This window comes from Schistocerca cancellata, chromosome 5 (genome assembly GCF_023864275.1).
Source record: "Schistocerca cancellata isolate TAMUIC-IGC-003103 chromosome 5, iqSchCanc2.1, whole genome shotgun sequence".
NCBI classification, from domain to species: Eukaryota; Metazoa; Arthropoda; class Insecta; order Orthoptera; family Acrididae; genus Schistocerca; species Schistocerca cancellata.
The window spans coordinates 837,836,317-837,908,405 of NC_064630.1; the positions used below are offsets into that span (position 1 = coordinate 837,836,317).

Genomic DNA, 72,089 nt, shown 5'->3' on the forward strand with positions numbered 1-72,089 from the left:
AAATAACTCATTGAAAAAATAGAACAAAATTTTAGGAAGAATGAAACCAGGGAGTACTGCAGAGCTTTCAAACACAAACTGACTGGTTACAAACCGTCGTCACTATGCTTTCAGCGTAACGACAGTACAGTGGCGACTTCAAATGAAGAAAATTGTCAGAGTCTAGTAGTCTACTTTCGAGACCTACTGAACTATGATAAACCCCCAAACCTCACTGAGACCAAAGAACTACTGCTCCAGTGCCCAGAGTCCTGACAAAGACGAAATCAAGCACATCGCCCATCTCAAAACAACAAAGCACCTGGAGAATACATAGTCGTAGCAGAATTGTGCAAATATGCCCGAAGGAAATCACTCGAAATCTTACAAAAACAAAGAGAAAAAATTTGGAATGAGGAAACACTGCCCAAAGATTAAAAAACGGCCCTGATCTATCTCTTGCACAAGAAAGGCAGCATGTAAGACATTAACGACTACTGAGGAATATACCTGCTACTCATAACCTATAAAATTCTCTCACTCGCCATTCTGGAGCGTTTAGAAGCCCAAGTCGCACATCAAATAGGTGAATATTTAGGAGGCTTCATAAAAAGTCGCTTAACAGCTAAACCGATCCACAACCTCAAAATAATAATCAGATATTATTCTCTAAGGTCCAAACACTACGTGTCAGTCTTCGTGGACATCAGAAGGCATACGACTCCATAGACTGGGAGGTCCTGCTGTACATTCTAAATGAGTTTGGAGTCGACCTTAAACTGCAGGCATTAGAGCTACCCTAACAGATACAAAATTCAACGTAAAGTTCCCCGGGTGTCTCTCGGACTCCTTTGATGTCAAAACATGGGTCAGGCAAGGCGATGGCCTGTCTGCAATGCTTCCAAAGATCATCAGAACCTGGAGTGAAAGATTAATGGAAACCAACTATAGCCCGTTATGAATTGGAACCAAATAGAAGGTGATCAAGGTAGATTGCTTGGCTTTTGCCGATGACACTGACATTCTGTCAAACGACATAGACACCACTACAGTTCAAATCGAAATGTTAAAAGAAATCGCTGAACAAACTGGCCTGCAAATATCATTTGAGGAAACGGAAGTCATAACTAACACTAAAGATGCCCCACCAAAACTCTGTACGAAATATGGGGTCATCACCCAGGTGAGATCATCATGGAAAATGGACTGGACAAGGAAGAACTTAGGGAACGGATATGAAGACTAGAAACAGATTACCAAACATCCCGCACAATCTACAACAAGAAATCCTTTTCCCAGAACACCAAGATACGTCACTACGAAACAGTTCTGAGGCCAGCAGTTTTGTATCTGGCCGAAACATTATCCCTAAATGCTGATAAAAGACCTTCCTAAAGAACTGGAGAAAAAAGAGCGCAAAATCATTAGAAAAATCCTAGTATCCAAGTACAAGAATGGCATCCATCAAAACAAATCCAACAAGGAAGTCTACAGTAAAACAGAAAAAATTACAGACACAGTCCATGAAAAATGGGGACGATTTTATGGTCGCCACAAACGAATGGACAGAAATATACTCCTGGAAACTGAAATAAGAACACCATGAATTCATTGTCCCAGGAAGGGGAAACTTTATTGACACATTCCTGGGGTCAGATACATCACATGATCACACTGACGGAACCACAGGCACATAGACACAGGCAACAGAGCATGCACAATGTCGGCACTAGTACAGTGTATATCCACCTTTCGCAGCAATGCAGGCTGCTATTCTCCCATGGAGACGATCGTAGAGATGCTGGATGTAGTCCTGTGGAACGGCTTGCCATGCCATTTCCACCTGGCGCCTCAGTTGGACCAGCGTTCGTGCTGGACGTGCAGACTGCGTGAGACGACGCTTCATCCAGTCCCAAACATGCTCAATGGGGGACAGATCCGGAGATCTTGCTGGCCAGGGTAGTTGACTTACACCTTCTAGAGCACGTTGGGTGGCACGGGATACATGCGGACGTGCATTGTCCTGTTGGAACAGCAAGTTCCCTTGCCGGTCTAGGAATGGTAGCACGATGGGTTCGATGACGGTTTGGATGTACCGTGCACTATTCAGTGTCCCCTCGACGATCACCAGTGGTGTACGGCCAGTGTAGGAGATCGCTCCCCACACCATGATGCCGGGTGTTGGCCCTGTGTGCATCAGTCGTATGCAATCCTGATTGTGGCGCTCACCTGCACGGCGCCAAACACGCATACGACCATCATTGGCACCAAGGCAGAAGCGACTCTCATCGCTGAAGACGACATGTCTCCATTCGTCCCTCCATTCACGCCTGTCGCGACACCACTGGAGGCGGGCTGCACGATGTTGGGGCGTGAGTGGAAGACGGCCTAACGGTGTGCAGGACCGTAGCCCAGCTTCATGGAGATGGTTGCGAATGGTCCTCGCCGATACCCCAGGAACAACAGTGTCCCTAATTTGCTGGGAAGTGGCGGTGCGGTCCCCTACGGCACTGCGTAGGATCCTACGGTCTTGGCGTGCATCCGTGCGTCGCTGCGGTCCGGTCCCAGGTCGACGGGCACGTGCACCTTCCGCCGACCACTGGCGACAACATCGATGTACTGTGGAGACCTCACGCCCCACGTGTTGAGCAATTCGGCGGTACGTCCACCCGGCCTCCCGCATGCCCACTATACGCCCTCGCTCAAAGTCCGTCAACTGCACATATGGTTCACGTCCACACTTTCGCGGCATGCTACCAGTGTTAAAGACTGCGATGGAGCTCCGTATGCCACGGCAAACTGGCTGACACTGACGGCGGCGGTGCACAAATGCTGCGCAGCTAGCGCCATTCGACGGCCAACACCGCGGTTCCTGGTGTGTCCGCTGTGCCGTGCGTGTGATCATTGCTTGTACAACCCTCTCGCAGTGTCCGGAGCAAGTATGGTGGGTCTGACACACCGGTGTCAATGTGTTCTTTTTTCCATTTCCAGGAGTGTAGTTTAATGAAAAGTATATTTCTCTTTTATGATTCAGAACCAAAAACTATGATGCCACAGCTTAAAATCATCAAAGAAGACCTCCAGAAGCAACATATCAAACCCAAATACGCTTTTGAGATAGTTCTTTTCCGAAAAAAGATAAGATAGTGACAAAGAGAATAACCTGAGACGAGCAACAAAAAAAATAGACGTTGTGTCCTTTGGACAGAAGAGTGCAATTAGACCCACTCACAATGAATGAGGGAAATGTGGGCTCAGAAAAAAGCCAGTCTCAGTGCTAAAGTGCAACAATACTTAATGTGGCCCCTATGAATAAATAATAAATAAATAAACAATAATAGTAGCAATAATAATAATAATAATAATAACAACATCCCAGAGCAAACAAACAAAGACCAACACGCATCAATTAAACAATCAGAGGAAAACGAAATCTTAAGACAGCCACCAGAACAAGCACAAATAGAACAGAAAGAGACACACGTGTTAGATATAGAAGAGAAATTTCAGCTGACATATATAGAATACAAAGACACAAATACAGACATTAGAACATTCTTGCATAGACCGCCAAATAACCCACAAGTCGAAACAACAATAAAAACTATCAACACAATCATACACAACAAAATAAATGAAAACACAACTATGGAAGAGTTACAACTACTGGTTTATATAGGAGCACTCACTACACTAAATATACACACTAGGCAGAGATCAGAACAAACCAACACACAGAAGAAACCCACAAAACCAGCATGGCAACACAGGCTACAGATCAGAATAGAAAAACTGAGAAAAGACGTTGGACAGCTAACACAATTTATAAGAAATGAAATATCAGACAAAAAACGAAAAAGGTTAGGTAAAATCTCACAACAAGAAGCAATAGAGCAATTAGATGAAAAAAAGCAGAAATTGCAAGCATTGGCCAAACGACTTAGAAGATACAAAAAAAAGTGAAAATAGAAGGAAACAAAACCAAACATTCAACACAAACCAAAAGAGATTTTACCAAACAATGGATAACACACACATTAAAATAGACAATCCACCAAACATAACAGACATGGAACACCTCTGGAGCAACATATGGTCAAACCCGGTACAACATAACAGGCATGCACGGTGGATACAAGCAGAAACAGACACATATAAGATGATACCACAAATGCCTGAAGTGATAATTTTGCAACATGAAGTCACCCGAGCAATTAATTCTACACACAATTGGAAAGCCCCTGGAAATGATAAAATAGCAAATTACTGGCTAAACAAGTTCACCTCAACACATTCACATCTAACTAAATTATTTAACAGTTACATTGCAGAGCCAAACACATTCCCTGATACACTTGCACATGGAATAACCTATCTGAAACCTAAAGATCAAGCAGACACAGCAAACCCAGCTAAATATCGCAATATAACATGTCTACCAACAATATACAAAATATTGACTTCAGTCATTACACAGAAATTAATGACACATACAACACAGAACAAAATTATAAATGAAGAACAAAAAGGCTGCTGCAAAGGAGCACGAGGATGTAAAGAGCAACTGATAATAGATACAGAGGTGACATATCAAGCTAAAACTAAACAAAGGTCCCTACACTATGCATACATTGATTACCAAAAAGCCTTTGATAGTGTACCCCACTCATGGTTACTACAGATATTGGAAATATACAAAGTAGATCCTAAATTGATACAGTTTCTAAACATAGTAATGAAAAACTGGAAAACCACACTTAAAATCCAAACAAATTCAGATAACATCACATCACAGCCAATACAGATTAAGCGTGGAATGTACCAAGGAGACTCATTAAGTCCTTTCTGGTTCTGTCTTGCTCTGAACCCACTATCCAACATGCTAAATAATACAAATTATGGATACAATATTACTGGAACATACCCACACAAAATCACACATTTGCTATACATGGATGATCTAAAACTACTGGCAGCAACAAATCAACAACTCAACCAATTACTAAAGATAACAGAAGTATTCAGCAATGATATAAATATGGCTTTTGGAACAGACAAATGTAAGAAAAATAGCGTAGTCAAGGGAAAACACACTAAACAAGAAGATTACATATTGGATAACCACAGCGACTGCATAGAAGCGATGGAAAAAACAGATGCCTATAAATATCTAGGATATAGACAAAAATAGGAATAGATAATACAAATATTAAGGAAGAACTAAAAGAAAAATATAGACAAAGACTAACAAAAATACTGAAAACAGAATTGACAGTAAGAAACAAGACAAAAGCTATAAATACTTATGCTATACCAGTATTGACCTACTCATTTGGAGTAGTGAAATGGAGTGACACAGACCTAGAAGCACTCAATACACTTACACGATCACAATGCCACAAATATAGAATACATCACATACATTCAACAACAGAAAGATTCACATTAAGCAGAAAGGAAGGTGGAAGGGGATTTATAGATATAAAAAACCTACATTATGGACAGGCAGACAATTTAGGAAAATTTTTTCTAGAACGAGCGGAAACTAGCAAAATACACAAAGCAATCACTCATATAAATACATCGGCTACACCATTGCAATTTCATAACCACTTCTACAACCCTTTAGATCACATAACATCAACAGATACAAAGAAAGTAAATTGGAAAAAGAAAACAGTACATGGCAAGCACCCGTATCATTTAACACAGCCACACATAGATCAGGACGCATCCAACACATGGCTAAGAAAAGGCAATATATACAGTGAGATGGAAGGATTCATGATTGCAATACAGGATCAAACAATAAACACCAGATATTACAGCAAGCATATTATTAAAGATCCCAATACCACAACAGATAAATGCAGACTTTGCAAACAACAAATAGAAACAGTAGATCACATCACAAGCGGATGTACAATACTAGCAAATACAGAATACCCCAGAAGACATGACAATGTAGCAAAAATAATACATCAACAACTTGCCATACAACATAAACTAATAAAACAACACGTTCCCACATACAAGTATGCACCAAAAAATGTACTGGAGAATGATGAATACAAATTATACTGGAACAGAACCATTATAACAGATAAAACAACACTACGTAACAAACCTGACATCATACTCATCAATAAAAAGAAGAAATTAACACAACTAATTGAAATATCCATACCCAACACGACAAAAATACAGAAGAAAACAGGAGAAAAAATTGAAAAATACATCCAACTTGCGGTGGAAGTCAAGGACATGTGGCATCAGGATAAAGTCGACATTATACCAATCATACTATCAACTACAGGAGTCATACCTCACAATATCCACCGGTACATCAATGCAATACAGCTACATCCAAACATATATATACAACTACAAAAATCTGTAATTATTGATACATGTTCAATGACCCGAAAGTTCCTAAATGCAATATAACATATACCGTACAGTTAAAAGGAAGTCACGCTTGATCAAGGTCCGCGTCATTGTCCATTTCTGACCAGACATAACGTCTGAGAATAGAAAGAAATAATAATAATAATTTTACGACTGGCAGAACATACCAGAGGCCTATTATTTTCCCAGGCCTCCATGGGATTATTATTATTTTTATTTCTTTACTTTCTCAGACGTTAAGTCTGGTCACTTTCCATTTTTAACCAGACTTAACGTCTGAGAAAGTAAAGAAATAATAATAATAATAATGATCCCGTGGAGGCCCGGGAAAAGAATAGGCCTCTGGTATGTTCTGCCAGTCGTAAAATGCGACGAAAAGAACAAACCACTAATAGGGCTAACCCCCCTTTTAGTGTGATTACTTGGTTCAGGACAGAACTAAAGAAGCCTCGGACAAGCGCCGTCATGGTCGGGGACGACGCTTGAACCCTATGCCCGCCCACAATGGTAACGACACTGCTAGCCAACTGGAAAATGATTTAAATCCAAATAGAGGTGTTTTGCAGGATACGCTTCCTGCAACCACACTAGAAGGAAAACAAAGACAGAGGATGAGATGGTCAGATGAAGTTAATCGACACCTCATGTTCTGTTATTACCAAGCAACAAACCTAGGAACCAACACAACTGGATACAGATCACAAGTATACACATCATTTATTACCAGATACCCGGAATTAAAATTTTTAACAGAACAACGACTAGCTGATCAGATCCGTGTAATAATCAAAAATAACAGGATACCCCAGTCAGAATTAGAAAACATCAAACAACAAGTACAACAAATACTAGAACAAAATAATGTGCAATCAGAAGAAGAAGAAAATACAGTAATGGACTCAAACATCCCAGAGCAAACAAACATCGAACAACACACATCAATTAAACAATCAGAGGAAAACGACATCTTAAGACAGCCACCAGAACAAGCACAAATAGAACACGAAGTGACACACATGTTAGATATAGAAGAGAAATTTCAGCTGACATATATAGAATACAAAGACACAAATACAGACATTAGACCATTCTTGCACAGACCACCAAATAACCCACAAGTCGAAACAACAATAACAACTATCAACACAATCATACGCAACAAAATAAATGAAAATACAACCATGGAAGAGTTACAACTACCGGTTTATGTAGGAGCACTCACTACACTAAATATACACACTAGGCAGAGATCAGAACAAACCAACACACAGAAGAAACCCACAAAACCAGCATGGCAACACAGGCTACAGATCAGAATAGAAAAACTGAGAAAAGACATCGGACAGCTAACACAATTTATAAGAAATGAAATATCAGACAAAAAACGAAAAAGATTAGGTAAAATTAAAAGAAGCAGAAATTACAAGCATGGGCCAAACGACTTAGAAGATACAAAAAAAGTGAAAATAGGAGGAAACAAAACCAAACATTCAACACAAACCAAAAGAAATTTTACCAGACAATAGATAACACACACATTAAAATAGACAATCCACCAAACATAACAGACATGGAACACTTCTGGAGCAACATATGGTCAAACCGGGTACAACATAACAGGCATGCACGGTGGATACAAGCGGAAACAGACCCATACAAGATGATACCACAAATGCCTGAAGTGATAATTTTGCAACATGAAGTTACCCGAGCAATTAATTCTACACACAATTGGAAAGCCCCTGGAAATGCTAAAATAGCAAATTTCTGGCTAAACAAGTTCACCTCAACACATTCACATCTAACTAAATTATTTAACAGTTACATTGCAGACCCATACACGTTCCCTGATACACTTACACATGAAATAACCTATATGAAACCTAAAGATAAAGCAGATACAGCACTCCAAGCCCCATAACATGCCTACCAACAATATACAAACAATTAACTTCAGTCATTACACAGAAATTAATGACACATACAACACAGAACAAAATTATAAATGAAGAACAAAAAGGCTGCTGCAAAGGAGCACGAGGATGTAAAGAGCAACTGATAATAGATACAGAGGTGACATATCAAGCTACAACTAAACAAAGGTCACTACACTACGCATACATTGATTACCAAAAAGCTTTTGATAGTGTACCCCACTCATGGTTACTACAGATATTGGAAATATACAAAGTAGATCCTAAATTGATACAGTTCCTAAACATTGTTATGAAAAACTGGAAAACCACACTTAATATCCAAACAAACTCTAATAATATCACATCACAGCCAATACAGATTAAGCGTGGAATATACCAAGGAGACTCATTAAGTCCATTCTGGTTCTGTCTTGCTCTGAACCCACTATCCAACACGCTATATAATACAAAGTATGGATATAATATTACTGGAACATACCCACACAAAATCACACATTTGATATACATGGATGATCTAAAACTACTGGCAGCAAGCAATCAACAACTCAACCAATTACTAAAGATAACAGAAGTATTCAGCAATGATATAAATATGGCTTTTGGAACAGACAAATGTAAGAAAAATAGCATAGTCAAGGGAAAACACACTAAACAAGAAGATTACATATTGGATAACCACAGTGACTCCAGAGAAGCGATGGAAAAAACAGGTGCCTATAAATATCTAGGATACAGACAAAAAATAGGAATTGATAATACAAATATTAAAGAAGATCTAAAAGAAAAATATAGACAAAGACTAACAAACATACTGAAAACAGAATTGACAGCAAGAAACAAGACAAAAGCTATAAATACTTATGCTATACCAGTATTGACCTACTCATTTGGAGTAGTGAAATGGAGTAACACAGACCTAGAAGCACTCAATACACTTACAAGTTCACAATGCCACAAATATAGAATACATCACATACATTCAGCAACAGAAAGATTCACATTAAGTAGAAAGGAAGGAGGAAGGGGATTTATAGATATAAAAAACCTACATTATGGACAGGCAGACAATTTAGGAAAATTTTTTCTAGAACGAGCGGAAACTAGCAAAATACACAAAGCAATCACTCATATAAATACATCGGCTACACCATTGCAATTTCATAACCACTTCTACAACCCTTTAGATCACATAACATCAACAGATACGAAGAAAGTAAATTGGAAAAAGAAAACAGTACATGGCAAGCACTCGTATCATCTAACACAGCCACACATCGATCAAATGCATCAAACACATGGCTAAGAAAAGGCAATATATACAATGAGATGGAAGGATTCATGATTGCAATACAGGATCAAACAATAAGCACCAGATATTACAGCAAGCATATTATTAAAGATCCCAATACCACAACAGATAAATGCAGACTTTGCAAACAACAAATAGAAACAGTGGATCACATCACAAGTGGATGTACAATACTAGCAAATACAGAATACCCCAGAAGACATGACAGTGTAGCAAAAATAATACGTCAACAGCTTGCCTTACAACATAAACTTATAAAACAACACGTTCCCACATACAAGTATGCACCACAAAATGTACTGGAGAATGATGAATACAAATTATACTGGAACAGAACCATTATAACAGATAAAACAACACCACATAACAAACCTGACATCATACTCACCAATAAAAAGAAGAAATTAACACAAATAATCGAAATATCCATATCCAATACAACAAATCTACAAAAGAAAACAGGAGAAAAAATTGAAAAATACAACCAACTGGCTGAGGAAGTCAAGGACATGTGGCATCAGGATAAAGTTGACATTATACCAATTATACTATCAACTACAGGAGTCATAACACACAATATCCACCAGTACATCAGTGCAATACAGCTACATCCAAACTTATATATACAATTACAGAAATCTGTAATTATTGATACATGTTCAATTATCTGAAAGTTCTTAAATGCAATGTAACATATACCTTACAGTTAAAACGAAGTGACGCTTGATCAAGGTCCGCGTCACTTTCCATTTTTAACCGGACTTAACGTCTGAGAAAGTAAAGAAATAATAATAATAATAGAAACAGTAGATCACATCGCAAGTGGATGTACAATACTAGCAAATACAGAATACCCCAGAAGACATAACAATGTAGCAAAAATAATACATCAACAACTTGCCACAAAACATAAACTAATAAAACAACACATTCCCACATACAAGTATGCACCACAAAATGTACTGAAGAATGATGAATACAAATTATACTGGAACAGAACCATTATAACAGATAAAAAAACACCACATAACAAACCTGACATCGTACTCACCAATAAAAAGAAGAAATTAACACAACTAATCTAAATATCCATACCCAATACAACAAATATACAGAAGAAAACAGGAGAAAAAATTGTAAAATACATCCAACTGGCTGGGGAAGTCAAGGACATGTGGCATCAGGATAAAGTTGAAATTATACCAATTATACTATCAACTACAGGAGTCATACCACACAATATCCACCAGTACACCAATGCAATACAGCTACATCCAAACATATATATACAACTACAAAAATCTGTAATTATTGATACATGTTCAAAACCCAAAAGTTCCTAAATACAATGTAACATATACCGTACAGTTAAAAGGAAGTCACGCTTGATGAAGGTCCGTGTCACTTTCCATTTTTAACCAGACCTAAGGTCTGAGAAAAATAGAAATAATAATAATATGCATAATGTATATGACAAATGAAGGAATTGTTTTGGTGGAATTTTGTCATTTTATACATAATTAAGTATGGTTTAAGGAACTAATGAAATAATGTGTAAACATTTTCAACTCTCCATTTCGCATTTTTGTGTAAGTAGGAGTTATTATATTTTTTCATTTTTTTGGACAAATGTGTAAGGTCCCTAAGAGATGTATTAGCTCATGAATTTACTTCCAGCCTGACAATCAGGTACTTTTATACTGCACCCACAGAACAACTTGTGCTGACTGTACCCTTGATAAATGTTCACCTGCAGTCACGCTTATTTGATTGCATTCTCTCTCAGTCAAAGGATCTGTTCTTGGAGGCCATAGTTCCTTTGCAGTTAACTTTTCCTGGTAATTTACGTTTGTGTTTTCAGAATGAGATTTTCAATGTGCAGTGGAGTGTGTGCCGATATGAAACTTCCTAACAGATTAAAGCTGTCTGCTGGACTGAGACTCGAAATCAGGACCCTTGTCATTCACGGGCAAGTGCTCTAGCAACGGAGCTATACAAGTACGACTTACGACCAGTCCTCACAGCTTTACTTTTCTGTTAGAATTTAAAACAGAATCGACATAGTTAATGTTTACACTGCACACAAGAGCCGATTCCCGTGCAGGAAACAACCAATTTGAGACACATAGTGCCACTTGTGGAAATGATTTAACTCAGGTAGTAATGCATACCAACATGACCACTTGATTAGAATATAAATGAGGCGCTGAGCCTAAAGCACATCGCTTTTAATCCTACATTTAAGTGAATGTCAAAGAAACCAGTGAAACAGCTTTTCATGAATTTTCATTTATGCAGTGGGGGCCTACAGCACAGACAAACCTGGCTCACCATAAGATCAACATATTTCAGAAGCATGAATAAATATAAATAATATAAATAAATATAAAATATAAATAATATAAATAAAACAGGGTTGTAGCCTCTGCCCGATGTTGTTTAATCTGTATATTGAGCAAGCAGTAAAAGAAACAAAAGAAAAATTCGGAGTAGGTATTAAAATCCATGGAGAAGAAATAAAAACTTTAAGGTTCGCCGATGACATTGTAATTCTGTCAGACACGGCAAAGGACTTGGAAGAAGTAGAGAGGATGTAAAATGTAGACTGGCAATGGCAAGGAAAGCGTTTCTGAAGAAGAGAATTTTGTTAACATCAAGTATAGAATTAAGTGTCAGGAAGTCGTTTCTGAAAGTATTTGTATGGAGTGTAGCCATGTATGGAAGTGAAACATTGACGATAACTACTTTGGACAAGAAGAGAATAGAAGCTTTCGAAATGTGGTGCTACAGAAGAATGCTGAAGATTAGATGGATAGATCACATAACTAATGAGGAGGTACTGAATAGAATTGGGGGGAAGAGGAGTTTTTGGCACAACTTGACTAGAAGAAGGGATCTGTTGGTTGGACATGTTCTGAGGCATCAAGGGATCACCAATTTAGTATTGGAGGACATAGTGGAGTGTAAAAATCGTAGAGGGAGACCAAGAGGTGAATACACTAAGCAGATTCAGAGGGATGTAGGCTGCAGTACGTACTGGGAGATGAAGAAGCTTGCACAGAATAGAGTAGCATGAAGAGCTGCATCAAACCAGTCTCAGGACTGAAGACCACAACAACAACAACGAATAAACATTAAAGTCTCACAATCGATGGAGATGTGCTTTAATCCCTTTTGATTCCCAGTGTCTCTGATGGATTACTGTATGATAAAGTTCATAATTTGATATACTATAACTCGTTCAGAAACTCACAAAATAAGTTTACTGTCAGTACAGCTTTAACATATACTGACATATGATCTGATTTCACTACGGTATATAGTGATTAGTGAGTGAGTTAGCATATCTGAGGAGTGTGTTACCATTGAGCGAGGTTTATGCTGAGCGAACAGGGATAGAAGTCTGTCATAGCGTGCTACCACCTGGTGGCACTGACGGAAACTTCTAGTTGAGTGGCAAGGGCTAATTTTGCACGTCGTGTATCGATATTTATCAAATTCCTATGTATTTGGCCCGCAAGGCAATTACGTCTCGCGAGTTGAGGATGCGAAAAGCTCCACAAAATGTGCACAACTGGAGGTACGTTCGCGAACCTGTTGCCAAATTTCAGAGAGTCCAACAAGTTTCATTAAATAAACTCGTTAAGTAAAAAAGTCTGTTCTAACGAACTAGAAAAATGTAGCTGTATATTACGTTTTTAATTACGTAAGGGAAAAAGATGATGCATAAACTAAAAAGGCTCTGTACATTCCTTTATAACCACTGTGTGAAGAGTTTGTATATGTAAATTTTCGTTGGCAAATAAATATCGATATTTTGAAATGTTGATTTATATCTTAGCAACTTACCACATAAAATAGATGAATAACTTTCGTTATGAAATGTGCTTTGGCCATTAATAAACATTATCATATTTAGTTCCTCATTGCCAATTCTATACTCTTACTTTCTGTATCACCAATGTCATGTCATAACTTCACTTTAACCGTTCTTAAGTGTGCGTAAGTGTGTCGACGTAATGTGACATATATTGTGAATGCACCCTAACGTGACGGTGACATGACGTAACAGTCCGTTGACTTTTAGTGTGAATCGGTCTTTATAGCAGAAGTCGAATTAGGTCTCCCGCCTACGCTCAAAAGTTCTTCCCTGAAACAATGACGTTGACACTTTGTTCCATGGAGGTAATTCTTACCTCCATGCTTTGTTCCTTGCTGTCGAAGGTCTGTGGCAATGTCGCACTTTTATTTGGTTTTGGTTTTCGTCAAACATGAATCGATCATTACTCGGCATTCCTCATACTGGTGTTTCTAATGCTCACTTTATTTGCTCTTTGCTATATTTCTTAGATTATACACAGTGCTGTTGTAGAAGATTCAGATTCTTTATTCAGCATTATTACTTGCAATAGACCTCGTCAGTTCACTTAACCTATTAATTTTACAAAATAAATTTTTACATATTTAAGTTGACATTGGGCATTTCTAAAAATTCTTCTAATGACTAGAATGGATTAGTTAACAAGAAGTTATGTACATTTTCTTTAAATAATTTTTCAAGCTTGATTGACGCATTCTTGACGATTTGTTATATATTTTAATTGCCATATACTTATGACTATTGCCAGTTTTAGCTAATCTATTTTGTGCCAACAGCAGAGACGTACAGGTTCTTGTATTGTAGTTATGCCTTTGATTTGTTACACTTTTAGGTAGTTCAGCAAGTATGTAGTTAACGCTGTCAAGAATATATAAATTAATAACTGTTAAAACTATATATTTAATGAACAATGGTTTACAATTTGTCCTATTATCTACCTTAGCCATTACTCTGATTGCTTTCTTCTGGATCACTATAATTTCATTTATTTGTCTGCTGTTTCCTCAGAGTATTAACCCATACCTTAAAACAGATTGAAAAAAGGCAAAGTACGCTGTCCTTACGTACTCAAATTATCGCTTGTCATATGAATTCGATGAGTTAATACGTTTACGAATCCTTATTTTCTGGTGGAATATACGGGTTGAGAACATTCTGATTTCATAGCTTTTTTCCAATGCAGTTAGAAACATACTCCACTTTCCTGGATAAGATGTTCTATGACTTTGTTCCACTGATGTAAACCCAGCTTCGTTGCCATTGTTTCCTGTTCCTGTTCGTGTTGCAGCCATGGTGAGTGTGAGATGGTTTGAGTTTTTGTGTTAAACATATAGATTGAAACATTTGTTATTTATGTTTATATATTCAGTTAATGTGCCGGTGCAGGTGCCGCGATTAGTCTTTAATTATAATTTTTTTCAAAATGCGTTTGTGACGAGGTTAAATTTGATGTTAACGTGGCCACATGGACCGAACTGCTGGAACTAGGCTCTCGTGTGGAGCGCTTTAATTATGCGTTATGGTTGTTAATTAGATTGTAATCTACCAGAATTTTATGGAACTGAATTACATTAATTGAATCAATCATATGTTGTGTAGTTTGTTGTAAATCGGATAAAATGAGCGTACATTTCACCTTTGAAATGGGTGCAATTATTTTAACTTACTGTGTGTTAGTGACGAATGTGAGTGGTGTAATACTAAGTTTTATGTTATAGCCACCCAAAAAGGATTCAAAAGGGGGTTCTTCAAAGCAACCTCAGAAAACCCAGAAAAAAAAGGAAGGAGGATCTGGAGGCAAAGCCAAGAAGAAGGTTTGTAAATAGGTTAGCTGCCGTCTCGTAATGTTAAGCAATGCACTACAGATAACTTTGAGGTGTTTCAGTTTTGGTTGATCTTCATGTAGCACCCCCTTTAATGCAGATATCAATCATTTATTTAGAACTTTTGTGATGTCATTGTTCTCCATTTTATTACTTATGCAGCTTTCGTTCTCATTTTGAAAACAAAGACAATTTTTGTTGTATTAACTTCGGAATTGGGGGATGCTGTGCTAGAGTTTGAAAAGCTGCACTCTAGTGCTTATCATTTCTAATAAAAATGGGCCGTAATGTGTTCTACTGACAAAAGTTTGATGTTCTCCTTTTAAGTGGTACTGCATTTGTAAGAAAGAAAATGTAATGTCTTTTATGGTATTCATTCCCTCTTTTAAGTGTGTATTAATGTTACAATTTAATCCTCAAAGTTATAGTTTGTCATGTAGATACAAGTAAACTGATAGTGTGATACTACTAGTGGCACACACATTCGCACAAGTTAACATATACAACATTTAAATTTAGTGTTTTAAGTGCCTGAAAGTCATACTTTTATGTGGTGGTAGGATTTTCATTCATGTCTACATATATGATGAATTCACTAACTCCAGAATGCTGTGATGGCTAAAGCTGATTTAATGAGTCTGATTGAGTAATTTCTTTTGTTCAGATGTTCAGAGGTATTTAGTAGCTCTAACATATTCCCATGTTTATTGCAGAAGTGGTCAAAAGGAAAAGTTCGTGATAAGCTGAACAACCAGGTGCTCTTTGACAAGGCAACATATGAGAAACTGTTGAAAGAAGTACCTGCTTACAAACTTATCACACCTTCTGTTGTTAGTGAAAGGTTAAAAGTACGAGGATCTTTGGCTAGGCGCGCTTTGGATGAACTGCTTCAAAAAGGTGAGTTCTTGAGGTGTGTGTGTGTGTGTGTGTGTGTGTGTGTGTGTGTGTGTGTGTGTGTGTGTGTAGAGGGCATTTAGAGTTGTGATGTGTGGCAGTGTTATGTTTCAACTTCAGTTTACATGTGTCTTTTGCTGATGATGATAGACTACAGTGTTATTTGGTTGTGGATTAGAGTGGAGACAAATATCAGCATGTTGTGGGAGAGGATGGTAAATATGGCAGTGACCACAAATTTACTGCAAAACTTTGTGAGGTTGCTGGATATTGTGGATTGATGTATTTGTGATGATGTGCAGTTGATCTTGTGAATGTCTGTGGAGGTGCTTATGAGAACATCTGGTGGTTTATTTAAAATGACATGCTTGAGAAAGCGATACTGTTCCAGCCATTCTGTTAATCTATAGTGTTGTTACATATCTTACTCCCCCCGTGGTTGAGTGAACTATTGTTGATTGGTCCTTGCTTTGCAGTGAAGTTCATTAAGTAGGACTGTAGGGGCATGCAGGGTTGTTAGAAATATTGAACTGTGTTTAAAAAAATGTATATTTGGGGGTGGGACACAGTTCTTGGGGGGTTTGTGGAGCTGCTGCTGCAGGGGGAGGGGTGGTCAGCTGTATTTTTTAGTGTCGTGGCAAGATGATTTTAGGGTTACTGGAGACAGATTGTCTATCTGCTTTGACCCAAGACGTCATGTCAAAAACACCTATTTTGAGCATGTCTCACATGGCGGCTAAAACATTGGCTATAGCACCCTCAAATTTCACAATAACCAGTGCTAACTAAACCCAGTGAAATCACACACACACACACACACACACACACACACACACACACACACACACAGCTGGTATCGCACTTTCCAGTTCACCTATATAGCTCAGTCCTCGGCTAAAAGTTTGGTTATGGTGTCTGTGGCTTTTCTATTGCGGGTTGCAGTTGGTAATTGTATGTGCAGTGAGTGACTGGAACTGAACATGAGTAAGCAGTCACAGGACAAGACTGGGAAACCCATGAGAAAATAGTTTTAGATGAACATAAGTGGATCTATGTTTTTAATTAAATTATGGGAGAAGGTAGGTGGATCAGTGTTCATTATCAATAGTAGCACTTCTAATATACTGATACACTGTAACTGTCTACCTCTCCTGTGATTTAATAATATTGATCGACTCACTTGTTACGCAGGCACCTACTGTTTGGCAACAATAACTTTACTATTTCGCTAGTGCTGATAGAAGCAGAGAAAATCGACACTACTTGAAAGATATTCTCAGAGTGCTGCCATTGTCAAGCTGCCCCTAGATGTGAAGTATTACAAAAGGCTTGCATCTAATAGCAAGTAACTTCTGTAAGCATTTCCTGAGGTGTTTACATAAGATCAAAAACTTACTCAAGCTTGCTTCATGAAGTCAGTGGAGCAAGTTTGTTAGGAACTCGCTGCAAGTACTTGTTACAGAAGTGCAATTAATCTTATAAACCAGACGAGTCCCCGTTGTTACCAAGTGACACTATTCACATAACTACATTAGAGAACTCCACTTGGGTTAATAACGTTGAGGGTGTAGTATGAAAATTTCGAACTATCTTGTCTATTGTATAAAAATGGATTCAATAAAAGGAAACCTTCAATATTTGCCAGTAGTACTTACTACTACTATCACAAATGTAATGTATTTTATGTTTATGGTAATATTAAAAAATCAGCTAAAATTTAAAGATGCTTGTACTACTGTTCTACTTTGACCTCTAGTGAAACAAATTGATTGAACACATCTTGCAGTTCCTAGACTGATAGTGCCAGTTTTTTTTGTGTGTGTGTGTGTGTGTGTGTGTGTGTGTGTGTGTGTGTGTGTGTGTGTGTTTCCAATGACACATTTGTTTTGGCCCATTTGTCTTTGTGCCATTCTCCTTTTCACAACGGTACTTTCACACTGGTACTGAACACAAACAGCTTCTGTAAGTTTGAGCAGAACTTTACGAAAATACAAATTTGACAAGTAGAAGGTGCAAGATACCAGAATGAATTCTCCCCCCACAGTGGAGTGTGCACTGCTTTCAAACTTCCTTGCACTTTAGAACTGTGTTGGGCTGAGACTCGAACCTGGGAACCAGATGTGGTGCACAGTTTTAATTTGCTAACTTGGGAACTAGAATTTGACAAAACTGGAGGGGGGGGGGGGAGATTGCAGATACGGTCATTCGTAATATTCCACCCAGTTCTATGATTGTAGGGATAATGCGCCATACCACAGTAGGAAGTTTGACAGAATACTTCATAAACATGATTTCAGGATTACGATGTTAGAGTGGTTGCAAGATGGGAAAATAAACTGCAATGGCTCAAAGGGGAAGGCTGATTTGTTATCTACGATAAAGGAAAAGAAACCAGCTGTGAAAGTGTATGTTGTGGATAAAATTGCTGAGAGCAGCCACAAAGTAGTGCGTCACTGCTGTACAACTGGGATCTAAATCAAATAGAATTGGCATAGACCAAAATGTAACACCATTTCAAGCAGAACAATGTTGCTATTGCACTTACAAAATGAAAAACGTATCCTATGACCGTAATATCAGTGAGTCACTATTGGAATCTTCCAACTCGCACAACTTCCTGGGTGTAACACTGTGTAGGGGTGTGAAATGGAATGATTACACAGATTTCAGTTGTGGGTGAAGCAGATGGTAGACTTTGGTTTATTGGTAGAATAATAGGGGATACTGGGGAAGTGCAGTCATTCTAAAAGAGAGATTGCTTAGAAATCACTTGTGCAACCCATCCTACAAAATTGCTCAAGTGTGTGGCACCTGTACCGGATAGCACTAGCAGGAGATATTGAACATTTCCAGGGGAGGGCAGCACAAATGGTCAGTAGTTTGTATAATCCATGGGAGTGTCACATAGATACTGATGGAACTGAAATGGCAGACTCTTGTAGGTAGATCTAAATTATCTTTAGAAAGCCTATTAACAAAGATTCAGGAACCAGCTCTAAATGATTACTCTAGGTATGTAAAACGATCCCCTACGTATCACTCATACAGGAATTTTGAGGATAAGATTAGAATAATTACTGCATGAACAAAAGGCATTCAGTCAATCATTGATGACATTATTGGCCAAAGCCAACTAGAATGGAGAGCAGCTACAAAGGCGGGTGCGTCGCTTGTTCTGCGCAGAGAAAGGGGGAAGATACGTTGCGACGCTGCCAATTTAATTCCATCAGCTCACACGCTGACGGTGCACTAGCGTAAACATCATTCCACAGTGAACTTTTAAGAACTGAATTCTTAGTAATGAGAATCCTTACTCATGCACACGCAACCTTCCACATAGAATTAATTAATGTTGAACTCAATTACAACATTCCCAGTCGTATAAAATGTTGAGATAAATAATTTCTGTACACTAAGTTCTATATGATTCAAGATGACAGACTCTGAAGTAAAACAGCTGTAAAGAAAAACAAAAAAGGAAAACCACTGCATGTGGTAACAGGGTATATGTGCAAAACTTACCCTGTTTGCGGATTTGTAAAAACTTTAAGACCTATGTATATTTTTCCTGTTGTATAGCATAAAGCAAATGAAAGTCCAGGGATGCTGAAACCTCAACGAAAGTTCTCTGGGTGATAGCACAATTGTTTTGTTCAAGGTGGATCCCTTCCAAAAGTACAGTTTATTTGTAAAGCAAAGACAGAAGAGCTTCAATCTCAAGACACTATTTTGTCAGTAACCGTGATGTAGCTTCATTCTTTCTTTAAATACTGTCAGTGTTTAGTGTTCCATCTTTTGAACGACAGCGATTTGTTTTGTTAATCAAACCAGTTTTTGCATTGCTTAAGTTGGGCACCTACAGTGATCGAATACATTTAAAGCATCTTCAAGTTTTAGTAATTTATGAGCATAAAGATATCAGAAAAAGATTGTTTAGTGTATTACTAAAAGCTAATTTTCTTTCATTTGCAACCTGCTGTGGCATTATAGTATGTGTACTTAATTGAACGAAATGTGTTATGAAGAAAACAGCATTGTTACAAGATCAAAGATGAAACTTGAGCTACTAATAATTTTTTATGCTGCTGCAGGCACAGTCACACAGCCATAAGTAACAGTAATTGGTACTTCAATACTTCACAGCAAGAAATTTGCACTGTAGTCTTTGCTGTCCGAAGTAGATAAATCAGATTTGGCAGGATTTATGATGAATGGTTCCATAACAATGTCCCTGCCAATTTCCCTGTTGTAATCTTCATCTTGCAGTTTCTCTGCATGTCTTTGCAAGCTGCTCATACAGATGAGATGCTGTTAGTTGACTCATATGTAAGTCTCTACATCTGCAGCTTTGAATTTCTACAATATATGCTTTCACCTGAGCCCCTACCAGCTCGCTAGGGTTGTAATGGCAATGGTATGGGGGTAATCTAACGATACGGTGTCTACACTGCTTTACAATTTCGTCTATCTCATAAACTCTGTATGCAGGCTTGTGTTGATTGAGAAGAACCAGCAATTCTGCTCTGGTATGCGACGAGTTATGAGGTATTCCTTTAGATGACAGCCATGCAATAATATGTGCCTCTTTGGAGTTGGTATTTGGAGCTTTGTTCACTTGTGCTGAGTGGATGCTCGCATTGTCCATGACAATAACTGAAGACTCCGGAATATTTGGCAATAATAGTTGTGTAAACCACCTTTTGAAGGCACTTTACATTTCAGAGTGGTAATCTTCAGAATTCTTAGCTGTGGACGCCTTAAAAATCGGCTTACTCTGGGGAATAAAGCCAGTATTTCTTGATCCGACATAAAGTACTATAATTCTCTTACCCTTACCAACAGGATCTTCTAATCCACTGTACCCATCACTCATTTTCCAGCACATAGCTCTTGTGTGGTTCTAATTAACGAAAGTTTCATCTAAGTAATAAATTTGAGATGCGCCATCTTCTCTGGTTTTCTGCATTGTTCTCAAAAACAGTCCTTGCAGCTACAATATCACTTCATTCCATTAATAATTTCCTACTATCATTTTTCTGATAGCTGAACCCCATGTTTAAAAGTATCCTCAACATGGTCCATTTGCTTCCATTAAAATTTTCAGCTTCTTTCATACACGAAACTAGTTTCTTTGCTGTTGGATACTCGCCTTCAGCATACCTGCTGAACACTATGCGCTGAAAAAGTTTTTTGCAAAATCGTCTAGTTCATTCACTTGTTTTTTTGCGGTTGTGTTGCTTCCCTGGTATTTTGAAAACAGCTGAGCTGTTGGTTTGCATTGACGTCTTAAAAAAATGGCTCTGAGCACTATGGGACTTAACATCTGAGGTCATCAGTCCCCTAGAACTTAGAACTACTTAAACCTAACTAACCTAAGGACATCACAAACATCCATGCCCGAGGCAGGATTCGAACCTGCGACCGTAGCGGTCTTGCGGTTCCAGACTGCAGTGCCTTTAACCGCACGGCCACTTCGGCCGGCTTTGACGTCTTAGCTTCGCTGGATATTCTCTGAATGATTTTCAAAGCAGCACCACGGGCTTCAGCTGTCTGCTCCTGGCATCTGGCAACGGTGCGACCCGCACCTTGTGCTGGTGTGGATTCAGTGGAAGTTAGTCTCTTAAAGTATTTTCACACACGGAACACTATTCCTCTTGCCTGTTTGTGTGGCACTTGGCATGGTTGTGTACCGTCACTCATAGCGAACACTATGAATGCAGTCAGTACTCAGCACGGAACACAGTGACTGAAATAAACAGGCTGTGAGTCACGTGGTACACTTCCGCATTTCTGCGCATCTGACCCTCACTCACCTTTGTAACTGCTCTCCACTCTAGTGGTATTGAAACTTGCAGTTAATTGCATATTGCCATCAGTTGCTGACTGAGAATCTGCTTCACTCCACTTGTTTGGGTGGGTTCCCTGTTCCCTACCAGCTCCTTGCCGTAGGCTTTCTTTCTGTTTAAGATGTCCTTGTGCTCATGCTCTACCAGATGGCAGTTATGATTGCAGTAAGAGGTGGTTAAAAAAAAGCAAAGTGTTTTTGGTTTTATTTGAGTGGGAGTACTTCTTTTGAGACATTTACAAGTTATGTACAGTATTGGCAATTTTCCTGCCGTTTCATTTGTTGGTGTATTTCTAAGCTTCTACCTTGGTTCCCGATTTTTCTTTTCGTAAATTTGACCAGTGCCATCTGTTTTAGGCTTAAGCTTTTTTGGCAGAACTAGTCTGTATTAACTCGTCTTTAAAAAAATTAGCAATTTTACAGAATATGTGTACTGAATTTTGCTAAAATCTCATGAGCAGTGGTCTGTTTAATCCTTTAACTGCAGTGGAAGAGTTACCTCGTGCTCTGCTGCTTCCCAGGTGCTAAAGACTTTTTTAATGTACTGCCTCTTTTACTGAAGCAGAGTTGATGTCTTTGTGTCCCTATTGCACCAACCTCTCACTGCTGCAGGCAAGTTACTTTCATATCTGGTAATAAAAAATTGTGGATGTTTATCATACAATGTTTGTGTCTCTTTGCGTGCTATCATTTGCAAAAAAACCTCATTCCGATACCTTGAACCATGTATGAAGTAAGACTTGTTAGGACATGATCTGCAATGCACAGAGGCGGAAATAAGTGTCTCCCAAGTGACCATTAGTCGGATATAACAACCAATAACTGAACACTGAAATGAGATTTTCAACAAAAAAATTAAAACAAAAGTTTGGTGTCTTACATGCATTTCATATATGGCAGGGTATGAGCTAAAATCAGCCATATGCGCAGTTGATGCTGTGTGTTTTTGTCTCTGTAAACTTTTTAGAATATGGTACAATGTTTTATTTAATTTGGTGTGGTGCAGTAACTATGGCGAATAAGGAAAAGAAATTGTTTATGGAGAGAAGATATCAGACTGTAAGATATGCAAAATTAATTTTTTCACTTAATGTTTTTTAAAATGGAATAAGTATTCCAGTGTGGCCTGAATTCCATCACAAAGCACTAGTAGCAGAATTTGGCGAGCAGTACAGTCATAAAAAACCATACAGAGTATGTGCCTACGAATAAAATATTTTAAAAAGATTAATTGAATATTGAGGCAGATAAGCTGTTGTTCGAAACACCTTGTAATTGAAAATATTAGCAATATGAAGATGGACATTTTAGCCTGAAACTTGTTATGACACTGAAACGAAGGGGCTGGTTTGTCATTCACTAACTAGTAAAAGATTGATTTAACAAGATAGATAATTTTCATTGGTTATTGGCCAGTAGAAAGAAAGATCATTAATAAATGTTTGTCAGTGCATTGGTTATTGGCCAGTAGAAAGAAAGATCATTAATAAATGTTTGTCAGTGCTAGTTTCTTGGTTATGTTACTATATTCACACTTTGTGTTAGGGAGAATCGTCCCTTATAATATCACTTTCACTGCTTGGGTGCCGAACTGCATAGCTGACAACTTTTCAGTTTTATCCCCAATGTGTGCGTGTAAAATGCTGGTTACAGTCCCAGATTTAGTAGAGAAATACTGTGCCAATTACACTGTGATAGACTCAAATGCTCAAGTGGATGCTAGAGACTGTTACTCTGTAACAGTCCTTAGAAAGTATAGTTCACCCACAGAGGAAATAGCAGACGAAACCCTTGTTTGACCAGTTATGGTTTTTATTCTTAATATGGGTTAAAGGGAGCTCTCCATGCTAGTCTGTGCTGTGCAAGCCTCTTGATATATCAAAACTACTGAAACATAGGTTAGGTTGTGCCTTAAATGTCACTTCTTCCTTTTTCCTTTTCACTTCAATCCTTTTCAATAGTTTTCATTTTATCCATCTTTTAGCATTCTTCTGTGATGTTGTGTGTTGTGTTGTTTTTCATTCATATTTCACTTCCCCTAAAAGGCTACACTCCAGACAAATACTTTCAGGAAAGAATTCATAAAACTTTATATTCAATTAGCTGACAAGCCTAGCATTGTCCAGATATTCATTTTGACAAAGTTCTATTAAACAAAAACAAAAGAATAAACTTTTTGTAGTGAAGTATCAAAAAAATTTCATGTATGTGCGTTTGTGAAAACACCTTTGAAATTATGGAACAGAAAGCTGCTACTCACCATGTAGTGGAGGTGATGGGTTGCAGATAGGAACAACAAAAAGACTGTCACAAATAAAGCTTTCAGTCATTAAGGCGTTCGTCAACAATGGAGGATGCATGCGCATGCACACACACACACACACACACACACACACACACACACACACACAGTGCGCGCACCAACGCAACTCGCACACACGACTGCAACCTCAGGCAATTGAAGCCACACACACCACAGTTGCTGAGGCTGCAGGTGTGTGTGTGTGTGTGTGTGTGTGTGTGTGTGTGTGTGTGTGTGAGAGAGAGAGAGAGAGAGAACAAAGGCCTTAATGGCTGAAAGCTTTATTTGGGACAGTCCTGTGACTCAGCATCTCTGCTATATGGTGAGTAGTAATTTTCCTTTTCATAATATTGTTGCATTCCATTCTGGATTTTTCATTATCCAAATTAAGAAATTTGATCCCAGACAAGTTTCTGCACTCAGGAAGCAGCTGCCTTACATGTCTGCAACATGACTTTGTACATCTCTAGGGCAACACCCCTTCATAGCTCTATAGCCGACTATCATTTTCGCCTACAGTTGTTTATGCTCTGCAGTTAAAAGCTGTCGGAAATGCTGCCAGGTATCTGGGATACCACATCTCTTGAACTGTGTGTCACACAATGATCTATTTATGTATGTACATTCAGTGACATCTGTGGAGACTGTCAGTGAAGTGTGCTGCTAATGGAGTTAGTAGCAATGAAGTAATACATTTAAACATCATGCATGATGTGCCAGGTTTTCACGATGTGAGTGTTTGACGTCACATCTCCTGATGCATGTTTCACACAGTGATATAATTTTGAAGGTATGTTCAGTGGCATACTTGGATACTGTAAGCAACTTGTATTGTGAATACAATTAGTAGGAAAGAAGTAATACATTAAATGTCATGCACAGAGCAGCAGTTTTTCACACATCTCAGTATTTTTCATATATGCTGAACTGTATGTGGTACCATGATATAGTTTTGTAGGAGCATTCAGCAGCACTTGGGGATACAGCCTGTGAAATTTATTATGAACATAGTTAGTAGCACAGAAGTATTACATTCAAACATCATGCATGATAAGGCAGTTCTTCACATCTCATTGTTCTGCATCGTCTCTCTTGAACTATTACAAGTGTATCTTACTCCCGGAGCAATTGTTGCCTGAGAGTAAGTGATATGTATACAAAGTTTGCTTGAAATCTGTCCAGTGGTGGAGTAGGTGATGGTTTTCTCTCTCTGTCTGTGTCTCACTGTGTGTGTGTGTGTGTGTGTGTGTGTGTGTTGAAACAGTTTCCTTTTCAGGACTATTTTCTTGCTGCAATTTGAAGCCTGTGTGTTATATCATCTTTATTTCAGTCATACTCGGTTATTTTGCTTGAAATAGAAAAACTTGTCTAATTTTGGTATTGCTTCCTAATCAAATTATCTTCTCATCTGATTTGAGGACTTCTAGAAATGTATAGCAGTGTAAAATCTGGTTTTGGAATCTGTTGTATCATTTTATAATGCATCTGAAACATTTGGTTTCTCCAGGTCTGATCCATGTGTACAACATCCTTTCATGGTTCTTAAACTGTTTCAGATGATTAAATTATGCTCTGTACAAAATTGTACCAAGTAGCTTCCTCTCTCATTCCTTTTCCCTATTTCATGTCATGCTATTTTTCCTTCTCATTTTTTTCCCACTATTGATTTATGGTCTCTCAGCATAATTAATTTTTGCTTCCCTTAAACATCTGAATAATTTTTTAAATCGTAATGCAGAGTTCAAATTTCTTCATCCCTGGAGGGAGCTATAGTAGAGTTGATGAAAGATGATCCTTGATAACCAGCAGCATTGTTGCCAGCTTTCAGCTTTGAAGCAGACTCCAGCAAGCAAAAAGGGTAGTTATAAGTAGAGCTGTGACAACAGAGATGTATAGAAAATAATATTATGCAATTAGTTGAGGTAGACAGCTGAAATACTCATGCCAAGCCCAGTGCATCTACCAGGGACCTTTTTTGCCAACTCTGTTATAGTTTGCATATAAAATTGTTCTGTGGTTGTGAGTGTTGGGTTCATTTTCACTTTGGTTAAAATATTCACTGTTGCCTATGGTAGCTTACACCCACATTGTTACTTTGTTATTGGAGCTATGCCTGCATTAGTGTTCGCTACCTGACTTGGTGGGTAAGATTTGGATTTGCAGAAGTTTGGATATGTCATGTGACCTGCTGACCAATAACAGCCAGTCAGCCATCGATGCAACAGAGTTCCTTTGTTCTGTGTGGAGCAAGTTTGTGTTTGGTTTTAGCACTTTTTCATTTCGAAAGTTATTTCGAAGCAATCTGATCAATGAGTGGCAAAAGCAGATCTCACCCTGTATTACACAAAGGGGGAAATAGTCTTTCATGTGTCAGTTCTTTGGACAAGATTTGGAAGTGCCATCCAAGTCTGGTAACAAACTGCCTCCCAGTCTTGCCAAGTGCCATGAATGAACAGCTGAGTGCTGCAATATCAGGTTGGGAACTGTTTAGTCAGATTGCAGGCGAAGCAAACACTTCTGCTGAAGAATGGGTCACCTATTTTTAAGTTGCCAGGTAAGTGCTGAAATAGAAAGAAATTCACAAGTGAGCTCAATGATTTCAGCGAGAATGTATTAAGGTGCAAAATAGGTGAAATCCTACAACAGATAAATTGTTCGTACTTTAAAGAAGCAGACAGTTTAAACGGCAGCAAATATGCTGTGCTCAGAACATTAAGAGAAATGGGATTCAAATATAGAAGGACCAGTGACTGAAGAGAAATGACATTGTAGAAACCATAACTGTGTTCTTGAGAAAAATGCACGAGATAAAACAAGCTGGAAAATAACATATATTACTCTGATGAAACTTGTGAACCGAAAGTGTTGGAGATCAATGTGCTGGAAGAGAAATAAGGATCTTGGAGGCCTTAAGGTTCCTGCGGGCAAAGGGGTGCCTTACTGTGCTACATGCTGTTCATGCAGACAGGCTTAATACCAAAAGGTAAATTAATATTTAAAGCATCAAAGTCAAAGCATTGAGATGACTGCCACTCTGAAATGACTTAATGCTATCTCAAAGTGGTGGTTTGTACTACAGCTACTTCCGTACCCAGTGGAGAGTTGTATTATTGTAATGGACAGTGCAGGCATGTACTCCGTGCAAATTAATAAGGCTCCTACTTCAAATGTCAGAAAGGATGAAATTATTTCATGGCTGTTGTATGGAATTCTTCACACTGCATTACAAACAAGAGCAGAGTTACTTGTGCTCGTAAATGGATACAAGCCAAAATAATGCACTTGCAAGATGATTATCTAGGAGGACAGCACCGTCACCGAGTAATCAGGATACCAACATATCGCTGCCAGTACAATCATATTGAGCTGGTATGGGTGCAAGTTAAAGCCATATCACATGAAGAATAGCACCTTCTGGATTGCTGATGCTGAAAGATCCACACATGAAGCAGTGAACAAAGTAACCATCTGCGATAGACATAGTGAAACACTACAGGTAGAAGATTTTAAAAAGGAAACAGGTAAAGACTCGGTAATGGAACCCCGCATAATTAATCTTCATGATCGATTCATGTGAGTTAGACAGTGAGAGTATTGATTATGATTTTTGCCTGTGTCAGAACTGCTTAGTACCACATTACTGCAGTTCCCAGTGCATGCTTCTGAAATTTTTCCACAAAGAAATTAGTTATAAATGAGGTTAAGGGGCTCCCAGTCTGTTCATAGAACTCTTGTTCCACTTGAAATATATGATTGCGAGGCAATATTTAAAAAGTTATGAAATATCGGGAAGAAAAATCTGATTAAGCTGTTGCAACACTTCATTGAGTGCAACCATTGTACATAGTGATACCACATCAAAACTAATTTAATACGTCTTCTGACTGGACCACTGTGCTGTTTAATTTACTGATAAAATGTGCCAAATTTTTGATGTTTGAATCAGATTGGTCCACAGCTATAAAAATGTTCAGATTTTTCTCAATATTCAGTATGACTTTTTTACTAACCTCATAGAAGTCATAAGAAATTTGTCAGTGTGGTCTGTACTAAGTTTTCTACAGGTCTGTGAGTCTAGCAAGTCATTAATCTTACTATGATAGTCGGTCACATTCAGAACAACTGTCGCGTAAGGAGAATGATAAGTGATGTCGTCATTTAGGTGTTTTAAGGCATTACTCTCACCCACACTTAAATTTCTTTTTATACTTTTGGTGTCCACCAATACACTTACAGCTTTTATATGGATTTGTGTGTCCACACTACGAATACCTGCTTCTGCACTGCTTGTTATTTCTTCCGAGTACAATTTGCAGACAAGTAGCATAATTTCCACCCCTAGCAAGCACATATCTCTCATCAGATAAATGTCTGGATAAATTGATAACTATGTGGGAAATTTCTAAATGGCGGATAATCAGATTAGGCTGAAAATTATCAAATTTCATCATCTGTTGCTAGATGCTGTAAACATACACTTCCTAATAGTCTTGTGCAATAGTGTCACTTCTATTGTAGTTGCCACTACAGAATTTCTTACTGATAGACTTTGATTTGCAACCCTTGCTTTCCGGGTCATAGCAGGTCAGTTGAATCTGCTCTCATTAGACCTCTTCTGTCAATTGATAATCAACTGCACCTCAGCTGAGCTGCATAGGCACTTAATTCTCAAAAATTTCGGGATAACACTGCTTTGGAACAAGACAAAAATGTGAGGGAACACACATTCATTTTGATAGGACTAAACTACTGGCAGCTGTGACATGCTATACATAGAGGCCATAGAGATTGTTAAACACCCTAGGAATTTTAATAGGAAGGAGGAGGGTATGAAATTAAATGACATCTGGGTCCCTGTGCTGAAGATGTGTAAGTGTCTTCCATCATGGAAGCAACAGTGGACAACATCAACCGGCAGTGGCCAGTTGCACTAGAGCCAGGGTGTGAATAAACACTCAACAAAGCTCCGATCACCCCTTGAAAATGCCCTCCCCAGAAATGTCCCCAAACATTTGTTTTTTAATATGAAATCCATTTGACCACAGCATAATAGCCACAGTATTTTATTTATTGTATTTGAGGATGGTCAAAAGGCACTGCTGGTGCAGGATGTGTCAGTAAATACATATTTTTCACTGTATTTGTGTTCTCCTTTTTAAAATTTATTTTGCAAGACATTCCAAGATGAACATATTTTCAGAGTTTGAATGGGAAAGATAAATGCACTGTAGTTTTTGCCAATTACTCTTGCATTTATGGAGGAAATGACACAGTGCAGATCTATTATTGTTGTCACTTTTCCTCCATTTATGTTGCGTTATTATTTTTCCATGTTATGTATTTCATAAAGCCCTGTATTTTAAGGTGCACAGTTTGATGGCTTAGTGTTCCTCACAAAGGCGTAAATTGTTGCTCTTCCACCTTTCCTGTATGCATACATAACTGTCAGTAGCTGACTACCGAATGGAGTGCAGCTAGTGAACAGTCTGACTACATTCCAACAGATGGTTCCCCTACATTACTAACTACCGTCTACACAGCAGTCTCCATCACCCACCAAGTTACGTCGTGTGCACTCTATCATTGTTGAAGTTGTGTTTATAACCGTGTAGGCCTGAGCACTTCTTGTAACTGGACTCTGCTAATTCCTCTGTATTTCACTTCAGGCTGTCCATTTTCCTTGTTAAATTCTCCAACCTACCTACCTGGTAAAGGGATGTAACATTCCGTGCACCCGACACTTTTTGTTTTTCCATATGTTATCTTCCCTGTCTGGAGATATAAATGGGGGAACTATTTTACCTGTGAATTATTTTACCTGGGAGGCGGCCATCATCATTTAGCTACATTTTCTCGGGAAATATAGTGGCTGTAGCTTCCCTTTACTTTCAGCCATGTGCTGTACCAATGTAGGATGGCCTTATTGGCTTTATGTTAAAATGACAAATACAGGTTGATGATTCTTCTGAAAAATCTGGAATTTTCTGGGAATTACATTTTACATTGGAAAAATTAGGAGAATATTGGGAATTCTCTTTTTAACCTAGCATTGGAATTTAATTATGTTTAGTTTTATATGTCAAAATTTTAAAATACTTAATATTTTGAAGTATGTTAATTATGTGAATATTGTTCCATATTAATTACCAATGTTAAAAACTGTGGTCAAACTATCTCAACCAAGAGGAAAGAAAAGTTATTGTGAGATTGCCCCTGCCCTCTCCTCCCTTCTCTTTGTCAGGAACTTATTCTCGGGGAAATAAAAGTTTGATTATCCCCCTGGAATTAGTCATCCTGGCTGTTGCCCACCATCAGGAACTGCAGATTTGTCAGGCATCTCCACAGGTAGCCTTCCACTGTGATTCCACCTGTGGTACAGCTATTTGTATCGGAGACATGCAAGTTGCCATGCTTTGGTAGGGTATGTGGATTACTTATTGCTCTGGAACTCTTACCAAATAAGACTGATAAGGAAATAAAGTAATATGACAAAAAGGCAGTGTGTGAAGGTTCTTCAGTGTGAGAGATAACGTATAATAAATCTCACCAATGAACTTCAGACGTGTTTGCCTGGCATAGCCCTTAACAACTCAGCATGTCGTACCTCTTGTAACAAATTGTCGTGTGTACCTCTTGTCACAGACTTTGACTGTAACCAAAATCATTTGCGAGCTGTTATTTTTGCAATTTGCTCCAGATTGCAATAACATGTAGTCTACATATAATTCAAATTTATTTGGAACCTGATGCCAGCTGATACTGGTTTGGCATGGCCACACACATAAATAGTTACTATTAATTATTTTTTAATGTGGACTAATTACAGGAATTGTGTGTATAAATGCCAAATTTTCTGCTACGAATATAATATCCATAGTTGAAAGGATGTCTTCTGCTTGTGGTTCCATGGCAACTTGAAACGGGGGAGCTGCAAGATGCCTCACTGCCACCTAGGCTTAGTGTTCTTCTCCAATGCCCAGGGGGTTTGAAACATCTTCTAAACTGTCTGCAGTAGCTGTTTAACATAAAATAATCTTACAGTTAATTTTGCAAACTGTGAATGTGCTTAGTCACAGTTGAGTGTTGATTGATGTGATGTCAAACAATGGAAAATCCAGGATGGAATGCAATGATATTGAAAAGGAAAGTTACTTACAATGTAGTGGAGATGGTAAGTTGCAGGTACACACAACAAAGACTTGTCACAAATAAAGCTTCTGGCCATTAACCCTTTTCGTGCCAGACGTTTTCTCAACATATCATGTTAAAAGTGCCATGCAATTTTACAGTAATGTGCAGACCTCTGCCATACTTGCAATAAAATCTAAACTAATGCATAAAGGAATGTATTTTTTTTTAATTTTTAGGGAATGCTGCTGGCTACAGTACTACGTGCAATACACATTCTCAAAGAACATATTTTCAGAGAAAAAATTTATTTTCATGATGGGGTTTATCGAAAAAAATTAAGACTTTGATTTCAGTTTACTCTGAGACCCATCAAATGATGATATATTCAAATTTCGGGTATATATGGAATCTCTGTAGTTTCCTTAACAAAAACATCATAAAGGAATACAATTTTTTTTAATTTCACTAAGGAAAAAATCAAAAAGAACATAACATTACAAAAAAATTGTTTTGCTCTGAACGTGTTCTCAGTTCTTCAGTCATAAATCACTGACAAATGTGAGGTTGCAGTTACAACTACTTGCACACATGCTGAGCAACACATGAAGGATGCAGTCCTTTCTTGTAACACACACATACTGTTTGTGAGTGCCGTTTCTTATCCTTCGTAGAACAAACACTGCAGTAGCATTCCTTTCTCCCCGGAAGAGTCTCTACACCATATACTGTTGGAGCAGGTACATTTATATCTATTGCACTTGTGGTTGCAGTCCTTGCCTGAAACCACTGTTGAGAAAGTTTGCATATGACTAGGCTGTTAAACTTCAGCCTTGTCAGTGGTTTGTCGCTGGGGTTTAGGTTTTCCTTATACAAAACATATGCATTCAGCAACATCCTGGCAATTATGCTAAACACTACCTTCCTCCACATCTTGACAGTCCTTCTCTCATCTAAATAGCAGTATGCCATCATGCCAGACGAGTCAATGCCACCCATATACTTATTATGTCCAAAATTACATCTGGTTTCTTGACCGACTGTCTATTGCGAATTCTGTTTTCTGATGATGTAGCAGAGGATGATGTACTCACAAGGAGGACTGGATTTCTCTGTGATTTCTTCTGTCTGAAGCCACAGAGAAGTATAAAAGATTTCTTTAAAAACTTTAGCTGACCTACAGCATAATTCGACAGAAGACCACGTTGCAGGAATTTTCTGTTTCTTCTAATTGTTCCCGTTAGATAAGTGCCGACTGAATACAGCTTTTCTGCCAGAGGAATAGATGTAAAAAATGTTATCGCAAAACACATGGTAACCTTTTTGCATGTAGCTCCCAAGAGCTAGTAGTTTCATAACTACTACATATCCCAGGCCATTCTTTTATTTTGTTTTTGTCATCACTTTTTGTACCACGGTATGCATAAAACCCTAGGCAGTAATTTACTTCTGAATCGCACAGCATCCAAAATTTGACTTCCCCATCTGTGATGTTTATTGGGAAGGTACTGGATTAGCTGTGAGTGCACCTTTGTCCCAACAAGACTTTCATCTACACTCAGTTGCTGGTGTGGAGTGTTGTAGCGACCGAAAACATGCTTGGCAATATCCACAAACACTTGAAATTTGGCTGTTGGATCATATAATGGGTGACCAGGAGGGTGAAGTTTCGAATTGTCTACAAAATGTAAGAACCACAGCAACAATTGAAACCTGTTGCATGAAAACATTTTCGAAAATCAGTGTCAACAGATTTGCATCGGTTGACCAATAACTAAAAATCTTCGGTTTTTTATCAGTCCCATATTCAAAATCACTGCTATAAAAGCCCTCATTTCTGCTACAGTTGTTGGTTGCCACTGTTTGATTCTCAAATTTGGCGATAAATGCGTTGACTGAATCACCTGGCAAGCATATGTTAGTCTGTCACCATAATAGTAAGAAGCTGCTGCGAGAACAACAAATTGAAAAATTAATTGGTTTGGCGTTTGCTGGTATATGTTTAGGGCCTGGTACTTCTGCATACACAAAGCTTGGAGGGGGCAGATTATCTAGTGCCTCATCCATTATTTCAACTTCTTCCCTGACGTAACCATGCTGCCGCAAAGTACTCGGTAAATAAACACCACCAGAGAAGTTTATTTTACTCGAAATATCGCACTGACAATCGAAAAGAATATCGATATGCTGTGCCTTCGACCTTCCTTCTGCATCTTGGCTAGGAAATACTAACAACTTTGCCTTAAAGTGCGGAAAAAATGAATGAGAAGGGCATCACGATCAGATCGTATTTGGCACTAAAAGGGTTAAGGCTTTCGTCAACAATAGTACACACACACACACACACACACACACACACACAGTCATATGTGGTGGAATTTGGAATGTAATTTATATGTTTATTGTTTATATGTTCATGGTTTAATAATTTTTGTCCAGTGTACTTTTTAAGAATAGTCAACCAATATATTGCTTCCTCCTAAAAGTATCACATGAGAAGTGAATGAAAGTAAGCTTATTGTTTAGAGCTCACAAGGGGCATACCAACAGTCATTCTTCCTGTGTGCAATTTGCAACTGGACAATAAAGGGTGAACTGATGGTGATACTCAAGGTCCTCCATGCCTGATACCGTATGGTTATACTATAGCTCTATAAGTTGTAAATTTATGGCTGAAATTGTGACCTAAGCGCCTGTATGTTACCAAAATCAATATTGAATTGATTTTGTGAGTATTTAACTATATGATGCAGCCAGTAAGCTTTTATCAGTATTCTGTCAACCATGCTATAGTCTGTCTGTAAACTGAAGAGCGAGCGAGCGAGTCCCCACTCTGCCAACCCAGCTACGTCACAAGGCGCTTCTACAAGCTGTTTCACAACGTAGTACCGGCCCTGCCGCGGCGCGCGATTTAAATCTGTGGCGACGCCGTACACAGATACGTCTCGGCTGCGTTTATTTTCAGACAAATGCATTAAGGCCATAAGGAATACAAAAGACGATAGCTTCTTTCGAAATACAACAATAGAGTAAATAATATTAACATAAGAACTGACGTCAGGATTTTACTACAAACATAGAACCGAATGGCTGTTCATGTGAATATGGTATATGTTCCTCCACTGCTATTCGTAAAACGAACCGCACATAATTCAATAAATCTGTAGAATTTATGGCTTGTTCTTTGTGTTTCTACTGAAAGGTAGAAGTTTTCATTGAAGGACTGTGTTGAAATTTAACAATTCTTGCAACATGAAGAGTGTTAAAAAAGTAAGCAGAAATTTATAATTTTATGTGTTAGTCCGATTTGCACTACTTTTTTGTCACTGTCTTCGTGAACATGTCTCTAAAGTATGTGTACAATGTTATGCATATTGGCTATTTACTCTGTTGTCAGTTGTCAAAAAGATTACATGTGTTTTGGTACCATCAACGATTATTTGTTTTGTATAAAAATAGATCAGATAATCTGTATCAAATTTTGTTGTAAGAATGGAATAAAATATATGAAATTTTTAGAAATATTGAATATTGCTTTTGTTGAACTTGTTATGAGTAAACCAAGGGCATACAAGTGGTATAAACATTTCAAAGTGGGTCTTAAAGGGCAGCAGTTTTAACAAGTATGGATGAGATTAAAAATATGCAGTTAGAAGACCTATAAACTATCCCGAAGAAACAGTTCCTAAAGTGTTTCGGGAATTGGAAAAAGCACTGGCATAAGTGTGTAGTATGTAATGTGGAATATTTTGAAGAGTATAACATTGCTGAAGACTAACAAATAAAGTTCTTACCAAAAAATAAAAGTTAATATGTAAGCGCACCTCGTATGTCAAGCTTTCTGCTTGGAAGTCCAGAATCGGGGTATGTGTTTCGAAGTGTTTACGATAGCTATTGTGCACATAAGCAGTATGTCTTAGAATCGGGTGAATAGTGACGGAGACAGAGATTTAGTGTTCCATCAGCATCAAAGGTTTTACGTGGTTTTGAAACTGTCTATAAGGATGGATTTCCTCACAAAATTATTAATTTCCTTCGTGGCGATTCCAGTAAACCATGCGGCTTATTTCCGCGTTTCTTCTTTATGCGTCCTATTGGGCGAGGCTGACGTTTGCCTAAATTACAGCCGTTTGGTTGGGAGTAGTAATATTAGCCAACAGTTCTTTTTGCGTCGCCTCTTTAACATACGCTGTACTAACATTAGAGACGATCGAACGCTTGTTACTCCGCAAATATCTTCTTCGTATTCTGCACATTTTCTTACAATGCTAGACGATTATCCATCACTTCCGGATATCGAAGTATATCAGTAAGTATACAAAGTTAACTGACACTGGCAACTAAAATCCCACGAACAGAAACGACGTATATCACTGCACGCCGATCTGCACCGCTACACAGGTAATGGGCAACAGATTTTGGGTGCCCCTGTAGTCCGGTGGCAGCGTTCTTCCGGGAAATGCCACTTCCCCCACCAAAAGCGCTGCTCGCTCTTCAGTTTACAGACAGACTATACTATTCATCAGCATACTGTAATGTTTGTGGTACGTGACATACAGTTACAAACATATTCAAACTCGTTAAAAACTTGTAAATATCAGACTACTGTGGGAAAAATCTGTGTTTTCAGTGGGGATGTAAATATTACATTCCGTACTGGATTTTCCATTGGGGTGTAGATATAAGTGATTATAAAGTATGTTTTTTTTTTTTAAAAAAAAATTCATGCCATTATAGAAAGTGATCAATCCCAGTGGAGTGAGTGTTCCCCCTCCATTGTGAGGCCTTTGTTTGCACGTTTAGCACTTGTCAGGTGACACAATACTGTGTATTGAGTGAAAGTGTTTAAAAGTAGAATGCTGAAATACAAATATTCTATTCACCAAAGAGTATTCATGTATGATTCATATGTGCATACAAAATCTGCGCATGCAGTAAGGAGAGTATTTCAATAGGAATTTCATGATTTTAAAGTTCCTAATTGGGGTACAATACATAGATTGATAAATAAATTTTGTGAACCAGGAAGTGTCCTTCGCAGGAAATGCAGTACTCGGAGAAGAAACTCTGGATAACATTGGACGTGCTCTGGAAAGGTTTCCTAGAAAATCAGTTAGATTTCTTTCTCATCTGGAAATTCCTGTAAAATAACAGCAGTGCAGTAACTTAAACTGGGTGACTCTGTAAAAATGATGCAGTTTAGCGAATGTATTTTGAATAGTGTGTGTGACAGAAATGGTCCTAGCCTAATTTTCTTTTTCGACAAATCGTGGTTCCACGTAATTGAAGACATTAATTCACAAAATAACTGTCATTGTAGTTCTGAGAAACTTAAAATAAGAATGAATCACTAAAAAAGTGTGGTGTGCTATTAGTGGCGAGGGAATAATTATTTTCCCCTCCAGGAAACAATTAACAGTTCAGACATATGTGGACAACATTTTGTGGTTTTTTCTCCTCCCCCCCCCCCCCCCCCCCCTCCGTGCTGGGGAGAACAAGCTTTTGTGACTTCAGCAGAACTGTCACAGCATGTGAAGCCAACTTACCATTACTGGAAATTCATGGTGTGTTTTAGGATGGTTACCATGCACAACCTATGGCCTCCTCCATTCTATTCCATTCCTCTAGCTATTTTTACCTCTTGTGGCATTAAAAGAGAAAGTGTACAAATCAAATCCACACACTTAAAATGAACTTAAAACTGACAAGAAATTGCTGCCATTTCTCAGAGGGAACTGCAGAATGTTCTGAACAATTTCCGAAGCATGCCGGAAACGCTTGAAGAAAGATGCTGGAGTAATTTACTTTTCTTTTTAAATGTTTGTTCTGTATGTAAGAAATAACTGATGCAACGGATAGTACAGTGTTTGCTGTGGACTTCCTGTCACTTGTGCTGCAGGCACAGCGGCTGCATGCCACGAAAGCTGTTGCATTGAGGATTAATCACCCTGTAAGTTGGCTATATCATCTCCCAATCAAACTATCACCTTCCAGACTAGTTTACACCTTTAGGTTTGCTACAAATAAATCTTTCATCATAACATTCATTAAAAATACTCATGAATGTAGTTGGTCTGTCATTCCTATACCCCGAAGGATATGGCTTCTTCTTTACAAGAGTCAAATGTTCACTTTGGTGTCAATTTTGGAAATGTTATTTGAAGATAACTTGAGTGAATGGCCAAATGCTGGTTTGAGTAAGCATAGTGAGAAGCTTTTAATTTTACACTCCAATTATTTAGGGTGCATATCAAATGCAATCAGCTGTCCTCCTCTGCAGAATCGTTTGAATTCAAATTGAATATTTCATGTGGGAGTAATAGAATGTTTCTAACTGCCAAATTATAACTTTCAAAGAAAGAATCTGCTTTATAAATATGCAGTTTCAAATAATTTAAGAGATAAAGTGCAGTTATCATTGTCAAAATGAGAATTCCGTTGAAGCGGTGTATCAGTTCATTAGAACTAAATGTACTACTTGCGAAGTAAGCTACAAATTAAAATTAGCTGAAACCTCAGTAAACTGTTGTTCACTTTTCTAGCGCCAGCAGCTGTTTAACATCTGGTTTGTCTGCTGCTATTGTTCCTTAACTTTCATCAGGGTGCACCCCCTACCTTGGTATGGACAGGCATGTGATGGTTATTTTCTGCATTGCTGTTTTTTCATCTGTTTTACTCAATTATTGATCTAAAATTACCTGAACTGGTAATATTCTCATTTTAAAGACATTCACATATAGAATAATTGGCCTTAAAAAAACCTTGAACAACAGAATAAAATTTACAGTAACTTTAGCAAAATGCATAAAAAGTGATTTTCACATCATAAATTTGTAAATACTATAAAATATCGTACCACAATAAAGTCTAAGAATTAGGTGGATTAGAACAAAATAGGTAGATAAGGAACACAATTTTAAAATTACAAGCAATGAAAGGAAGAATAAAACTTTTAACAAAATTATCAGACCTCGTCTGTGTCAGCCACATTATTACGGTAATAACTACAAGTAGGAACTCAGTGTTTTTGGTAAACACTGTTGTTACAAGAGTTGCACTGTTATAGTTTTTCTTGAACCACAAACATAGCAAAATGGTCAACTCAGGCTGATTTCTTCATCTTCTTTCTTCTTCGCGGTAGACACCTAGAAAAATGCTCAAATCTTTAGGGATTTTTGCTCATTCTCTCAAATTTTCACTCCTTCGTTCCATGGCAGGTCTGAAAGATATTTCCGCCTAACTAAGGATTCCTAGGGCTTGTTCATCTGGTAAATTCGCATGGAGTTTATTCCGACAATATCCAGATATCTGAAGAAAATTGTCATTGGCCATCTTTTAGTTCTTCTAGAAGATGAAATGCTTGAATGCACAAGGTCGTCTGTATCCACACCCCTTTTCGTGGCATTGTAATCCATAATTTGAATCTGCTTACCAGTTTCATCATCCAGTTTGTTTCGGTTGTGTAAAGTTGACAAAACCAGAACAACCTTTCTCTTTTTAGTAGCAAAAGAGATTACAATAACGTTTGATATGATCCAGTTTGTATTGCAATGTTAGTTCTTGAGGAAACATTTTCAGTGTTCGTACCATATTGATTATGACTTGGCTTGGAAGGTTTCTTTTGTAATTCAGTTTAATAAAATAGCATCTTTTATTTAAATAAAAATTTTCAAACATATTTACTGTTTCCAAAATTTGATATTTTCAAAACAATATTCTAAGTCAATTTCCTAGCAAAGGCTCAAAGTTTCTCACAACATCCTCCAAATTTACAACAAATTGTTCTTAACATCAAATGAAAACAATTTTAAGTTCATTACAATACTAGTTATCTAAATATAAACAAACAGTAGAAAGATTTTGCCACTAGTCACTCCCGTTATAATGTAACTACGAGAAGATCAGGAATTTCCTTAAATTGTTGTTTAGGTTTTCAACAGTGTTCAACCCAGGTGGAACATAAAAAATATTAATTCGCTACAGGTCCCAAGTAATGTTGTTAGTAAGCTTCATTAAGTTATGAATCTGTGGTTATTATTACCATTACCATTATTATTACCATTATTACCATTCTCCCTTTTCCACAGGATAGTAATATTATTGAGGCCAATAATGTTATTCCTTTTGTGTTAACGCACTGCATTCTTCATGTACGAGAATTAACGTTGTTGCTGCTATAACGTTACATGGCTTAATGTTTCAACCAATAATGCTATTCCAATACTGTTATTCCTTTTATGTTACCCAATATTGTTCATTCCGGTACTGCAGGACAACAGTACTACTGAAGTGGAATGCATAACAAAACAGTTAAATTCATAACGGGTCCCGTATAACATCCCCCCCCCCTCCCCCCCCCGGCTGCAGCAGGTCCGGGGGTTAGGAATAGGCTCGAGGTATTCCTGCCTGTCGTAAGAGGCGGCTAAAAGGAGTCTCACACATTTCGGCGTGTATGTGATGGTCCCGTCTCGGGTTTGACATTTTTCTCCATTGGCAGTGACCACGGACTTCTTTGCATCTGATATCCTGCACGGTAGCCAGCCCGTTGTGGTGAGGCCGCCATGTACCCTGTTGGTTGTAGCCCCCTGACTACACGGATTGCTCTGTTAATGCCTGCACCGTTAACTCTCCATGTATGCCAAGGGGTTGCTCCCGCACCCACTTCAGGAGCAACCCCTCCCCCCTCCTGCCCTCCTCCTCCAACTATTGGGAAGTCCGTCCCCACTTCTAACCAGGAGATGCGTAAGTCTTCTTCCTCGTCTCTTGCTAGGAAGGGATCCCTTGGGTAATTCCATTCCCACGTTTCTCTTTGTGGGAGAGATGACACTAGTGGGAAAGATGATCCTCACGAGTGTCTGAAAATCTCAAAAGCAGCTGGTCGTAGGGCTTCACTCTCACCCTCAGTCCCGGAGTGTGAGCCAGTGAAGTTCTCCCGGCCAGGGAAACCCAAGGAGCAGCAAGAGAAATCCAAAAAGAAGACCCCTAAGATCAAGGAAATTGTGATGGAACCCACACCATCGCTGCCTACAAGCTCTGTGTCTGAGGAAGGGGTGGAGATTCTGGTGTCTGCTGAGGACCTAGATCTTGCCAGAATCTGACACAATGGATGTAGACTTCTCAAGCAAAAAGTTGGTGGCAGCAGGTGACTGAGGCATAAACTGTCTCATTGTATGTTCCATGCACTCCCAGTCTCACGATGTCATCCTCCAGTGGAATTGCGGTTTTTTCCACTGCCTGGCTGAGCTATGGCAACTGTTAAAGGCTTTACACCTGCTATTTACATTGCCCTCCAGGAAACCTGGTTCCCGGCAATGCGGACCCCTACCCTCCACGGGTATAAGGGATATTACAGGAACCGTAGCAACTATAATCGAGTGTCAGGCGGAGTCCTAAACTCAGTCTGTAGTGACACTGTGCCCCTTCAAACCCTCTTGAAGCTGTGGCTGTCAGAATAACGATGACACAGGAAATAACTGTCTATCTTCATCCAGATGGTGCAGTGCCCCTGAATGTATTAGCTGCACTGATAGTTCAACTTCCTAAACCTTTCCTACTTTTGGGAGATTTTAATGCCCATAACCCCTGTGGGGTGGCACCTTGCTTACTGGCAGAGGCAGAGATGTCGAAACTTTACTGTCGCAATTCGACCTCTGCCTCTTAAATACTGGGGCCGCCACACATTTCAGTGTGGCTCATGGTAGTTACTCGGCCATTGATTTATCAATTTGCAGCACAGGACTTCTCCCATCTATCCACTGGAGGTCACATGATGACCTGTGTGGTAGTGACCATTTCCCCATCTTGTCAGATGTCATGGTTGAGCAGGTGACTACCAAAGTTGTTTCTGCAGCAGAAAATGCGATCCCTCGCTCTTTAGGGTGCCCCCAGCGTAAGGTGGTCGCCGGAAGTCGCTGAAGCAATTAAGGAGTGTCGGCAAGCTCTGCAGCGGCATAAGCGGCACCCCTCCCTGGAGTTCCTCATAGCCTTTAAACGGCTCTGTGCTTGCGTTCGCCAACTTATCAAACGATGGAAGCAGGAGTGTTGGGAGAGAGATCTCGACCATTGGGTGTCCTACATCACCTTTCCAAGTCTGGGCAAACATCAAACGTCTTTTCGGGTACCAGACCCAAACACGTGTTCTCGGTGTTACCATATATGGTGTGCTATCTACCAAAGGAAACACAATTGCTGAGTACTATGTTCAAGCCTCTGCGTCGGAGAATTAACCCTCAGCCTTTCGCACTATCAAAAGGTGGCAAGAAGGGAAAGTTCTCTCATTCACTACATGCCACAGTGAATCATATAATGTCCCGTATACAGAGTGGGAGCTCCTCAGTGCCCTTGCACATTGCCCCGACACAGCTCCTGGGCCAGATTGGATCCATGGTCAGATGGTTAAACATCTCTCATCTGACTACACGCGACATATCCTTGTCATCTTCAACTGGATGTGGTGCGATGGTGTCTCTTTCCATCGCAGTGGCGGATGAGCACCACCATTCCAGTGCCCAAACCCAGTAAAAGCCTGCTTGATGTGGGTAGCTATCGTCCCATCAGCCTCACCAACGATCTTTGTAAGTTGCTGGAACGTATGGGTATGTCGGTCGAGTTTGGGTCCTGGAGTCACATGGCCTACTGGCTCCATGTCAGGGCGGCTTCTGCCAGGGTCGCTCTATCGCTGATAATATTTTGTCCCTAGAGTCTGCCATCTGAAAAGCCTTTTCCAGATGCCAACATCTGGTTGCTGTCATTTTTGACTTGTGTAAAGCATACGACACAACCTGACATCATATCCTTGCCACATTGTATGATTGGGGTCTCTGGGGCCCGTTCCCGATTTTTATCCAAAACTTACTGTCGCTCTGTACTTTCCGTGTCCAAGTTGGTGACTCCCATAGTTCCGTCCATATCCAGGAGAATGGAGTCCTGCAGGGATCTGTATTGAGTGTGTGTCTATTTTTAGTGGCCGTTAACTGTCTAGCAGCAGCTGTCGGGCCCTCGGTCTCACCTCTGTATGTAGATGACTTCTGCATTACGTACTGCTACTCCAGTACTGGTGTTGCTGAGTGGCACCTACAGGGAGGTATCCACAAGATGTGGTCAAGGGAGCTAGCCCACAGCTTCCAGTTTTCAGCTGCAAAGTCATGTGTCATGCACTTCTGTAGGTGTCTTACCAATCATCCGGAGCCAGAACTTTACCTTAATGACGATCCACTCACTGTAGTGGAGACATATCAATTCCTAGGACTGGTTTTTGATGCTTGATTGACTTGACTCCCTCATCTTTGTCAGCTTATGCAAGAGTGCTGGCGGCACCTCAATGCCCTCCGTCGCCTGAGCAACACTAATTGGGGTGCAGATCACTCTACACAGCTGCAGCTCTACAGAGCCCTTGTCCAATCCTTATTTGACTATCGGAGTGTGGTTTATGGTTCAACAGAGCCCTCAGTGTTGCATTTACTTGACCCTGTGCACTGCAGGGTTCGACTAGTGACAGGAGCTTTTAAGACGAGTCTGGTGACCAGCGTATTGGTGAAGACTTGGGTCCCTCGATAGTAGATCAGACGTGCACAACTGCTCGCCAGTTACTTTGCACACATTCGTAGTTCTCCAGAGCATCTGTATTACTGCCTTCTTTTCCCGTCTGCGGCTGTCCATCTCTCGCATCGGCGGCCCAGTTCGAGGCTAATGATTGCGGTTTGCGTATGGTCCCTTCTCTCCAAACTGGAGTCTTCCCTTTACCACCTCTACTTGTGGTCCGTTCACAAATGGTTCACATGGTGTACGCCTCAGCTGCAGCTTCGTCTGAACCTTTCGCATGGCCCTAAGGGCTCCGTTAACTTCGCCGCTCTCCAGTCACTTCCACCCGATTCTTGACGTGTTTGGGGCTCTTCCGTGGTTTACACCGATGGCTGATGGTCACTTAGGCTTTGCGTATGTTCATAAAGGACATAGTGAATGACACTCCTTGCCAGATGGCTGCACTGTTTTCACTGCAGAGCTGGCGGCCATATCTCATGCTCTTGAGCACACCCGATGATGCCCTGGTGTCATTTCTCCTGTGTACTGACTCATTGAGCAGCTACAAGTTATTGACCAGTGCTACCCTTGCCATTCTCTGGTAGCATCCATCCAGGAGTCCCGTGGTTTTTGTGGACACATCTGAATCCCAGGCAACAAACTTGGTGACAGGCTGGCCGAACAGGTGACGAGGAAACCGCTTCTGGAGATTGGCATCTCTGAAGCTGACTTGTGTTCTGTCTTACGCCACAGTTTTCAGACTTTGGGAGATGGAATGGCATAACAGTACACACAACAAGCTGCGTGTTATTAAGGAGATGACGAATGTGTGGAAGTCTACCATGCGGTCCTCTCGCGGGGAATCTGTTATCCTCCACTGGCTTCGCATTGGCCATACATGGCTAACACATGATTACCTACAACGTCGTGAGGACCCTCCTTTGTGTCGTCCACCTCTTGCTGGACTGCCCACTTTTAGCCTCTCTTTGGCGGACTTTTAACTTTCCCAGCTCCCTACCTTCGGTATTGGGCAACGATGCCTCAGCAGCAGCTTTAGTTTTACATTTTATCCGTTAGAGTGGGTTTTATACTTCCATGTAGGTTTTAGCGCATGTCCTTTGTCCCTGTGTGTCCTCCACTCTAGTGGTTTTAGGGTGGAAATTTTAATGTGTTGCAGAGTGGCTGGCTTTTTGTTTTTGTTCTCGTGGTTGGCCATCCACTGCAGTCTCCTTTCTTGTTTTACTCTTCTGTTTCTAGTGTGTCTCTAGTGTTTTCTTGTCCTCTTTTATTCCTTTTAGTGTTTGTTGCCTTTCTTTCGTTCTTGTGGTTTTTCCTTTCTTTCCTTTTTGTTATATGTTTTGTCCATTTTATTCTGACACTTATGGCATTGTTTTTTTAGGAACAAGGGACTGATGACCTTACAGTTTGGTCCCTTCCCCCCTCTTTTAAACCAACCAACCAATGTATATGTTACTAATACGTTAAGTTAAGTTATGGATACCTGACCAGTGGAACAATAGGCTTTGTCTGTGTGCCGCTCTCTCGGTTCATCATTTCGGACATGTTGTGTAGTACTCTTCCTCTCAGCTTAGCAGTAATGCTTCACTGTTTATTACTGAATTTGTTATCTTCATGCTTGTATGTTTTCATTTTGACTGTCTTAAATAGTAGGCTGCAGTCGAGCTCAGCATTGTTTCTGTCACTCATAAAGATGTGTATCAGTTATGTTGTTGTAATGTTGGGTATTTCACATCAGACATTATTTTACCCAAGATCATTTTCTACAATTAGTAGATCAGGGAAGCTTCATTCTTATTATAATTACATGAAGTTTGCTGGGTACATGTATATCAATATATTTTCCTTCCCACAAAAATTTAAACATTGCACAGAAGATGCAATGTGCCAATAATAGTATGCTGTGTGAGACGTCTAGAACTACAGCTGTTAAGATCTAACTGTAGCATAAGTGAAACTCAACTGAAAGCACCTAAACAGTTTTATTTGTTTATAAAGAAGTCAGACTTCATCTATCTCTATTGATTTCAGTCTAAGATATATCAACAGAAGCTAACTAGCATAACTTCTGTGGTTGCAAAGTTATAAACTTTAAAAGTATAGATTAAAAACTTCTCTTGAACATAACCAAGTAATATGTGAATCACACGACACATGTAGTAAGTAGTAATTTTTGCAGGAATGTAGAAAATTATATAAATTCCTAATTTCTAACAGTTGAAACTGATACAAATAATTTTCATAGTAGCTGACTGATCAGTAAAGTCAGTCATAATATTTAAAAAAACAAATAGAAAATTGTTTTGATGATGCTAGTTGATTATAATATTCATGAAACTGACACTGTCACAACTGGCAATGAAGAGCTTTATTTTCTGAGTAGTGGTACATTTCCTGGAAATGTTCACTTGTCTTTCAGTGTGCAGTAAAAATACATACTTTTGTAGTAGTTTTGTGATATAACAATCTTGTCAATTTTTTTTCCAGGTCTGATAAAGCAGGTTATAAAGCACCATGCCCAGGTCATCTACACAAGGACAACCAAAGGAGATGACCCTCCAGCATAAACCTGATACATTTAAGTGTACATTAAAGTGATAATAAAAACTCATATAATTTGTTTAGTGGTGTTTTCATCAAAAATTACATAATTTTTATTTTTTTGTTGGAACTTTTATGTTTGACCAACTAGTTTTGTCATCTGTTGTGATTTAATTATTATCTTGCAAATCTTACTGTGACTGAAGTTCACAAAAAGTTATATTGTTGATGAATCCAGGTTGACAGTTCAGAAGTGTTCTCGGTGTCATTATTATAGAGTACTTGGATGCTATATCTGAAAAAAAAACCTAATACACACTTTTAATGTGTGTACCCCTATTGCATTCCATTTGTGAAATACTGTGTCAGGTGATGCATTAGTTGATACACTGAACTCTTTATTCAGGATAGCACAGCTAAAATACTTATCTATTAAGTATGTAGGGTTTTGTAGTTTCTTTTAGATTAGGTTAGTACTTGTTCTATAGATTATGAATATGACACTTCGTAATGATGTGGAATGTGTCGGGTTTATAAAAGGCGTCTATACAAGGTATTACATTACACAAAATATTACATGACACTTAAAAATAATTTTTTTTGGTGGGGCTTGGGGAAATTACCCACTTACTATATCAAAAAATTCATCTAATGGGTAGGAGGAGTTGCATTTAGAAATTCTTTTAATTTCCTTTTAAATATTATATGGCTATCTGTCAGACTTTTGATGCTATTAGGTAAGTGATCAAAGACTTTTGTGGCAGCATAATTTACCCCCTTCTGAGCCAAAGTTAGATTTAACCTTGAGTAGTGAAGATCATCTTTTCTCCTAGTGTTGTAGCCTTGTACACTATTACTTTTGAATTCATTCGGATTGTTAATAACAAATTTCATAAGTGAATATATATATTGTGAGGCTACAGCGAAGATCTTTAGCTCTTTAAATAAGTGTCTGCAGGATGATCTTAGATGAGCTCCAGCAATTATTCTGATTACACACTTTTGTGCAATGAACACTCTTTGACTCAATGATGAGTTACCCCAGAAAATGATGCCACACGAAAGCAGAGAATGAAAATAGGCGTGGTAAGCTAATTTACTGGAATGTATATTGCCAAAATTTGCAATGACCCTAATAGCATAAGTAGCTGAAATCAAACGTTTCAGCAGATCTTCAGGTCCCCCCTCCGCCTCCCCCCCCAGTGCAACCCCTCATGCGTACACCTAGAAATTTTGAATATTCTACCTTAGCTACTGATTTCTGATTGAAGTCTATATTTATTAATGGTGTCATTCCATTTACTGTGTGGAACTGTATATGCTGTGTTTTGTAAAAGTTTAATGAGAGCCCATTTGCAGAGAACAACTTAATGATTTTCTGAAAAACATCGTTTACAATTTCATCAGTTAATTCTTGTCTGTTGGGTGTTATAGCTATACTTGTATCGTCGGCATAAAGTACCAGCTCTCTATCTTCATGAACATAGAATAGCAAGTCATTAATATATATTAACACTCACCATGCTGAGCCCTTAACTGCATGCCACTCCCTGTGTGCTTGCTGATTTTTTTCTATTTTCAACAGACTTTAAATAGCTTTAAAGGGCGTTTAGTTAGAGATACATAAAAACTACAGGTATGGTTTAAAACTGCCACTGGGTTCAACTTTGTACGGGTTAAGTCATGTGTATAGGGCATATACTGTTCCCAAGAAGTTATGCGGATTTCTCCTCGATTCTGTGAAAATAAATTTTTGTCACATTTATTTTTACGACTTTGTTCAATTTAAAGAAGAAATAAATTTTGGAAAGTGATCATTTGACACTGTATATACTATTTACACATATACCATTTACACACAAAGCATAGCTACATACACATAAGCTATTTTGCATAGTGAACCAGTGTGATAAAGCTTGAAGCACGGGGTGACACACAAACCTACATTACACTCACTGCACTCAGAAGTAAGTATCTTTCCTCCCAGCTTTCCCAGTAATGTTCTTTTGTTTTCCACTACACAACTTCTTTGTGCTTTCTTCTTCCCTTCTGCCATTTCCACACGGCTCGGAAAATGTTTCTGCGACAATCGAGCAATCGTTGCAGATCCATGAGAATCCTCAATTCTCTCTCTCCTCTCTGTAACACTAATGCAGTGCAGACCTCCTGTATAAACTCAGTTTCTTCTCATTGATGCAATTGTGCAAAATACAACCATTGAAAACTGCCATAATTATACAGTGGAAGGCAAGCTTTCTCCACCACTTCACTGTTTTGTGATCATGTGCTCCATATGAAAGACGCTGATCAAAAAGGTCTACACCAGCTTTATGTTTGTTGTAATCCAGCACTGCCACTGGTTTCAAATTCTCATTGCCTTCTCTTGTAGCAACAGGCAACTTTGAGGATGTATGCCTGGTACTTATCATCCACACATCCCTCTTGTCTTTCCATCGCAATGCTAGCACATCGTTCTTGCGGCGAAATATTTGTTCACCGTTTTTGAGTTTACCCTCTTTGAGAGGCTTGGGCAATTCTTTTCTGTTTGGCATTACAGTTCCAACAAGACCATTGTTGGCTCTAGCCAGTTCTTCGGCTAGCGGAACACTGGTGTAAAATCTTTCAACATATACAGTGTGGCCCTTACCTTGGAGTGAGCCGAGCAATTGCTGTACCACTGCAGAAGCATTGTTGTCCAGTTTATTGTCCCTTCCGTGGTAAACTGCAAAGTTGTAATTTACCCAGTTTTGGATTCTGCAAGAATGTATAGCTTCATGCTGTATTTGCTTGGCTTATTAGCCATATAAACTTTGAAACTTACACGCCCTCTAAAAGGACACATACCTTCAATGGTTAGCGCTTCAACTGGCTGATAACTTTCTCTGAAATTCCTTACCAAATCATCCAGAAGAGGCCTGACCTTATGAAGGGCATCAAAGTCTACTTCACCTTGCTTTTTTTGCTTTGAATTGTCATTTATGTGGAACATGACAAAATATTCAGAAATCTGTCCCTTGGCATAATATTGGGGCAAAAATTGCAGCTAACCGCTGGATCACTACATCAGTGACTGGCCATACTTGGCCTCTCACTGATTGACATGTGAAGGATAATAGCCAGAAACGTCTTCGTTTCAGCAATTGATAGCATCCTCCACTGCTTGAATCTAGAATTGGGCCCTAATTTGTTTTGTGCTCTGTGTGGCCAGCTTCTGTCTAGCATATAGGTATGTTTGTTCCTTCATAATTGAAATAACCCTGTCATTTATAAAATGAGAAAAAAAATTAAATATTCACTAGACATACAGAGTCCTACATTATTTAGCACACCATGAGACCCTATAAATAACAAAATGTTTGGCGTTTGATCCACTATAGTCCAGTCATCCTGTGAAATGTCACTCAATCTTGGCCTCTTTTGATGATGAGTGGGGGGGGGGGGGGGGACACAGGTGGTGGCTCACCTTCATCTGACAACAAATCTGTGTCTGAAATAATACAGAACGTAACAGAACAAATCGCAACATGAACTGTCTTGTTCTGCATCGATTTAGTAAGATGTTAGCCTGGACTATCGTTATTTTCCGGCATTTCGTAATCACTGTCACTATCGAAATCCGAAAAATCATCAGTAGGTTCAGCAAGTACTTCTTGAATCATTTTTCGAAGTTTTGCATCCTCATCACTCACCGTTGAGAGTAAAAAAGAAGATAAACAAGCTAAAACCAAAATACTAGCGCCAAAATCAACGGTAAACAAACAGGACACCATATAACACGTAACATACGCGTGAAAAACACATCAGAATTCGTTCGGAAATATATACGGATATATCGCACTACCTCACTAGGTGCTGCGATCTAGCGCTAATATGATGAACTACAAGCATTACAGGACGTACAGGTTGTAGTGGGAACGCTAACAATGTGTTTGAAACACTAAAACAGAGTGGAATGCGGCGGGACGTAATATTACGGCAGCCGCATTTTCTTAGTTTCCGCCCGCGACGTAATATTACGGCAGCCACACGGTAAGTGTTAAGAACAGCAGAGGACTCAAGACCGAACTTTGCGGCACCCCATTCTTTATTGTTCCGCAGTTTGAGAAATCACCAGTTTTTTGCATATTATGTGAACTGGTTATTTCAACTTTCTGCACTCTTCCAGTTAGGTATGATTTAAACCATTTGAGCACTGTCCCATTCATACCACAGTACTTGAGCTTATCTAGAAGTATTCCATGATTTACACAATCAAAAGCCTTTGATAGATCACAAAAAATCCCAACGGGTGACTTCCGGTTACTCAGATCATTTAATATTTCATTAGTGGAAGTAAATATAGCATTTTCCATTAAAAACCCTTTCGGAAACCAAGCTGACATTTTGTTAAAATTTTATTTTTACAAAGGTGTGAAGCTACTCTACAATGCATTACTTTTTCAAGAATTTTGGATAAGGCAGTCAGAAGAGAGATTGGGCAGTAGTTGTTGACATATCAGACATATCCTCTTTTTTATGCAGTGGTTTAACAATGGCATACTTCAGTCTATCTGGGAAAATACCCTGCTTCAGAGAGCTAAGGTAGTGGCTAAGAATCCCACTTATCTCTTGGGAACAAGCTTTTATTATCCTGCTGGAAATGCCATCCAGTCCATGTGAGCTTTTATTCTCGAGTTTATCATCTTCCTAATTTCAGGAGGAGATGTGGGTGGAATTTCAATTGTATCAAATTGTGTGGAATTTCAATTGTATCAAATTGTGTGGGTAAGGCTTCTTCCATTAACTGCCTTGCTTCTTCTTCTTCTGAACATTTAGATCCTATTTTCTCTACAACATTTAAAAAATGATTATTCAAAATGTTTTTGACTTCTGGCTTGCTGTTTATCAATTTTCCATTCACTTTGATGGTGATGCCGTCATCCTGTACTCTTGGTTGCCCTGTCTTCCTTGTAATAATATTCCAAATTGTTTTTATTTTGCTATCAGTGGTATTAATATCAGACATGATGCACATGCTTCTGGATTTTTTAATAATCTTTCTTAATGTAGCACATTATATTTTATAATATTTGGCTGTTTCTGGGTCATTACTCTTTCTTGTTGTTAGATACAGTTCCCTTTTATGGTTACAAGATACTTTTATTCCTTTAGTAAGCTGAGGCTATTTGTATGGTTTCTTATAATTAGATTTAACTACTTAAGTTGACAGGCGCATGGTTCTATATGGTGGTCTAGACAAAAAATTTTTGTATCTAAGCTTTCAACACAGTGATAATTTTTGACATATATATGGCAACTCCTCCTCCCACCTTATTCTATCTACTCATATGTGCAGCTAGTTTATAACCACTGTTATTTACCATTTCCATATCGGACACAATGTGATGCTTAGACAGACATAGTATATCTATTAAATTATCAGATTCAATGTCATCTAAACAGACCAAGAGCTCATCTACTTTATTCTTCAATCCTGGAATATTTTGGTGAAAAATGGTAACATTATTATTTACTTTCCTGTTGTGAGAATTTTGTGAGTTTTGGACCTCTTTAGCACCTGCCTTCCTGAACTTGGACACTGATATTAGTCTAAAAAAGAGGTACATCCATGAACACTAGTGCCCCCCCTTATGGATTTCGCTAACAATCCTGCCAGTTTATCCTTCCCTTTCCTATTGAGGTGTAGGCCTTGCCTTGTGAAATCCCCCCTATTAATATCCTCGACAGGAACCAGGTACTTTAATCAAAGTACTAAGATGGTTCCTTTTAAAGGGCATTAACGAATCCCTTACGCGCTGTAGTCAAATCCAAGCTTAATCTCCAATGAAACTGACTGGACATAACGTCTTTAGTTTTCCTATCTCCCTTTTCCCGCTTGTCAAGTTTTATATAAAACTGTTTTCCATTGTGTGATGTACTGAATTTTAATGCCTGTGCCAGGATGTAGATTTGAGAAATCCTCTTGATTTTTCTGAAAGTTATTTTAAATCTTTTTACTCAATTGGGGCTGTTAGACAACCTTTTTTGTGTAACTTTTCAGGTAGTTTGATCTCTAGATTATGCCCCGTAAATGTTCAGTGGGATCAAAGTTGGACGATCTGAGTGGCCAAATCGTTTGCTCGAATTGTCCGAAATGTTCTTAAAACCAGTCTCAAACAATTGTGGCCTGACAACATGGTGCGGCACTTTGTTATCCATAAAAATTCCAATGTTGTTTGGGAACATCAAGCCCATGAATGGTTGCAAATGGTCTCCAAGCAGCTAAACATAACAATTTCCAGTTAATGATTGGGTCAGTTGGACCAGAGGACAGTCCATTCAATGTAAACACAGTCCACAAATAGTGTGCATGATGCTTGGTTGACGACTTGGGTCCATGGCTTCATACCATTCATACCATACTGACCAGGCCACAAGTCCAGGAGAGTAGTGATGTTACCAAAGGCACTCTGCCATCTGCTGCCACAGCCCATTAATGCCAGGTTTCACTGCACTTCCCTACCAGATATACTTGTTGTTCAACCGACATTAATTTCTGTAGTTATTTCATGCATTGGTGTGTATCTGTTGGTGCCGACAACTCACACGAATGCTGCTGCCCTCCATAGTTAAGCGAAGGCTGTCAGCCACTTTGTTGTGTGTGTTGAGAGGTAATGCCTGAAATTTGGTGTTCTTGATGCAATTCTGACACTGTGGATCTCAATGTTGAGCTCCCTAACAACTTTCAAAATGCAATGTCCTGTGATGCAGCCATTATCATATTGGAATCTGTTTCACATATTGGCATGTAGAATTAGATGAATGACAAACACTATCTTCAATTAACGAAGGTTTATTCAGCACTTGCACGTTTATGAGCACAGAGTGAACTGCCTTTGGTCAGAAAACATATGGTATATATACAGTTACAGAACATTTTAGTTCAATGATTCTTGACATTTGTGGATACTTCTAGAATATACTCAAACTGAATATAGAAATTAAAATGTTACGGTTCAGGTGAGTTTTGAACTCATGACCCTCCATGCAACAGTCTAGTATCACAACCCCTACACCACAGTGACTGTGCTACTCAGCTTCTTCTGCAACATTGCTCTCTAGTAAGAGAACAGTGTCTCTGTGTTAGGTCCTCCTAGTCCGGGAACAAGTCATTGGACCTGAATACTCCGACTCACGATGTCTGATGTTTGCCCTGGCGGTGATCTTAGAACTTCCTTCACCTTTCCGCCTGTCGCTGGAGCTTCGATTTTACCCTGGGTTGGAGGATCCTCTATTCGAAGGACATTGACCATATCTCTGATCTTTCGTTGTCCTGTGTTGGGGTCGAAATCTTCAACTTCATAAGTAACATCAGACAACTGTCTTACAACCTTGTAAGGTCCAGAGTAGCACCTGAGGAGCTTCTCGGAGAGACCAACCTTCCGAACAGGAGTGAAGATCCAGACGAGGTCACAGGGCTGGTAGACAACAGGGCGGTGGCTCGCGTAAGACCCTTGGCGATCGTTTTCTTGAGCCTGCAGCGGGCGGAGTTGAGCTAACTGCTGAGCTTCCTCAACTGGACCATGTAGTCATCGTTCACATCATCAGGATGTAACGGAAACACTGTGTCCATCGTTGTAGTCTCTTCACACCCATGCACCAGGAAAAAATGGTGTAAATACCGTGGTGTTGTAGGCAAAATCGTGAAAGGTAGCACCTCATCCCAGTTGCTGTGCTCAACATTGATAGCATGTCGTTCAAGGTCTTATTAAGGTGTTCAGTAAGCTTGTTAGTTTGTGGATGGTAGGCAGTCGTCATGTGATGAGTAATGTTGCACCGACGGTTTATCTCTGTCACGGGATTAGATTGAAAAACTTTCCCACGATCCATAATTAACGACCTTGGGGCACCTTGTTTTAATAAAATGTCTTCCACGGTGAATTTGGCTACCTCGAATGCTTCAGCTGTTTTCATGGCTTGTAATGGCCTAGCGTGTCAGATAATCAGTGCACTTAATAATCCACCTATTTCCACTACAAGACATTGGAAAGAAGGTAAATACCAGAACACAGGAATTGGTACGACTCGACTGGGTGGTTTCTGAGGAGCTGCCTTTCTCCTCTGGCACTCTAGACAGTGTGACACACAGTGACGGACAATCCTAAATAAACCTGGCCAGAAAAATCTCTTGTGGATCCTACAGTATGTCTTAATAAATCCCAAATGACAGACCTCAGGTGTCTCATGGAATTTCTGTAGAACATCTTAAGTGCATGTTTAGGAATCACTGGTAGCCACCTCTTTTCAAATGGATCAGTTTTTCTTGCAAAGTAATCCATTAACTACCTTAAATTTTCCTTTCACATCCTCTGACCGGTTTAATTCAAGCATAATGATGTCATACTCTTGAAGATGTAGTGCCCACCTGGCGAGTTGTCGTGTTGGATGCTTAAGACATGTCAACCACCAAAGTGAATGATGGTCTGTAACAACTGTGAATGGCCTTCTATAGAGATACTGTCAAAATTTGCACATGGCCCAGATCACACCAAGACATTTTCTTTCTGTAGTTGAGTAGTTTTTCTCGGCTTTCGTAAGTAGCATAGGCTGTAACCTTCTGTTTTCCATCTGAAATTTGCACCAGAACAACACCGATCCCATACCCACTGGCATCTGTGTAGTTCTGTAGATGCTCTTATCATACAGACCAAGTACAGGGTCAGTCATCAGAGCTTTTCGCAGCACATCGAAAGAATCTTGTTGAGCACCACCCCAGATAAATTTAGCATTGGCTTTTAACAACTCTTGGAGTAGCCTGGCTTTGATACAAAAGTATTTTGATATAACAATGGTAATAAGAACATAATCCGAGGAAGCTTCTCACATCTCTCATACTTTTAGGAATTGGAAATTCCGTTATAGATCTCACCTTTTCTGGGTCTGGCCACACACGTTCGTTTGACACAAGGTGCCTAAGTATTTTGATTTCTTTTGCTCCAAAGAGACACTTTCTTGGATTAACTTTCAGTCCAGCTTGTTGGAGACACATAAGAATGGCTCTCAGTCTTTGTGTGTTCATCAAGTAGTGCATTACACAAACCAAACAGCATTACCTTAAACCCATACAGGCCCTCAGGGGTGATGAATGCAGTTTTCTCATGATCAGCCTCGTCTACTTTGATTTGCCAGTATCCCAGGTACATGTCCATGGTTGAGAAAAACTTAGCACCCTTGAGACAATCTAGTGATTGTAAGTTCATGGTAGAGGGTAAACATCCTTTTTAGTTATCTTATTAAGCTTCCTGAAGTCGACACAAAAGTGCCAACTGCCATCCTTCTTCCTGACGAGAACCGCTGGTGACGACCATGGGCTCTGCGAAGGCTGAATGATGCCATTCATTATCATTTTCTCTACCTCGTCGCAAATTATTCAACGTTCCGTTGCTGACACACGGTATGCTCTCTGGTTTATTAGTTGATGGTCTCCAGTGCTAATCTGGTGCTTCACCATGATTTGTCTAATTAGCTCTTCACCTGTGGATTGAAGCATTCAGGGAACTCTTGAAAAATGGCAAGTAGCTTCTTCTGTTGTTCCTGAGATCTGGTGATAGTCGAGCTCGGAGATCTTGTCTCGTAGCTGTAGTGCTAATTTTGCCCTCAGACTCAGCATGGGAGGTTTCTACGACACTCAGCTGTTCTGCAATTAACAGCTCAGCGTTCGCTATGCACATGTATCTTGGAAGGATCTGCGGTTCTCGGCGGAAGGATCTGTGGTTCTCGGCGACGGTTAACTATCCACAATTCACCAAATCTGTTCTTAAAACAAGATGACAGAGGCAGGGATGACAGTTATTCTTCAGTGGTATGCTTCTCTTACATTCCACTAAAACATCCATGGGTTGATGCATGGCATGACACAGGACAGTTACCTTTCTAGCGCTGACGGCAGGAATGATCACTTCATCCAGCACAGTCTCCACCAGTTCTTAAGTGCTGAAACGCGCCCCCTTCTACCACTTCTCCCACGGCCAGAGAGAGACACACTTACTTACAATGAGATCATTTTTTAGAAAATAGTGTTCTGAAATTCACGTTTTTAAACCATAATATCTTACCAAAAACATAACACCATAAGGTTCCAATATAAACAACAGCTGCCACCGTACCAGTGTCACTTAGCTTCATAGTTCTGCTTCATACCAGGGTGTATACGATCTGGGAACAACCTGTGAATTTTGTAGAACTCCGGGAATGTTTCGTTGTTTTAGTTTTCAGTTAAATTTTCGTGATTTTGACTGGTAAGAACCAATACTCCAACAAAGGATATTACTGTATCCCTCACCTGCAGGATAATACTGCAGCAACAAAACATTAACAAGAGGAAGAATAAACGAAAATAAAACTTGAGTCGCAAAGGAAATATGCCATATACAACAACAAAACATGTGCTCATACAAGTGTCTGCCAACAGCAATGTGTGTCGAAGGCTTTAGAAACACTATGCAGTGATTCATAACTACAATGAGCATGACAAGCTGTTGACATTAGATTCGTTTGAGCAGTTGCGCGCGCTCTCTTGTGCATGCGCAGGTGAGTCGCGTATGGGTAGTACCTTCTCCTGTTTTTGACTACGGATCTGTGGTTGGGCGCCACTATCTGGTATTGCCCCAGTTTGGAAATATCGTAGATCCAAGGCTGATGCACAGTGCAGTCTGAGTTGTGGTTGGGAGGTGGGTAGTCTCCACGTGACTTGTGTTTACGTTTAGTCATTTTGTTGTTTCGTCTTCATTTATTACTCTCACATCAAATGAATACAAAACGGATTTCTGTCGCCGGGAGCTATCCAATGAATTATGTTCGCATGATTACGGAAGGCTAAAATATGTTGTTATTTTCAGGTTTTATTTCCACCTTTCTGACAGTCGAGCATTAATCACTTTGCTGAACAATGAAGTTACTTTTGTCTGTGTGCTAAAGAAATTTGACTTTTACTTACCTTTTCCACAGAGGCAGTCAATGTATTTGAAACGAAATGTTTAATTCCACAGTACTGGCTAGTTTCAACTGTTAGCTGCATTTCAAGTGCACGTTTTCATTTTCCAGCACGTATGACATTATGTCATAATAAAGAACCAAACATGATACTGGTGCTCCAAAAAAATTTACATTCCGAAAACCACACTGAAAAGCTTAATATCAGGTTGAGGTCTACTTCATTGGGAATCCGAACATACGAATGTGCACTTTAACTATGCATTTTAGTATATTTCACGAAATTCCGATGCTCTTGGAGTATCCTCTGATGTTCTGTTTCTTTTATGACATAATGTATGTTCTTTCAGTGTTTTACTCGTACGTACATACGGGCTTCCTACGTCATGGTAGCTGCGCAAGCGCGGTGTCACCTGAATCTGCGCTCCCTGGCAACTGCTGAAACGATCCTATATCTAACAGGTCGCGGGAAAATATTGCTAATGGTGGTTTGAAAAGCGTTACTTTCAAAGTAAATATCCTTTTACGTAAGTTGAACTATGTGCGAGAATGTACCATGAATTTCTTAAATCACAGAGCGTTTGACTCTCATTTAAAAATCAACTCTTTTGATGACGCGCCATTCAGAATTTCGAACCCTGAAGATCAGGCATTTATGTGATTATTAAAAATTGTACTGCCACATTTGTGTGATGTATCTTAAAGTGTAATATGCGCAGAAACTTTTTTATATGTGAAAGCTTTGCTTTTCTTGTAGCAACACTATGTATATTAATTTTCCCTGTTTGTGTGTTCGTGCTACTTAACGGTGAAGTTACGGTTGGCTGACTGCATCACGTGTCCTATGCTCTGAATAACCACTGTCATCGGCTGGCGAGATCATGTGACACGAGCTATGACTGGCTTACAAAGCACATCGCAATCTCGATTTCAATGATTCGGAAAGTAACATGCGGTGTTTGGTGGAATTACAATGTATACTTTCGTAACACAAAAATACACAGCGTACATGTTGCTGCATGTCAAGGATATTTCCAAAACGTGTCTTTTTCTCTGAGTTTTGTTTTGTAAAGTGCTGGGAAATTCATCGCCTGTGTATAAACCCATAACCATTCAAAGGATTGATCAGTTTTGTAGGGAAAATATACTGTCACATAAAACGGAAGAACACCTGGGAGAAAGTGTATTTTTAACCGGAAATCCGGGATTTTTTTTTTCTTGTCCTCGTATATACCCTGTCATGTCATCTCGTCAACTGATGACAGCATAGGACGCGTGATGTAGTCAGCCAATAGCAAGATCGCTCTTAAGTAGCACGAACACACAAATAAGTAAAGTTGATGGTTTAAATTAATCTGCATAGTGTTGCACTTAAAGTAGTAAAGGAGTTTTGCTATTTGGGGAGCAAAATAACTGATGATGGTCGAAGTAGGGAGGATATAAAATGTAGATTGACAATGGCAAGGAAAACGTTTCTGAAGAAGAGAAATTTGTTAACATAGAGTATAGATTCAAGTGTCAGGAAGTGGTTTCTGAAAGTATTTGTATGGAGTATAGCCATGTATGGAAGTGAAACATGGATGATAGTTTGGACAAGAAGAGAATAGAAGCTTTCGAAATATGGTGCTACAGAAGAATGCTGAAGATTAGATGGGTAGATCACATAACTAATGAGGTATTGAATAGAGTTGGGGAGGAGTTTGTGGCAAAACTTAACTAGAAGAAGGGATCTGTTGGTAGGACATGTTCTGAGGCATCAAGGGATCACCAATTTAGTATTAGAGGGTAGCGTGGAGGGTAAAAATTGTAGAGGGAGACCAAGAGATGAATACACTAAGCAGATTCAGAAGGATGTAGGTTGCAGTACGTACTGGGAGATAAAGAAGCTTGCACTGGGTAGAGTAGCATGGAGAGTTGAATCAAACCAGTCTCTGGACTGAACACCACCACAACAACAGTGTTGCTACAAGAAAAATGGAGGTTTCACATATAATCGTGGTCTCAAAGATTAATAAGCTGCAAGAGAAGCTAAGCTTACACATCTTTTTTGCACGTGTTATACTTTAAAATATAACACAAATGTCCCAGGAAAATTTTTAATAGTGCTGTAAATGTCTGATCTTCTGGGTTCGAAATTCTTCTAGATGATCGTCCTCAGAGTTGATTTTTAATTGAGAGTCAAAAGCTCTGTGATTTAAGAAATTGATCGTACATTCTCGCATATAGTTCGTCTTGTGTAAAAGGAAATTTACTTTGAAAGTAACGCTTTTCAAACCACCATCCACAGTGTTTTCCTGTGACCTGTTAGAAAACTGATTTGTTTCAGCAGTTGCCAGAGAGCGCCAGATAACAGGCGCCACCGCTCTTGCGCAGCTACGATGACACAGGAAGCCCATATGTTTGTACTTGTAAAACATTATAAGATCTTTCACTATGTCACAAAAGAAACAAGACATCAGAGGACACTTCAAGTTCATCGGAATTTCGTGAACCATACTAAAATGTATAATTGGGCTTAAAGTGCACATTCGTATGTCCAGATTCTGATGTAAATGTTCTTGAGTACCAGTACTGTAGTATCTCATGTTTAGTTCTTTATTATGGCATAGTGCTATTCGATCAAGAAGATGGAAAACGTGCACTTGAAATACAGCGAACAGTTGATACTAGCCAACAGTGTGAAATTAAACATGCTTGACTGTCCGAAATGTGGAAATAAAATAAAATCTGAAACTATTAACATATTTTAGCCTTCCGTAATTATGTGAATGTATTGTAATGCAGTTTATAGTTCCCGGCCACAGATATCCGTTTTGTTTTCATTTGACGCGAGAGTAAACGAAGGAACTGCAAAATCAATAAATGTTAACGGGGCTCACGTGGCGAATACCCATTATAACTCTGACTGCTCTGCGCATCAGCCCCGGATCTACGATATTTGCTAACCAGGTCAATACTAAAAAAAAAAAATCGAATTTTCAAAAATATGTTCATCTTGTAGTGCACGTCTTTTTCAAAAGTCTGAAACATAAAACACGTTTTCGAGGAAATGTTAAGACATGTAGTTTGGCCTTAAATGTGGCAAAGTGCAGTGCCATGCCTCTTTATACAGCATTCTTCTATTGCACGTCACTGTATTTGGCTCTGTGGTATTGAAACGTGTATATTTTGTAATGGGTGCCATCAATATATATTCAGGACAGTGGAAATTGAAATGTCCTGTAGTGCCTCTCCTGCTCCCAGTCAGACAGTTTGACAGCCTGACCCTCTTTAAAAAAATCTCGCAATTTATAGCGAATGGGATTATTTGTAATCGGGAGAAAAAGAACTCTTCCGAAAATTTGTGCTCTTTATTGCCTATTAGCTAATAACTTCCTGTTTTGTTTGACAAACTAAATATAGGATACATAAAACCAATAAAGACATGAGACAAGCAAGAAAGTACACATTTCTTCAATCCTTAGCGCCTAGCATTTTTTTCTCTTTAATCATGCTACAGCTTTACATGGCGTGTTTTCCTTTCTGCGAAAGAATCTATTACCTCATCGAAGTTCGTCAAATGTTCTGCTACATGAAAAATTGAAATGTTGTTATCTAATACTGAAAAAGCTGTTAATACAAATAATACCCAAGTCTGGTGTGGTTTATCGAGCTGATTACGTCTCTTTTGTCATTGCTAGATTAAACAGGCCTTTCTAATATTGCAGCACACACCAAATAAACGAGACTCTTTTGGCACAAATGGCCATTTTTATAACAAGGCAATATAATTCATGAAGTACCAATATCAAATGCCTATTAGACCTACAACAAGCAAAAAGCTTTGTTAGGAAATAGTTTCACATTTCATTAATACGCACTGTTTACAAGCATGAGATCGAAAAGTAGTAATACTACTTTGTAATACGAAATTTTTATATAAATTTGGAATCGTCTTATTCTTCCACAATTTGTATGATGTCCCCGTTTCTTCACCTTCCTCGTTCTAACAATCAATCTTGTCATCACCAATTCTACAGCGATTCCTGCCATTGTCAAAATTTGTTCGCCGATTAACTTCACTAACCCTGCCAGAATCACAGGTTTAGTTATCCCGCGATTATTCTCCGGTTAGGCGTTGTTACATGTTGGTACAACACGTTTTCCGCGTTACTTCCTGAATAGAACTTAAGCGGCAGCTAGCCGGGGACTGTACAACTGGTCCTTACTAGTGTAGCAATCGCGCCAAAAATTTACTGTCAAAATTTCTTTTCCTTGGATACACCGAGAAGATAATACGTAACCTTCCTCACCTGTTATTCCTGTTAGTCGTTTATTTCCTTTCTGGTTGTTAATCTATGTTAATTATAACAACGCCTGTCATTCGAAAACCCTAACAACCACATAATCAGACAATTGGCATTCATCTGTTCGGCTTTACTCCGCTCAGCCCGTATAGCCCCGTCCCCTTTTGTCCTAAGCGCGTTGTGCAAAAAGTTTTTTTTCCCCTCTAGAATATGAATTTGGCACCCCCCTTTTCCCGGTAGCATCTAGCTGCTTGCTGCATCAGTCACATTCCTGTAGCCAGAAGATGGGGAATCTACTACTCAAACGCGACTCAACTGCACATGAGCCCGCTCGTAACTGCTAAAACGAATCAAATGTAAACAGTTGTGACTTCCACGCTCATCGGAGGCAATTTGTTGTTATGAAACACTGCGTAGTCTTCCTAAAGCCTTTGACACATTTTGCTGTTGGCACACGCTTGCATGAGAGCACTGTGTGGCGTCGTATATGGTGCATTTCCTTTGCAATTTAAGTTATTTTCGTTTTTTTTCTCTCGTTTGTTTTATTGTTGAAGTGTTGTTCTGCAGTAGTGGGATACAATATCCTTTGTTAGAGCATCGGTTCTTACCAGTCAAAATTACAAAAATTTAACAGAAAACTAAAACAATGAAAAATTCTCGGAATTATAAAAAATTCCCGGGTTTTTCCCAGTTTTCTCCCGGGTGAGAAAATTCCCGGATCTCCCGGTTGTCCCGGGTCGTATGAGCTATGACTGGCTTACATAAGCACGTCGCAATCTAGATATCAATGCCTTGGAAAGTAACATGCGGTGTTCGGTGGAATTCGAATTTATGTCTTCGTCACACGAAAATATGCAGTGTACATGTTGCTGCTGCACATCAAAAGATCTTTCCAAAATGTGCCCCCGCTCCCCCAGATGACGGAGTTTCGTTTTCTAAAGTGCCGGGAAATTCTACGTCAGTTATAAAACCATAACACATTCAAAAGACTTAAGCTTTACATTGCCGAGGAAAAGTATACTCTCACAAACACGGGGAAATGTATTTTCACCCGGGAGAAAGTGTATTTTCAACCAAGAAATCCGGGAATTTTTTTTTTTCCTTGTCCATGTGTACACCCTGCATACGTATTGGCAGAAGTCTGTAGTCTTCGCGACTATGACGTTTTCAAATGCTGCCAGCCGCAACGTTCTAACAGTTGGTTTGTACCTGCTCTATGAACGTGTGTTCAGTATTAGTCAACAAGGCATTTAGCGGTTAGTGACGAAGATATTCCTGCTCTTTCTGGGTCTCGTACAATTCGGATTTCCCATATCTTCACGAAACGTTAATTCCGTGTGCATTTTGTACCATAGCAGCTGATCGTTGCGTCGCGCCTGAGTTGCAAGATAAAGATAAAACATTCTCCCCACCTCACCCTGAGGCTGCCATAGTCTTCCTCCTCTCTTCTCCCCACATCATGTTACACTTCCATGGGGAAAGACTAATTATGTTCTTCAGTCAGATTTTGTCATTTGAAACTTTCACGATAATGAGAGAAAAAGAAATCACAATTTTTATTTATGCAGGTAATAAATAAATTCGCTTCTAATTGTAAAATGTAACTAATAGAATAAAAAATATCTATGACTTACTTTTACACTCGTAAAATAATTAAGTAGTTTCTATGTTACTAGTCAAAGAGAAAGATCTTTACAATTCAATTAACATGAGACTACGTGTAAAACTTGAACTGAAAAACCACAATTGTTGTTTGTAATTTTTGCTGGCCGTGACACAGCTCGTCCGCCGTGGTGCCGAAGACCGAGCCAAGCAGCGGGTCGCCGCATATGAACAATCGACACGTAACTTCAGCATAGTAGTAAAAATGGCAGCAGCATCAAAGCTGGTCGAGGCGGCATTAAAACCGCTCGCGGGAACAGCAGCACACGTTGCCACAGTGGTGGCATGCTGATCCGTGCCTTTTGAATGCTCGGGCGCGCAGAGAACCGATTCTCGGTGGTGTCATATAGAGAGGCCTTTTTTTCTTACCTCAGAAACTCGGTTCCATCCCTTTCTTTCTGCATCTACTGATTATTTCTCTGTAATCAAACTAAAACATGAAGCACGCTTGAAAATGCCAGTGAAACTTGAAAATCATTGTAATTTGGAAAGTAATACTGAATCTATACGGAATGTAGGCCTAACTGCTGTTGTGACACTGTGCGACGCCAAAACATTGTATTCAACTATTGTGAGAACTGTCTACCAAATCGCTCAATAAACATTACCTTTTGTTCTGCTCGCGCTATTGAATATACATTATTGTAAACACAGAACACAGGCTATTATGACCCCACAGAAATTAGTTTAAATAAAACTACTTCTATAACAAAACTGTAATGCAGTTAAGTGACAGTAATCCTAACCATAAAATAGCCACCAACAGATATTGTTTCAAAACGAAAACAATAGTTGTGGGAAATGCCGTGTAATTTAAATATTTCAATATCTTGCTTCTTGCGGTGAGCATAACCAATGAAATGCTTTCTCTGTCTATAGCACAGATTCACACAAAAATAATTTACTCAAATATATACAGAAATTGGTGGAAAACAATTATGAAAATTCAAGGATCATGGGATTTTGTTGTTAGCAACAGCAATTAAAGAGAGATCTGATAAAAAATGCCCAATTTTATTCAGAACTAACCATTAATCTGGGAAATTCTGTGACGCTATACATTACATTATAATAATCACAAAATGATAAACTCATCATAGAGATGACAGATTTGTTCTTTGCTATAAGCCCATACTGTCATTTAACTGAGAAAAACATATTTCATGAGTAGCCGCTGCAAACTGTTTATTAAAACACAAACAAAGAGACTCGTTATAAATAAACACATTTGCTTCAATCAACACATTTGACATTGGGAGAGAATTATTACAAAAATAAACCTGCGCTCAAATTCTAATCAGCTTCACAGCGAAGTCGACCATTTCAATCAAGGTCGCACTAATAACAATCATCCATCTTTGGCAAATATTTTACAAAAATTTCAAAGCTTGTTGAGTTCCATTATAGCTCTGTTAAAATTACTTATTTCCAACTTCATTGTTTCACGAGAACTATTAATCTTAAATCTTTCACACATTCAAAAAATCTCATTTTCTCCGTAAGTGATCATGTTTTTAGGCCAGAATTTGAGATGAATGACCATGTCATTCATAACATCATCCTAGCTTTCAGATGCATTCGCTGTTGATAAGAGCCTGAATGACAAATTATTTGCTAATTGCGATAAAACTGTTTATCAGAAATCTTAGAAATATTTGTTCTTTCAGAAAGTTGGAGACATTGAAAGCTCATATTTTCCAGTGCAATGTTAGCTAGAATCGCATGTTGCCCATTGCATCAAGCCGACTTTCAAACACTTTTATTGAAAATGTAATGTAGTTGTGAGCTTGAACAGGGTTTACATTTGATCTTTGAAGCTGTAGGGATAGATCGGCCAACTCGTCGAAGGCATCATACATCACAGCTAGGTTGGAGACGAAAGATGTAGATGACAATGTATTACAAAGCCCTTTGTAAGCAGACCGTTGTCTTGAGTCCCGTTTTGTGTCCTCTGATGCTTCTAAAATATGATTGTACAGAGCCCTGTAATCTTTCCATACAGCTTTTACTGCCAATAAACTGGAGGTGTCAAGCACACGACCGATTTTTAAAATTTCTTGCTCCAAACCTTTAGCAACAACTGCCAGCTCCGTGCTGTTTTTCGGAGAGCAGCTGAAGATGTTTATAACTTTATGCATGAATATTTTAAAGTGATTAATTCCTGCCACTTCTTCTATTGTGTCGAGTTCTAAACGATGATTCAAACAATGCCAGATGAATAAGTTTGGAAACATTTCCATCTCCTGCTTTGCGAGGCCAGACTTTTTTCCTAACATGATAGTCATCGCAAGTCAAAGCGATTAAATGGTCTTTCAAAAAGTCACAGCCTAGACCTAGTGATTCTAACTGCTTTAAAAGTTCTTTCAAGGTACCAGATGATGATGTCATTTAGCTCAAAAAGTATCAAAAATTGTCACGGGATTTACCATTCCCTTTAACAAGGTTCTAAAGTATACAACCAAAGCGGTTTTATTTGTAAGAGAAGTGGCTTCATCCAAAAGAAGTGATAATTTGGAGTCACTCAGAAATATGGTCAGAAATATGAAGCACTATATTAGAGCAAGCAACATTTGAATGTAGTATTCGGCCCATATCCAAACCATTTTTAATTTGTAGGTCAATGTCTGTCTCAAACTCATAAAACGGTCTATTTAACTTTGCTTGCTTATAAGCTGTGAGAAATACACGCTCAGTAACAACTTGTTGCTCTTTTACCATGGAAGCAACTGAGTTCTGAATGTGATGTTTTTCTGCGTTAGTCTGGATTTTGTCACTAAACCGACCAAGAATCTGGCTTTTCATCATTACAATTATCATTACTGTCTATAGATGTTTTGTCTATATCCATATCCACCATTTTACAGGAATTTTTATTTAGCGACGACGTAGGAGAAGGATCGTCTGCTTTGTTGTTTACATCTTCTTCTCCAGCCACAGTAGAAGTCATGGATTCTACAACTAAACTGCTGGGCATTACTCTCAGTAACTTTTTTGTCTTTTGGGTTTAAAGAAGTCACTAATTTTTGTAGAGGTATACATAACTACTAAACTCAAAAGTGTCCACTCAGTCATAATATGTAAATAAACACTACGAACAAACCGAAACAATGCTGTCGGTTCTGAGCAGAACAACTACTGAACTGCAAGCGGCTGACGTACATAGTGAGTGAGTAATAATGTTGAATGTAAATTCCTAAAGTGCCTGTTGGATTGTTTGTTGACTTCTCTGTGAGGCAGCGATGGCTAACAGGGTAAACTGATTCAAACTGAAAAAAGCCGTAGACACGACCTGTCTGAATCGTGGACTACAAAGACTGAATTCACAGACAGACAGACATACAGATAGGCGAATATAACTCGAGAACCACTAACGCGATTTACATGTTTCTTTCTTTAACTCTCAGATTCATTTACTATCTATTAGTATATATTTAGCTACTTCAGGTAGCACAAGAAATAAGCTGTGGCTATAATTGTATCTCAAGTCGCAAGAAAGTGGGCTGCCGTCCTGCTCTCCTGCAATACGCTGCTTAAACTATTAGAGCAATTGATTTAGTAATGAATTGACCTCAAAAAGAACCACAAAAAGTTGGCGAGAGCATATGTTTGTCTTTCACAGTTGAGTCACAATCACACTTTTTCTGCTTTGTAGGTGTTGAAACAGGCGACTTCGTTCAACCGTAATCTTTTATTTAGGTAAATCTTCTTGAGGTCTACAATCTGGTACTACGTAACGTGACGTAGTTCTTATGGACTATGTAACGTATTTCAAGAGGGCATGCTGGCGGAAAACATTTTTACTTTATATAGCTGATGAAATTTAAACGGCTGAACAGACTTTTAGAAATATAGCTAAGAACTGACCCGATTAAACCAGCTTTCAATTGAAAAAAAAGGCAATAAAATTGGAACTTTCGTTTGAGAATTATGCTGGGGCAGACTGACTTACGGGTCAAACATATACACCTCCGTTCTGCATTGGCAAGCGTCAACCATGTTGCAACAAGGGTGCGGGCAGATAAAGATTGAAAGGTCAAGAGTGCCGTGGACAAAAAGACATAGCGGCTCGAAAGGCTGCTCCATACGCACATTTGCTTAGTAGCTATGACATAAATTGGCGACCCATTGTCACGTTCACTTGTGCTGGCGCAGCGACAAATTATAGTTACTTTGTGATTTAATATACATGTACTATTTCAAATCTCCCGTGCTGAACAGTTAAAAGAAAAAAAAGAGGGGTCTCTGGGAACACGTTCCGGCCGAAATTAAGCCCTGGTCTCCACTCGGAGGCGCATCTTCCTGTCCACAGTATCTCATCTCATCTAGCATAATCTTCCAATGACCAGAGTCTATAATTGCCTGAGACGCTTTCAAAAAAGCCCCATCCCAGAATGACGTCATGCGTCATGACTACACTCTTGTAAGACGATAAATTCTAAGGGCTGTGTATGGCCGCTGATACCCACACGAATGACACATCTTCCTGTAGGTTTTACATATTTCCCATTAGCCATCTTCAGCAGAGATGTTTTGCTGTCGGCAAACACGGTTTTCTGCAACTGGCGACGGTACTTCTCCGAAATGACTGAATATGATGTTCCAGATTCCCAAAAAGCTTGGGCTGGTCAGCCATCCATGAGGATATCGACGTAGTTTCCAATTGTTTCCGTAGTGATCGACAGTGGAGGATATTTTTTTCTTTGGCGGCCTCACCTCCAGGGAAGGTCGCACCCTTTAGTTTTCCAGGTTGTGGCTGCTAGATGATCGGCTGGAGCTTCTAAAAGGTGATGTAGACTTTGATTGGCGTGTTGGGGAGCGTCCTCTACAAGCGGCTAGCTTGCGGCGATGGTGACCTATGTCGTCCAGCACCAACATCTTCTTGTTCATCATCATCGCCCCGGAGTTGGCGTCAGCTAAGATCGGTCTGCTGTATTCTGGCGCAGGCGTCATCAAATATCTGCCACATTTATCTACAATAGCGCATCACATGTCCTGGTCATCCGCAGTGGAAACATACTGGTTGGTTATCCTGGGTCCACCAGATGTCAGTCTTCCTTGGACCCCGACAGGTTCCTCATGCGGCATTGTTGGAACGTAACTTCGCCTGGGTCTCGACTTTTTCACCATTTTGAAGAGAAATGAAGGACGAGAGATTGGGTTCAATGTCTGTTCCACTTCCTCCCTTATGACTTCTTGAAGTGTCTCAGATTTTTGCTTGCTGTGCAATCCAAGTGCCTTCTGAATTTCCTTACTCACTACCTGACGAAGAATACTTATGAAATCAGTTCCTTCCTACATCAGTACGATGTTTGGAAGCTGTTCAAATTTCTTGCGTGTAATTAATTCTTTTTGATGCATTGTCTTGATATACTAGCACCATTTTATGACGTCGTCTGCTGTCGAAACCTCCTTCAGGAGTAGGGCTTGATACATGCCCTCATCAACACCCTTCATGAGATGTTCAACCTTATCTTCCTCTTTCATTCGAGGATGCACTATTTTACACAGCTCCAAGACGTCTTGAATGTAGGATGCTGTAGTTTCTCCTGGACACTGTGCCCTGCACTTGAATTTATCTTCAGCCATGCACTTCTGTCGTTGTGTTTCACCGAAATACTTGCGCAGTTCCACCTGGAATACTTCCCAGCTTGTGAACTTGTCCTTGTTCTCACATCATTGCTTGGCAGTGCCCTCCAAGTAGAAAAATACGTTAGCCGAACACATGGTGTCATCCCATTTGTTAAATTTGACTATACGCTCTTATACCTTCTGCCACTTGTTTGGATCTTGGTCATTGTCACCAGAGAACCTGGAAGGATGTCTCGTGTGGTGGCACACAGTTGCTGTCATCGTGATGTCCTCTTTGTCTTCTGCCTCTGATAGATTGCGATCTGTTGACTATGGCTTGAACTCAGGTTTCTCGCCACATAAACGACGGGTCTGTCGTGGCCTGATGGGAGCCACTGCATCGATAATGTGCGCTTTCACAAGTCCCAATACCCAGCGCTTCCACCAGAATAATGTCATGTAGAAGAAGGTGTAATTAGATGAATGACGAACACTAACTTCACTTAACGAAGGTTTATTGAACACTTGCACATAAACAAGAGTGCAGAGCAAACTGCCTCTGTGTGTGTGTGTGTGTGTGTGTGTGTGTGTGTGTGTGTGTGTGTGTGTGTGTGTGTGTTAAAATTTTACAGTTCAGGTGAGTTTTGAACTCGCAACCCTCCATGCAATAGTCTAGTATCATCATAACAACTACATCACGGTGATTGTGCTACTCGGCTTCTTCTGCGACATCACTTGAGTACAAATGACGTCTGCCAATTCACCGCCCTTTTGTAGCTTGTGTATGTGATACTACTGCTGTCTGTTTGTGTGCATTTTGCTGTCATGTGACTTTTGTCAACTCAGTTTAGAAAAAGTTTTTCTTAAACATCAAAGTAAATGCCATAAGTGCTAGTGACTGCGACACTACTCAGGTTCTTTGACAACATTGTTGACAGTAATCCCAAACAAATATATTTAGATTAAATGTACGTGGCATCTACATTAATATATTAAGAAAATTTCTCAGTAGAGCCACATATTTAAGTGAGAAATATTTTTGAAGTTGTCTGTTACTCTGCAATTTGCAGACACTGACCATCTTTTTCTCTAATAAATACAAAATTAACCCACCTACCATTGATTTGCACTCCACGGACTAACTACAAAAATTAAAGTTTTCAGGTTATATTAAATTCTGATTTACAAAAGTAGTCAATACTTTTTCACAAATGGAGTAATACCTTCTTTGACAAATTTTCTAAAATTCGCTTGTTATACCATTTCAGGCACTTAAAATATGCCTGACGTGCCTAAGGTTTGTGGTGGTTTTATTAAATATTCAATTTAGATTAGCTTTGTGGACCATATCCATCACTTCTGAGTTTGACAAGTGTGTGTTCCGTTTTCCTTGGGATCAAAACCTTATTTTTTTTTTCAAAATGAGCTGCAGCTTCTACCTGGGGGGGGGGGGGGGAAGCAAATTGTGGGAATATTTATAGTTTTGCTTCATTGCCTAACCTGTTCTCGCAAAAAAAACTTGTTCCTCCACTATTCTCAGAATATATACTGTGGTATCAAATATTCTTTTTAGAGGTTCTGCTTGTACCTGTTCCTTTTCTTACTTTCACTTGTGGCAAGTTTCAAATCTAAATCTGTCATTCCAACACTTTGCCTTGGTGGTACATATATTTTGTTGCCTAATTTTGTTAATAGTGTCGTGTTTCTGTAGGTTTATCCAAGAAAACAATTAAATCATAGAAGAAACTGAACTCCCTTCCAAAAATATGCCTTAACACATCCATTGCTACTCTGGTAGATATGTGCCATTAACAGTAGATTAGCAACTTTTTTAAATTGTAACTTGTACATATAAATATATAGTAGGTAATTCAAAACATTTTTACATTTATTATAGTATGAAGGCTTACACGACCGGATGACATATCTTCTGGTAAACCTTCTAAGATAAGTCGTAAGATCAGTATTGCCTCACGTGTTCCCATTTTTCTACGGAATCCAAACTGATCTTCCCCGAGGTCGGCTTCTACTAGTTGTTGTTGTTGTTGTTGTTGTTGTTGTTGTGGTCTTCAGTCCTGAGACTGGTTTGATGCAGCTCTCCATGCTACTCTATCCTGTGCAAGTTTCTTCATCTCCCAGTACCTACTGCAACCTACATCCTTCTGAATCTGCTTAGTGTATTCATCTCTTGGTCTCCCCCTACGATTTTTACCCTCCACGCTGCCCTCCAATACTAAATTGGTGATCCCTTGATGCCTCAGAACATGTCCTACCAACCGATCTCTTCTTCTGGTCAAGTTGTGCCACAAACTTCTCTTCTCCCCAATCCTATTCAATACTTCCTCATTAGTTATGTGATCTACCCATCTAATCTTCAGCATTCTTCTGTAGCACCACATTTCGAAAGCTTCTATTCTCTTCTTGTCCACACTATTTACCGTCCATGTTTCACTTCCATACATGGCTACACTCCATACAAATACTTTCAGAAATGACTTCCTGACACTTAAATCTATACTCAATGTTAACAAATTTCTCTTCTTCAGAAACGCTTTCCTTGCCATTGCCAGTCTACATTTTATATCCTCTGTACTTCGACCATCATCAGTTATTTTGCTCCCCAAATAGCAAAACTCCTTTACTACTTTAAGTGTCTCATTTCCTAATCTAATACCCTCAACATCACCCGACTTAATTCGACTACATTCCATTATCCTCGTTTTGCTTTTGTTGATGTTCATCTTATATCCTCCTTTCAAGACACCATCCATTCCGTTCAACTGCTCTTCCAAGTCCTTTGCTGTCTCTGACCGAATTACAATGTCATCGGCGAACCTCAAAGTTTTTATTTCTTCTCCATGGATTTTAATACCTACTCCGAATTTTTCTTTTGTTTCCTTTACTGCTTGCTCAATATACAGATTGAATAACATCGGGGAGAGGCTACAACCCTGTCTTACTCCCTTCCCAACCACTGCCTCTCTTTCATGTCCCTCGACTCTTATAACTGCCATCTGGTTTCTGTACAAATTGTAAATAGCCTTTTGCTCCCTGTATTTTACCCCTGCCACCTTTAGAATTTGAAAGAGAGTATTCCAGTCAACATTGTCAAAAGCCTTCTCCAAGTCTACAAATGCTAGAAACGTAGGTTTGCCTTTCCTTAATCTTTCTTCTAAGATAAGTTGTAAGATCAGTATTGCCTCACGTGTTCCCATTTTTCTACGGAATCCAAACTGATCTTCCCCGAGGTCGGCTTCTACTAGTTTTTCCATTCGTCTGTAAAGAATTCGTGTTAGTATTTTGCAGCTGTGGCTTATTAAACTGATTGTTCGGTAATTTTCACATCTGTCAACACCCGCTTTCTTTGGGATTGGAATTATTATATTCTTCCTGAAGTCTGAGGGTACCTCGCCTGTTTCATACATCCTGCTCACCAGATGGTAGAGTTTTGTCAGGACTGGCTCTCCCAAGGCCGTCAGTAGTTCCAATGGAATGTTGTCTACTCCGGGGGCCTTGTTTCGACTCAGGTCTTTCAGTGCTCTGTCATACTCTTCACGCAGTATCGTATCTCCCATTTCATCTTCATCTACATCCTCTTCCATTTCCATAATATTGTCCTCAAGTACATCACCCTTGTATAGACCCTCTATATACTCCTTCCCTTCTTTGCTTAGAACTGGGTTTCCATCTGAGCTCTTGATGTTCATGCAAGTGGTTGTCTTATCTCCAAAGGTCTCTTTAATTTTCCTGTAGGCAGTATCTATCTTACCTCTAGTGAGATAAGCCTCTACATCCTTACATTTGTCCTCTACCCATCCCTGCTTAGCCATTTTGCATTTCCTGTCGATCTCATTTTTGAGACGTTTGTATTCCATTTTGCCTGCTTGATTTAGTGCATTTTTATATTTTCTCCTTTCATCAATTAGATTCAATATTTCTTCTGTTACCCAAGGATTTCTACTAGCCCTCGTCTTTTTACCTACTTGATCCTCTGCTGCCTTCGCTACTTCATCCTCAA

At 39.2% G+C, this 72,089-nt stretch overlaps 1 protein-coding gene across 2 annotated transcripts; it reads left to right on the forward strand.

The window, feature by feature from the left end:
* Positions 1 to 14,690: 14,690 nt before the first annotated feature.
* LOC126187934 (40S ribosomal protein S25) lies at positions 14,691 to 45,667 on the forward strand. Of its 2 annotated transcripts, none has more exons than XM_049929300.1 (4): positions 14,691 to 14,806; positions 15,232 to 15,327; positions 16,050 to 16,233; positions 45,531 to 45,667. In XM_049929300.1, exons 1-4 carry the CDS (start codon positions 14,804 to 14,806, stop codon positions 45,608 to 45,610), a joined length of 363 nt encoding a protein of 120 aa, XP_049785257.1. In that variant the 5' UTR covers positions 14,691 to 14,803; the 3' UTR covers positions 45,611 to 45,667. The 2 variants fall into 2 exon arrangements, with proteins under 2 accessions (XP_049785257.1, XP_049785258.1); XM_049929301.1 differs by lacking the exon at positions 14,691 to 14,806 and adding an exon at positions 15,014 to 15,035.
* Positions 45,668 to 72,089: the final 26,422 nt, after the last annotated feature.

Coding starts and splice junctions, on each gene's coding strand:
- LOC126187934 (XM_049929300.1), top strand. Junction 15,328..16,049: donor GAGGCAAAGCCAAGAAGAAG/GTTTGTAAATAG, acceptor TGTTTATTGCAG/AAGTGGTCAAAAGGAAAAGT. Junction 16,234..45,530: donor GGATGAACTGCTTCAAAAAG/GTGAGTTCTTGA, acceptor TTTTTTTTCCAG/GTCTGATAAAGCAGGTTATA.